Source organism: Falco peregrinus, chromosome 6 (genome assembly GCF_023634155.1).
Source record: "Falco peregrinus isolate bFalPer1 chromosome 6, bFalPer1.pri, whole genome shotgun sequence".
Lineage (NCBI taxonomy): Eukaryota > Metazoa > Chordata > Aves > Falconiformes > Falconidae > Falco > Falco peregrinus.
The window spans coordinates 37,256,384-37,328,472 of NC_073726.1; the positions used below are offsets into that span (position 1 = coordinate 37,256,384).

General features: G+C 38.8%; 1 protein-coding gene and 1 long non-coding RNA gene across 3 annotated transcripts; one reads left to right on the plus strand and one right to left on the minus strand.

Annotated features, from left to right (window-relative positions):
- Positions 1-10,732: 10,732 nt before the first annotated feature.
- Positions 10,733-40,209, minus strand: CAND1 (cullin associated and neddylation dissociated 1). The gene is made up of 15 exons (XM_055807480.1): positions 39,929-40,209; positions 35,778-35,921; positions 25,366-25,520; positions 23,368-23,491; positions 22,703-22,959; positions 22,489-22,594; positions 21,839-21,984; positions 20,477-20,769; positions 19,635-19,776; positions 17,510-19,003; positions 16,657-16,752; positions 14,772-14,941; positions 14,513-14,677; positions 14,179-14,286; positions 10,733-13,092 (listed from the first exon to the last, which is right to left on the minus strand). The coding sequence occupies exons 1-15, from the start codon at positions 39,994-39,996 to the stop codon at positions 12,868-12,870; spliced, it is 3,693 nt and encodes a 1,230-aa protein (XP_055663455.1). The 5' UTR covers positions 39,997-40,209; the 3' UTR covers positions 10,733-12,867.
- Positions 40,210-40,276: 67 nt separating this feature from the next.
- LOC114013474 (uncharacterized) lies at positions 40,277-48,005 on the plus strand. Of its 2 annotated transcripts, XR_003556477.2 has the most exons (3): positions 40,295-40,878; positions 41,291-41,499; positions 45,341-48,005. It is a non-coding gene; the product is annotated as an uncharacterized LOC114013474 (long non-coding RNA). The 2 variants fall into 2 exon arrangements; XR_008747706.1 differs by having other exon boundaries at positions 40,277-41,499.
- The last annotated feature ends 24,084 nt before the right edge of the window (positions 48,006-72,089 follow it).

Sequence of the window (72,089 nt, forward strand, 5' to 3'; positions counted from 1 at the left end):
GCAAACTTGTAGCTGAAACCAGGTTCTAGCAAAAATAGCAAGTTTTGATAGCAGCTTAAACAAACTGAGCATTAGCACATCTGGGTAGTAGGACAACTTCAAGACTACATCTGTAGTTTTAGTTTTGAAACTAATACAAGTACTATTTTTCCTTTAGGTACATATTTAACTCTAAAAATTGTAGCCAAACCTGCAGTTTCCTTCAGCAGTTCTTCAGCCCTAACATTTGGGCAGATTAGCACCGAGTTTTATTACATTTAGACCCCTAGCAAGCATACGGAGCCCAGTTTCCATAAGCATGAGAATAAAATCATTCTTAGGCCACATCATCTTCAGAAGCTCCTCCAGTGAGTAAATTTTGTTTCAGTTTCATTCTGAAGCTGTTTTCCAGAGACAGAAGTTGCTCCCTGCATTGTACCTGGCAGGAGGAACCACCCACTCTCAATATAGGTGAAATTTAGAAAAACAAGGTGGATCAGAGAAACATCCTATCAGATAAGAAAACTGTTGATCTGCCATGAAAGCCTGGATGTAGCTTTGCTGTGCAACATCATAAAGGAGCACCGGGACATAGCAACAGTTGTGGGCTCAGAGAGACTAACCCAGCGTACGAATGACGAACTGAGATCCCGCAGAGCGAAGGGATCCCTCTGCAGCAGAACAGCAGTGCAGAGTGGGTATGAATGGTGCTGAACTGAACAGGCCTATGAACGGGCATACAGGCTGCTCTGAGCATCATGGATGAAACCACTGAGGAGCTCAGGCTTGTTGATCTGAAGTGGGCATTGTAAAACAGCAAGGAGAGGGATGAGTTAGAAAATTAAAATGTACTTCAACTCACAACACTAGTCCTTCTGGGATGAGTCCTTCTCTCTCAAGATCTCCTTGACTGAGAAAAAATAAACTCTTTCAAACCATTGGGAGGCTAATGATGAAACTGTATGGGAAATGGCGAAGCCTGCTCAGGACCATGGCTGGGAGAAGGTGGTACAGTACAAGCCAGTCCATAGCTGTGTCTCATCTTCAGTTTCCCCAACACCCAAGTCCAATACTTGCCGCTCTACTTTTTTTTATGTTAACAAGACCCTAAGACAACACTCCTTTACAACTCCAATGTGACATACATCGTACTATCCTGGAACAGAACATGCTCCTCAGTAAGACAAAGGCATTCAGGAGACCGTTTGAAATTTTTTAGGTCTGGTGCTGGTATGAGCTGTTGGCACCAAGTACATAAGCAACAGCAGCATTTGGTCCCCAGAGCAGCATCACGCCACAGCCAGTGCTGAGGAAGTATTAACATGTGTGGGCTGCAGAAAAGTCTTATTCTGAGGGAACCCAAGAGCCAGGATAAAGGCTGAAATTAAAACCAAACAAATAAAAAACTCCCGCAAGACTGAAAATGCGAAACTGGTTACATGTGAGATAAAACAAGCTTCACCTATACATCATGCCATCTCTCTCTCACACAGCAGTGGCTGAAAAGAACAGCCGTCTGCCAGGATGTGTTTTGGTCTGTGCTCGTGCCCACACTGAAGGCTCTTTCCACCCCTCCTGCTGTGTGCAAGAGAAAGCAAGCCTCCAGCTCCAGCCACCACAGCTCAGCTACTGCAAGGTGGTTGGACAGATCATTCAAAGCACTAATCTCCTGATTTTAAGGGTTCAACACAACAGACAGAGATTTACAGGGATGGCCAGGTTCTTCTGTTTTGGGCTTTTTTCTTCTTTTCTACCCACATATCTATATAACACAATTTATATATATAAAAAAAAAATTTTTGCTTTGACTTTTCTTGAATCCTATCCCAAATAGCATCTGGTAACAGCAACAGTGCTTATTTCAATACTTGCAGCATGAGGTGCAAGCCTGTCCCCAGGCCTGCCAAAACCACCTCAATGAGCTTGTGAGCTCCTGAAGCTGCTGTTGCACATGTGTCCAGTGACAACTGCTGGGCAATTCCCTTCCCCACTTGTTCTTGTAATTATGGTGCACATTGTGTTTCGTTAGAATTGCACAGTTTGTTTATATTACTACAGTCTTTCTTCTTGCAGTCAATGTCTTTCCAGAATGGAAATCCCACTTCTGCAGCGTAACAGGGTATTAAGGCTGGAGCTGGGGGCTTGTTGGATTTTTTTGTTTGTTTTATGGTCAAATTCCAAAACAGTACCCAATAGGACTTTGCTGGTTAGCCCATTAAAAAACAAACCAACCTCTCTGTAGCCATGGTAACTTAGAACAGAAATATAAATTAACAATGCACACATGCACACACACCTTTTTTTTTTTTTTAACTCTAGACCAGAAAAGGAAACCAGTGTATTGTTACTCAAACACCTCAAGTTTAGCACTTTCAGGTAAGAAATTAATGCACTCATTGAGTGGAAGGTAAACACTGCTGACACACCAGTCTGCTCACCAGAACCTCACACCTAATTTTGTTAGGTCTCTAGTGTTAAGGACCACCGCTCCATTACAGCTGCCTGCTGAAAGCCTGGGAGAAGGGAAATCACGAGCAAGGCAGACAGAAAATATGCAATTATGCTACAAAATCTGCTTTTTCAGCCATGTAACTCAGCCGGTGGGGCCCCATAGTTTATTCCACTCTTTGCAGCAGTGCCAAGCCATCCAGACCATACCACCACCAAACACCCGGCTGTAGAAGCATTGCCATGGTGACCACCTACCTGCACAAGCTTTGCCAAACTCGACAGAATGGAAGTGAAGTTTATAAATGACTTGTAAAAGATTGAAAAGGAACTTTGAAGTCAGTCAGTCAAAACAGAAAGCTTCATTATCTTGTCAAGAAAAATAAGAGTACATGATCCATTTCAAGTCCAATCTTCAAATACCTACAATGTCTTATCTGCAAAGAAATCTTTCTGGTTTTCCCCCCAGTTTGAATGGCATTTGTTAATGAGGTTACAGCACCATCTCCTGGAAGAAAACAATTTGCTGGAATTGCTCCTGAAATTTAATTTTCATTTAACTGTGTTCATACAGCCAGTTAATACACTAGATTCTGCCATGACAGTGCAACACAAGTGAAGCAACTGGATGGGCAAAGAATTGTATTAACCTTTTTTCCCTTAGTAGACATCCTGTAAAGTGTTATAATGAACAAAAGGAAAGAATGTAGAGGTGAATTTTAGCTATACCCTAACCTTTTGAGAGGAGTAGTTGATGCTTTGTGTTTATGAGGCAACAGCAGATTTACCATTACAGAACCAGCACTGGGAGAGCACAGACCTGCTCAAATAGATCTGGCTACTTGCTGATCAAAATAGAAATTTAAGAGGTTTCTGGTTCAAGTCAGAGGGTATAAAACCAGAGGGTCCAAAAGGCTAATACTATGATGAAATCAAAGTATCACCAACCAATTATTACAGATTTATGTTCAATTTCTTTACAAAAATACTGAGCAATTAATAACAAAATTACTTGCAGATAAAAATGATCCTGTCAGAATTAAATTTAGGTTTTTACAATAAATATTACTATACTTTTTTTAACATTTAGTGTTGGAAAAACATCAAAGAATTGTCTTTTTATTTCAGATGGCTGAAATAACTTTCAGAAATGCAATACTGATTATTTGCATCCATGAGGAACTGTAGCTTAAAAAAATCGAAACATTGAAAGATTGAAAAAAATAAACTCACCTGTTCTCAAGATGCATGTGTATAGATAAGCACAGATATCTAGTAGAGATTTTAGTGTGTTAAATCAGAGAGCCACTTGAAAGAACAGCACACATTCACCAAGAATTACTAGCAAGCAGGTATCCTAACCCTGCATCTATATATGATGTTAATATTACTAGGTACTTTGTTATATTTATGGTGCACTCTGAAAACTGTTACATAGCATAAAGAATGTACTTATCTGTAGTTACTGCAGAAGTTATCATGAAGAAACAATGGTTGTTTTCAGTAGTATTAACATTATTTATTAGCCCACTGAGCAGGATTGTACCCAATGTGCTTGTTACCACATCCAACTCTACAATTATCAGAGCACAATGAAAAATACAACTACGGGATTAAAATACTTCAGTTATTTAAAACAATTTTTCTTTCACTAAAAGGTTTCAGCGCATGATATTTAAGGCTATTTCTGAAAAATGCAGAAAGGAAAAAATGAGAGTTATTTTTATGATTCAAATTATGATGATTATCAATTCAATGTAATAATAGTAGTCTTGGGGCATCACGTCTCCTTCTTGAAAAATCAGTGCATGCAATCCCTAGAATTTTATTCATAAACCCCTGCCAAATGGGTAAGTTGGGGCTACAGGAATATCTTGCACACAATGCAGCATCTTGCTTTTAAGCACAAAATCACCTTCAGTACTGTGATGTATTTACCAATATACGATCGTGTATTTACTGGTACAGCCAGGCAGAAACATTTGGATTTTTCTCTAGCAAAGGCCATTAATGAGCAATGAAGACAGACCTCACTGTGAATAGACTCTTCTTCAGCCACACAATCAACCTGCTGAAAGAACATATTTATGAAAGATACTTCCGATGCTGTTCTCAGATACTGTACATTCAACAAACGTCTTTCCACTACTTTGTCAAAGAAATAGCTGGTTGCAAAGTGGAGTGCATTAACTACGATATCTTTGTAGTCAAACATATTGTTCTGCATGCAGACCTCAGATGCTTCCTAGGGCTTCTCTGTTTCTGTAACATTAGCTTTCTCAGAAACAAATTCTGTTTTTGTTGCTATAGGCTCAACTCTGGATAAAACTACAGAAAAGTACGCAAGATTTAATCAATGGAAGCAAAACTAGGTTTGATAGTAAGATATCATCTGTTTACAATCCTGGAGGTGCATGTGTTGGAACATTTCTCTTGTAAACCAACAGTACAGCAGCACAGAAATAATGTGGTACCCACTTAAGGCTAACTCTGCAAGTATTTAAATCTTCTATTATATTCTTTACTGTTTCAAAGCACTATCCAGAGAAATTGCTCCTTGATGGGTTCAACTATTTGCTGTAGTCTACAACAGTGGCAGGTCACTTTTTAAGAGAGCAGCAGTCCCCTTCAAAGCTGATTTAAACAGGTTACTAAATAGGTCTCCACAAATAAATACATATTTTTAAAAAGCATAGGCATTCTTCATTGCAAATCACATTTATCCACTAGACCATGTTAAAACTCAAATAAAGGAAATTAACAGAGTAAACATTCTCCCACTTGCTTTTTACCACTTCCAAAGGCAGAAGGTAGGCGGAACGTCTGACTCAAATCCTGCAGAATGTTTCAGCTGATCCTGGGAACTGTGCATTGTGGTTGCTTTACTTCATTAGTTGACATGGAAGCATTTTAAAGTTTTCTTTAAAGGAAAATTTTAAAATTGGAAATAAAATTTTATTTATTGGAATGCTTAGAAGTAGTATTAACTCCTAGTTTCTGTTATTAAATGCTGCCAGAGGCATTATTTAAAATTGTATTATTTGAGGTGGATTCTCCCAAAGAAGATCAGTGAAGCAAGCCAATTTTTAAGATGAACTGTCCCTTGAAATATAATTGTGCACTTACTAAAATTACCATGAAAAATACAAGTCAAAAGTAAAGATTATCACAATCTTACAGCGAACTGGATAGCAAGTGAGCATAACTCCACTACCTCAAGCAAAACAAAGCTCCCTTACACCTACATACTTACCAGTTGCAATATGAATTCAGTGACAAGAGTAGACATGACCAGATTTTTTTCTGCACCATACTGTCTCCATCTTGTAACACTGTATTTTGCTCAGCATCCATACTACACACAACTATGGGCCTTCACTTATAGGTGTTAACAAGCGTGTTGCAAAACAGCTCCCAAGTTCTCTTCTTTCTGTAGTACAGAATATACCTTGCTCACGTGATACAGCCAAGCATATAGAACTGCATCTGTATTGCAATGGCAGCCTTCAGGTTGTTCTTAAAACAGGTCTGATTCTCTTCAGTAATTTCTGCAGGTTTCAAGGAGACATTTAGTCTCTCAACTGGAAGGTCTGATCCCACAGACATGCAGGATTTTGCCAGGTCTGTTTGGTTAGCCATACTAGACACTTCTTTTGTCCCTGGTACGCACCCCAGGACAGCGAACAAAAAAATACTTTAACCAAAGAAAATCCATTATATTCTGAAGTGTTCTTCTTGACCTCCTTCTACAGAACTGCCTAAACCTGTCATCGGACCTTCTTCTTTCCTATCCTTCCGCATGTTAAAAGATACACAGGGAAAAAATAAACCCAGTCAGTTGCCCAAGTGTTTCTGTGCCCTTCCCAACCATCCTTCAAACTCATCATCCCATAATCAAAAAGCACTTGGATAAGGTGTAGAGTATTTTGTTGATAGCTAAACTATGAAGTCTCAGAGCAATAAACGCCTAACAACATCAGTATCAGGAAAAAACAGAGCAACAAATATTAGTAATTTGCCAAACAGCAAGGTAATGTAGATTCACATTTGTATGCAATAGCCTGCTCCTCCCTCCTTTTAGCTTTGTTTCCTGAACCAGCCATGTTCAGTCACCTAACAGACCTAAAATAAATCATTCAACCAGAAATTTTTACAATTTCAGAAAATTCTTTGTCCTTTAACAGCCCTTGATGATACCCAACTGTTTCAACCTGAATACACCCATTCAAACCATTGTAAAAAATTATTTTCTCCATGGGCAAGTAACCTCTTTTCATTTTTCTTATAAAACTCTATATAGAATGACTGAATGCGCAAGGCTGAAAAGCCACTCAACTAAATTTCCACCTTAGACTTCTTTTTTCCCTCTGGGAAGATATAAAAGAATAAAAAAAAAATAGTCTTGCAAAAATCAAATAATTATGCCACTACAAAATTACAGAATTGTGGGTTTTGTCTTATTTTAAAAAGTTGGAAGTGAAGGAGAACTGAATAAGAATTTGTCAACTTCTTAGAAAATGACCTGCAACTAAGGTCACTGTGTCTACATATATACCCTCCTAAAATCAAAACATTGTACAATCTTCCCTGTCAAACAACTTTTTAATCTTTCATACCAGCCACCGGGAGATAAATTTTTTTTTTCATTTTATTACAGCTGAATTCAACCCACTTTATATGCCAAAATTGGTACCATGTGAGAAAGCAGTGGAGAGTTCAGTGTTTCACTTTGGCTGTCCCCTGCCAACGTACCAAAATCAACCACCTTGTCCATCTGCAGCTTCAGTTCCACACTCCTAATTTTGATGATGAGATGGCTTTTGTAAACAAGTCATGATTCAAACCAGAGATCTGGTGTTTCAGCCTACTGTGTCAGGAAAAACAAGAACTCTGTACAACTCAGTCACTTAAATTTAGTATCTTTCTTCTAATAAAGAGATATTTGATCATCTTTGCATTTGGGAAAAAAAATATGGTAAAGTTGTTTGACTTTGAAAAGGAATCAGGATGATGGGAAATCAAATGTTGTTGTTTTCTTAAACGCTGGTCAGTTTTTACCCTTCTGTTGAACATGGCTGACATTTCAAAGTTTGCCATCGGTGTGAAGATCAGTAGCTGTGGAGTGAAAGAATCAAAGTAGCTCCTCCCATACGTTCCATCAGTAGGCAGAACTTTAGCTGCTACAAAACACCTTACTGGCAAGCTGGTCTAGAGCTGCAGATCACTTGATACAGTGCAAGCACTAAAACTGAGGGGCAAGAGAAAAAATTACACGAAGCCACATTCCATTAGTTGTGCTGCGCATGGAACAAATTATTTTATTTTGTCCTTCAGTATGTTTCTAAATAAGGAAATGTGATTTTGCGTATTTTTTATTTAAAAAATACTCTAAATACCGGTTAATTTTAAGTATACTGGATTTTCACTGCATAGTGGTTGAACTATGAACTTCCTCAAAAATGGCATTCAGCTGCATTTAAGCATAGCACCTGAAAAATACCTCCGTAAAATGGATACTACGTGCAATTCATGGAAGAATAGTCTTCATGCACAATGGAAACGTTGTAGATATGAGAGATAAACCTAAGCCTTCTAGCACATAACATTAGTAAAGACTGGAGAAAGAAAGTCTTCTAGAGTACTTGAAATTACAACATCAAGAATCCCCAGAAAGGGTGGCATCCAAAGTAATAGTAATCAGATGATTAAGAATCCAGTACTTGTTCAGTTGAAGAGAAGAAAGACTGGGGGTTGAATGTGAACAATTTTTTTTTTAATCTATTAATAAAAGAACATTGAGAAAGAGTGAATTGCAAACTTTTTTCTACTACAGGAATATTTTTACTGCACTGAACCAAGTGCCACAGCCCATCTCCTAAACTCTGCAGCAGTTGTACTGAGCTGCCTCATAATTGTCAGGTGGGAGAAAGACACATAGGAAGAGAAATAACTTCTTCAGAATAAAATAAAAATTAATGAATATATAATAAAAAACTCAAATCCTTGACAATAGAAGTCTTTTCAGAACTACTACACGCTTATGTCAAAATAACTCTTGGTATTTTGGTCGGATTTTATTTATTTATTTATTTTTAAAAGAAGCAGCAGGGAATAGAAGATACCCCTTAAGTTCTGGGATCACAGGTCACAGCTTGCCATTTACTCCCCCACCGCCCTTCTGTATTCCCCATTCTTCAAAAACATGATAAAAGGCAGAACACAAAAGAACGGATATTTTAAAATTAAAATATTCTCACAAGTTTTGTTTTCTTTCTCTCAGTGCTACATTTCAGCTAACATCTGTCTTCCAGCCTATGTCTGCATGGTTCTCAGAAACACACTCTTCTCCGATTCACAGTTATGTTCTAGACCACAACATACAGACTAAAATCAACAGAAACCTTTTTATTTTTGGGGGGCGGGGATGGACGACCTTTCTGAAGGGATTTTCCGTATAATCTTTGATGAGGAGAAAACATTAAAGCCTCATGGGGTGGAAACGAATCTAAGGAAGTCTAACTCTCTACCAAGACAAAATTGCCTGATACTCACAAAAGTACCTCTTGCAGAAAACCTCCCCACTTCCCCACCACTGGTCATGGAAGATTAATTTACTTCATTATTCTCAAGAACTCAGTTTTTCTTCTCCTCCCCAAACCAAGATACAGTGAAGAATTATAAATGGATTCTGATGAAAAAGGTCAGTTTTAGTATAAGAGCTATAACTCTATACTGAAGAGCTCTTCTATAGCAGGGGGCAACACTCGCTGTCACGATGCCTGCCTGTTCATATTCACTAGTGCAGCGAGCAAATCTTTCCATCTCATAGCAAGGAGGAAACAAGGACAAAAAGAAAAACTGCCTAGTATTTTTCGTTTCTCCAAAATTAAGAACAGTAATAACAACAAAAATATTGTTTATCTGAAGTTTAGAGCAACAGGGAAATAAAACCTAGAGACTGCAGGCTTAACTGTTGGGTATTTGGCAAAAACAGGTATCATTACAGTCAGAACTATCAGGATTTACAAAGCCAAAAAACCACACACTCCCAAGGCCACGTTACTTCACTTCTAAAAGGCGAGGAAGGGGAAATACCAGTAAATACGAGAGCAGATGCTAAGTCACTACCACTAACCAAGTCCACCAGAGCAGGGTGAACTTGTTCCTAGCATTGTTGCTGAGTATACCTGTTAAGCCAAATACAATAGTAGCAGATAGGAACTTTTCATTCTTATTTCTTATTTGAGTTGATTAAATGTTCAAATAATCCTTCATTTGAGAGAAGCAATGCTGCTTACATGCATATGTACTGCTTTGCTCATCTCATAAAAATACAATCTAGAAGTAGTTCAGCTCTTTTTATTTTGTCAACGGCTGTATTCGATAGAGTATTTTGAAGGGAAATTATATCAAAAATAAATTTACATGATTGAAGTGAGGCGTTCTTAAGGTACTTGTAGTTTTCAATTTATAACTTTAGAAAAGACCTCCCTCGGAAGGACAGCAAGATTTTTCATGGAAAATCAGACCATTAAGTATTTTTGAGATACAAAAATATATAAAGGTAAGAATTCAGAATGCGAGGACTGGCCAACCATTTCTGTATTATGTGCAAGCTTATTAATTGGTCTCAATTGCCTGTGTGCAAAATGATGAAAAACACTAGAGGAAGTTCTAATCATACCAAGCATCTTCAAAAGCAGCCTTTCAGAATTCAGGTTTTGTTCTAGTAAGAGTAATTTCATATTTTAGTTTCAAATATTTAGCATTTAAAGAACAGCTACAGGTATTCCTGACACCATCCTTAACAGAATTATCTAAACCTAATTGCACTAAAAGCATAAATACACTAGATTTAGCCCAATGCTTGGATATAAAGTGGGGAAAACAAAAAAAAAAACCTTTCAACCAAATGATCCAATGAAAGTCAGTCGAATTAGAACACCTGATCTGGTCAGACTTCATGAAACTAATAAAAAATTTTGGTAATAAGGGTGCAGTTACAATTCTGTTATGATCCTTTTGCCCTGCATGGCCAAAGTAACCAACTGCTACTTGGAGAAAGCTATACTCTTAGATTTTCAGAAATTTACAGGGAAGACTTAATTCTTACGTTCCTACCTGCTTCATCAGTGGTCAAAGTGAAAATTATTCCCTTGCAAGAAAGCATTCACTATGTACTACATCTCAATCTTCTCTTCTATCCTTAAGTTTGCTCCACTGTAATGTACTGTAAAACAAAGCGAAGATTATTTGCATCCACCACATTAGGTGTTGTAGTAAATAAACACACAGATCTCTCAACTACAAATACAAGTATTCCGTTTACTTGCTGCTGTCACTCACTCCATTTACATATTTTAGCCTCACATTTCATGTTTACCATACCATTCTCACACCTAGCTTTAGGGCTATAAAACATTTTAATGCACTCTGAAAACTTAACACAAAAGTTCTAAAATTAGTTTGACAACTAATTAGCACAACAGTCTTAATTAGGAGGCCTGTATACTGCTGTAATTGAAGTAAATGAATTATACAGCAAGATAAAATGCACCTAATTCACAGTGCTTTTTCTACCATATGGTTTCTCTCTAGAGTCATCCAATTCTTTTTCATGACATTTAGATATGTTGGTACGTTTAATCTCATTTATTTTTACTTCTAGAAGACAATCGTTACATTAGTATGAAGACTTTGGAGACAGAGAAAGCTACAATTTCAAAAATTTCTACAGCATTAAAATTGTTACTACTGAATGAGTTCATAGATTTCTTCGTTCAGGTCCTTTTATTAAAGTAAAATGCACCAGTATCTCCCCTGCTTTTCCCAAGCTGCAAGCGTATAAGGTGAAGAATTTGCCCCCGAACCCCAATGCTCACAGGAAACTGAAGTCATAAAAACATGTTTGTTTAGTCATGTAGCAGCTTACGCCACACATCCATGTAACAGGTTTCCAAAATATCAAACTAGCTAAAAAATACCTGATAACTAGAGAAAAATCAAATTCAGATCTCACTAAAAGAAGACAAATAAGCAATTGCCTTAACCAAGTAACAACAAGTCTCAATTTGAGGCGGGGTGGTTCCCCATCTTCTGCTATTAAATTCCCAATTCCAGTTCACTGCAGGACTGCCAGCTATCACCTTCTGGTCCAGTTATAGATTACCTCAGCATATTCACGGCAGATTTCTTTTCTTGTATCTGTTCGTTTTCTATCTCTTTCCAGTCTTATGACCATTCCCTTGTTCCTGTCTTGACAAAATACTGTATGACACTTGCAGCACTGCAATCTACTGGTGATTCCACACGCCAGAAAACATTCCCACAGGCACAAAATGATGGTCTGGCAATACTTGTCTAGGTAACACCGTATATTAGTGCCTTAACAAAAGCTGTTGGACAAAGAATAAGAGGTAGAAGCCACTGAAGGAACTTCCTTTGACACTTTCATACAAAAGCAAAGTTGAATCCAGAGTTCAGGAGCCACTAAGCAACTACTGTTGTTCTCTGCTCATTTTACCTCCATCTTATCTCCTATTTCCCTCCGATCTTCTGGTTCGTCTGCCTCAGTGCCAGGGGATCCAGCCTTTGGGAATGAAAAATCATGAAAACTACAGGAATTGTCATATTTACCCTAAGAACATCTGCAGGGTCATACTACTGGCATTATAAAAGCCAGCTTAAGACAATCAGCCTTCACTCATCCCTTCCTATATGAATGGTCTGTATGTCAAAATACCTGAAAATTGCACTGATACAATAGAACTTATTTTAACTTGCATTACGAATAAACTGCACATGCTGTTTTACAGACAAGATATATTTGTAAACTTGCTCATGCAAAATTAGTGTGCACAACAGGGATATTTGTTTTCTAATCCCCATACCTTTAAAAATGACATTTATGACTGATTTTTTGGAACTGTGCCCAAACCCTCTCTTTAATATAATAAATCTTACACAGAATTCATCTGCCAGCCAAACCAATTTATGAAGCTGAAACAAAAAAGAATAAAAAGTTATACAAAAACATGGTGCACCTGGACGCTTGATTCCCACCTCCCCCCTTTTTGTTTACAAGTAAAGTGTAAATAAAAGAAAAAAAAATCATGATCACAAAATTTTGACATTTTAATCCTAGACATTACAGGGCAAATGGATGTTGGAACCTATTTCCATATACCATGCGTCAAGTTTTTAATTCCCAAATGTGGCCAAATCCACTAAAACAAGAGTGGTTAACAAACTCTGGATAATGGAAATACATTTCTGGAATAAATGCTAGAAAAGCAACAATGGGAAAAGCCAACTGTCTCCATAAAGGTAAATAAAGTGGAACAATGTGTAGATTAGATACTTTTTCTGTTTCTTACTCATAACCTGTCAATTCAGTGCATCATATGGTTCAATATAATGGTCCTCGTTTTGGACAAACATCTAACTAGTGTCCATTGATTCCAAGTTAGTGGATGATGAATCTTTTTGGATACTTTCAAAGATGGCTGCCAGCTCAGGGTTAGAGCTTATCTGTGACTGAAATTCACTCATTAATGGACTCTTCTCTGCTTCTGGAATGGTTAGAAGCGCTGCTACTGCCCTCATGGCAGATCGTTTCAGTTCATCTTGCTTTTCAAACTCTTGTTTCACAGAGTTTGCCTTTACCTAGGGAAAAAAATGAAAATAACTTTGAATCTTTTGCTTAACCCTCCTGCTTACACCCACCTTATATATATTAAAAAAAAAAATTATCTTACAAAGACCTATTTTCTTCCATACTACCACTTTGCACAGCTTTCAAAATGGCCTAAGCTCTTAAAAAACCCACAAACAAACAAACAAACCAAAAAAAGAAACCCTCCAAACCCCAAACATCTACTTTTTAGCAGGCTTTTTAACAGCAGTTTACAAATAGACTGAAACTTGAATACTGCAAGGTAAAGCAGAAAAAAGGTTGCAAGCTACCAAGTCCATTACCAAATCAAAACAATTATAGCAACCAACCTCTAGCTAGTGAGGTCAGTAAATGACATTAAACTGATACTATCACAGTACATGCAGCTTCCTTCTGGAACTTTTTTTAAAAAAGCTGACCTTCATGAGAATAACTGCTTAACCTTCTGTTATAATTCGCAAAGATGTTTCAGTGATACAAACAAATTATCAATAAAAGCAGTCAAATTTCTTGATGTAAAATATAACAGACTACAGTAATGGAAAAGCAAGGTAAATCAGGCATTAAATGACTGTCAGAACATGCAGGTGGATCAAGACAAAAGCAGGTATAGAAGGTATGTAATATAAGTGAAGGGAAAAAGAAAAAAAATACAACAACAAAAATAGGACTACTTTACACTGCCTCCATCCTTCATTACCCAAATGCACGTTTGAAACAATGTAATGAGCAGAAGTCTGAAAAACTCTCAGTACTCCAGTTTCACTATTTACAATAAATTGAGACTTAAAAGTTGCCAAAGTAGTAGCTAAATTTTTAAGGAATAAAAGAAATGGCACCAAAGAAACAAAGATTTTTAAAAGAAAGTAACAAGTCCACCCCTCCACTTCTAATTCAAAGAAATTTAATACGTGTATAAAGGCCCACATATGTATATTATTCTGCCTACTGCAGCTTATCAACTGTAACTCAGGAAATACTGCAGCAGTACAGAAGTATCCTTCATACTCAAGTTCATTTATATTTCCATAAGACAACACAAAATAATCAACTTAAGTAAGTTTGAATTTAAATACCTTAGTTGTACATGTAGCCCGTAAAGGTTCAACGAGCCTATCCAACCTTTGCAGCACTGCACTTGGACAAAGGGTAGACAGTCTCACCAACATTAAAAAGGTTAGCATCTAGGTTGAGAAAAAACAATTCAACAATTAATTATGCTCAGCACATGTATGGCGATATATTTCCTACAATGTTGTGTAACTTTTTTAACAGCAACACTTTAATGAAAATTGCAAATATAATTAAGTACTTAAGCATACAGAGTAGCATTTTTACCATTTCAGCCTATTTGCTATTTAAAATATTTTGACTAAGTCACTGCTTAAACACAGAAAAATGACAGCTAACCTTAATATCATAGTGATCCTTCAGTCCATCTTCAACATGGTTTAAGAATTCAAATATATCTAGTCTATCCAAACAGCTATCCAGAAGAGTATACATGCACTCGAAAGCTGCTTTCCTTATGTCCAATCCATCATCCACTGTATGCTTAAATGGTCCCATTTCCACCTGTCAGAGAATAACAAAATTAAGAAGCAACATATTTAGAAAAAACAAAGAATTACTTACATATATTTAGCACTGGTTTTCTTTGTTAACATACCTCTCTGATTAATTCCTTTCTGACTTTTGTTTCATTGTAAAGATGAGGAAGCACAGTATCTAACAGGTCCCTTATTAATGACGGTTTATTGTGTGCAGCTGAATTAAATGTCACTAAGGCTACTCTCCTGACATTAAGATCCGGGTCCTCCAATGTTTTCAGAAAATCACCTGCAATCATGTACAGAAATAAATCAATCTATGAGGATCTTTTTCATTTGCTACTTTAAATCTTTGCTTAGTTTTAACCTTTCAAAAGGATGTATTTAGTGCAGGAGCTATTTTCACGTAACAAGAGACTAGTACCTGTTATTTTAGCATGATTACACAAATAAATCTATTAATTGTAGTAACATTAAAAGTATTAATGTAATTGATACATAGTATTTCATATGATGAAACAGAAGAAGAAAAACCACCACCAAAATAAATGGCCATCACTTAATGACGTTTTAACTTTTTTCTAAAGGTACGGTGTGTAAACTAATGACAATTACATTTAACCTTTCCTTTTCTCCATTAAAAGTATTTCAGAAAATGCATTAGAAAACAAATTTCAATTTTGCAGTTCAAAAATTAGAGAACACCTCTTAAGGAAACTATAAACATTGATTTTTAACACCTAAATTGGCATATACTGAGAATCCCTAAATAAGCCTTAGAATTCCATAAAATAAGCCTATTCAGTAAATACCAATGTAGTAACACCTCTTCTACTACAGTTCTATAACAGAGTCTTTTTAAAATAAATGCCTGCAGGAATATAATGTATTTTCCCTCAATGTTTGTGAAGTTTTACTAGCAACTGCCACAAGGAGTGAAATTTTTAAAAGGAGAAAAACAACAAGGTGTAATATCAAAGTGACTTCTACACACACAAAAGAAACTGGGTAACAAAACCAAAGATGACTGAGATGTTTTAAGTACTAGATACCAATAGGTTTTTGACTGAATAATCAATAAATATTTCCAGAACACAAAGAGGCAAGGCAGCTTCAGTGGGAGGGACAGCAGGGGGGGAAAACCCACAAGCATAATCAATTTTTGAATATATTATTTTCTAAAAAATTAAGCTTAGTGATGAAAATAACACATAGGAACTGAATTTCACCTCCTCATAAATAAAAACCTTGCTCTCCACAGAACTGTATTTTTTTAAAGATTAATCTTTTTCCCCTATTTAGGTTTAACAGTATACACAATTTTTTACAGATCTTTAAACCTGTAAATAATCCACAATAAAACATTCACCATACCATATTAAACAAGTCTACAATACCTTATCATACAAATGAGAGAAGAGCAAAAACTCACAACATTGCAAAACTCTTTTATCATACCGATATTAGACTGAAAGCTTCAATTACATTATCCCTGTAAAAATATATACGTTTCCAAATGCTTCCAGACCACAAGCATTATAGAATTGTAAAGGACCTAAATTTACAATTCACCACCTGTAATACTCAGAATTCACATGTGCATACATATTTTAAGTGACTGAAAGTCAAATATTTCCAAGACCACCCTTCTGGGTAAAGTCAGTACCTTTCTACATCAAACTGATATAACTTGACAAAAACATGGGAAAGGAAATCAGCTTTTGAGTTTCATCTTCCTAAAAATCCTAGCTTCTTGTATTGTCCATCACCGCTTCAATACATGTAATTTTTAATCACACAACTTTTACCGCTCAGAATTCAAGCAAACAAGGACTAATAGAAATAACTGACTATTATGGAAACATTTTATAACTGATCCAACAATTATCATTAGCAGTTAATTACAGTACCCACAAAATACTTCTGAGAACACAAAGAACTAATTTTAAATGCAATTCTACTGCCTGAAAACATAGAAGCTGTTAGTAAAAGTAAAGAGCTTACCTATGCAGTTCTTCAAGAGTGGGTCTATGGGTTGTGGATGGTCAGAAATAGTGAACTTAACAGCAGTAACCACTGAACTTCGAGCATATGAGGACCCTAGTATGAAACAAAAGTGTGAATATGCAATGTTAAAACAGTACAACTAAAGAATTTAAATCATGCTCAATGCCGTTCTTTTTAAACTTCTAATACTCTTAAGGACACTAAACAAGACATATTATTTATTACTAGCAATGCAATACATAAATCTACAGAGAAAACATTTTAAATAAGGGAAAAAATACCATAACATTTTTATAAGCATTTAATGTTATTTGATACAGAAAATTAAAGTAATAAGCCTACTAAAACAGGGGTTTTTTATGATCACACATAGGCGCACAAATAACTCTTTAAAGCAGAAGCATATGAAGAAAACACGAATACGGTTTTTGATATGAAAATGATTTGTGAATTATGCACAAAGATTCTTCCTAATCCTTACTTCAGAATTCTTATCTGAAAATTAGGAATACTGTAATTTACAACAAAAGGTCAACCTGTTGCAGCTTGCTTGTTAATTCGTCCCATTATCACACATGCTCCTTCCTCTAAGTTTATAGCTCTTTATTAAATATAACATCATTAATTGAAATACCAGAGTTTGAAAGCATAACATAAAAGTAATTCATGTTATGTATGACTAACGACTTCTAATAAAAATGCAATCACCACATTGTGGGGGGAGGCAGGGGGAGCAAAATTTCAAGAGTATCACAAAATTCAAGCAAATTACTTGCAGAACTAGATCAATTTATCCACAGCTAGCATAAGGCCATTTGCTACAATACATGCCTGAGTCAGTACTACTCACCTGACGCCAAGTATCCCTTTAGTCGTGGAAGCAGAGTCTCTGGGTCTATTAGCGTAAGCTTGCCCAAGCATTCAGCAACAACATTCCTTGTACCCTCTTCTGCACACTCGCAGTGTTTTAGGAGTAAGGCCCAGATGTTCTCAACATATGGTTTGAGACCAATCACTGATGCAGAGCTAATTATTTCTTTCAAGGAATGAAGGAGGAGGTATTGCCTCTTAGGCTGACTGGTTATTTCTTGTAAGACAAACGGCAGATACTCAGGAAGATTGCCAACACTAATACTGCCTAATGCGTAAGATGCTGCTGATTTGACTTCTTCACTAGGAGAAGAGAATGCATCTAATATTACAGACTTCAGCTCAATTTGTCCACTTAAGTCAATGTGATGCCCAACTTCCCCAAGAGAAAGCAAAGCCAAAAGCCGAATGGAATCTGTGGACCTTGAGTTCTTGACATCTTGAATGAACTGACCTACAACAGCCGGCCCTTCCTTAGGGCAGGCTCGAGTAAGGGCAGCAACACATTTGGCAATGGAATAGTAAGACTGCTTGTGAGTAAGTGCTGTGCTCTGTGAGTACACTGGACCCGTTAACATGCGCAGTAAATCCATATAGCCTAAATTATTTGTACCAGTCACAACCAAAGCTTGGAAAAATTCTAGCATGGCACTAAGTGCTCCACCCTGAAGTAGAGGCGATCTCACCAGCCCAATAAGTTCATTGAGAATGGACCCACTAATCTTTGACAAAGAGGAAGGATATACTTTCGCCAGCGTTGTCAAAAAACTAATGGCCATTTGTGATACGTGCATATCACTTTCACTAATCAGAGGTGGAAGCTCATCCAGCACAGCATCAATCATGGCAGCTGTCAAGCTGTCACTGTAATTCTTAATTAAAATATCTAGAGCAGAAAGAGTGCCCAGTTTCAAAGCTCGTTGGTTCTTTCTCAAAAAAGAAGCAAGAATAGGAACTCCTTCCCCAAGGATTGGTCTCAAATCTATCTTCAAAGGAGAACCAGCAATCAATGTCATGGCCTTCACTGTAGTCAACCGAGTGATCTCATTTTTCAGTCTCTCTAGGAAGATCTGAAGTGTACTAGGTAGGTCTGTGCCTAGGCTGTCACCAAGGCTACAGATGATTTGACCCATGCAAGATATTGCCCTTTCTTTCACCTCCTGATCAATGTCAGCAGCCTTTAATCTCTTGATTGTACAAGTAAACAAATCTTTGATGTAAGGAGTAGCATCAAAGGAAGAAGGCTGGTCTAAAGGACGAATGACCTTCACAAGTTGTTGGGTGACTAAAAGAGCCTCTGACGTTATCTTGTAAAATGGGTCTCCAACACAAGCTACAACTGGAGGTACCAATGCTTGAACATGAGGATGAAAGACTTGGGGAGAATGATTGCAGAGGATCACATACAAACAGGATAAAGCATCTATCTTCAGATTAGAAGAACTTGATTTATCATTCAGTGAAAAAATTATTCCTGCAAGAAGAAAAAGAAAAATTTATTCTTAGGTTAGGTATTTATATTCTATTAGCACATTTGAAAATCTCTGAATTCAGCCAGTTATACTGAACTTATGTTTTCCTGCTCCCAGCATCTCCTGAATGCTTCCAAGCCCCTTTTACCATTTTATTCAATTATTTTTCAAGCTTCCTCTACACAGAGGATGCGGACCATTTGATGGTTTGTGATGGATTTTCTTAATCACAAACAGATTCTGAACATCTAACTTATCCAAACTACTTTTCCTTGTTAATGCAAAACTCAACATTTTAGGTCCCAAAAGCTAAAATATGGACAATATTTCGCTCTGTTTAGATGAGAAAGAAGGCAGTTTGATCTTGCAATTAAGAAGCAAATTAACTTTTTTATATATATAGAAGAAAAAATTACCTGAATCTTAGAGCCAACTCTTGTTTTCAAGATTAATGGAAATACATCACTAAAATATTTATATGGATCTATGCAGTAGCTGATTATTTTGCCAATTTCTTTAAACAGAAGCAACACTTGAATATGCTTTTTGCAAAAGCTTTGAAGTTTTAAACTTTTTGAAACTTCCCATCTAATTTATTATTACCTTTAAAATTTACTAGTATGTTTCTCATACCTGGTACAAGTACAGGAACATGTTGTGTTAGGGCTCCAGGTAATACATTTACTAGCTCAGTCAGCATGTTAAAGCAACACTGACGAGTCTTCACACTTTTCTCCTTCATCTGTTTGTGCAAGGCTTTAACTATGTTAGGGACCTGTAATCATCACACATCTGTTAATTGATGCAATAGGCTGACATTTCCTTGATCTCTGATCACTGGGGGGATATAAAGATAGATATGTATCCTACCCCTCTATTTCTGATTTCTCTACGGAACAAGGGAAGTTATAGAAACAGTGGGAAATGAAGATTCAAAAGAATCACTATTAAAAAAATAGTAATTTAACTTTGAAAGGTGAGATGACACAAAACAAAACTAAATTTGCAATGATAAAACTGTAGAGAGCAACAACCGAGAAGTCATCCATACAATTCACTTAGGAAAAAGCTGTCCAGCACTATCTTTTTTATTCTGCTAATAAAATACATTGTAGTAAATCAAGTTTTATCTTGACCATTAAAGCTTACAGCAGCATTACAGAATGCAGAAAAAAACTAATCTGATTTAGTAATTTGCCTGAACTTCATAGGACATGCAACTTCTACAGGTGATGGTAAACAACTGAAATCAAGATAAGCATATTTACATGAGTTGGTAATTTCAGTTTCCAAGACTGTTGCACTCAAAACTGCAGGCCAGTTTACCTGGCTTGCTCTCTGTATTAGTACTACAGCAATAAACCGTAATTTGTGTATGAAGGAAGTATGGTATGGCATATTTAAAAAACTATCCTAGTGAATAAGGCATAACTTCAATGTGTCTTTTGAAGATAACAAAATACTTGAAAAATAACCTGACTCTGAAGCATTGTCAGAGGCGTCTCTCCTTGTTCCATTGCATCAGGATCACAAAGCCAACTTTGCACAGGTCGAGTTTGTTTTAAAAGAGAAAGATATGCATGAAAAACATCTGCTTTAACATTCTCTTCACGTTCTTTGAATCTGGCTATTAAAGCAGGAGATACAGTTTTGTAGAATTCTGGAAGCATTTCATGTCGTGTGCTAACCACAGCATCTAGACACTTTGCAGCTGCACGCCTCACTTTCCAGCTCATGTCATCATCATCACTATATTCATCATCGCTCCCTTGAAAAAATAAATTATGCATATGTTAAAGTCTAGACAATCAAAGCATCAAACATTATTTTAAACAATTAATAAAACACATTTGGGCTCTGCGTCAGGCACATCAAAGAAATTGGTTCAGAAGTATGTTAAAAACTATACTTAAAAAGCCTTCTAAACTGCCTAAATCATAAGGCTAATTATTTCCTCTGCCAAATTTTCATGCTAGTCTTACACATGTATTAATTTAAACTGCAAATAGGACAAGGCAGTTCCCAACGTATTTACAGCCTGACTATTGATTTAAAGCATATTCTTCTTTATTTGTGACATAAGTGACAATGCAACAACAATTACTAGCTGATGAAGATGCAACAAATTACTGTTTGTCTCTTTCTAGGAGTAAATGAAATCATACTCTGTCCCCTAAAATTACAACAAAAAAATATACGTTAAGCAATACAAATTGACTTTTTAAGTGCTAAACCAACAACTATGCAGCTCATTCATTCTTAAATTAATGAGAATGTTACGCTCTGGGTTCAGATGACTTGTGTGTCCAAGTTTTCATAAAGCTTACATATGGCAAGGTATTGCCACCATATTAACAATAAATATCTTATGCCTTTCAGTCTAAAACATTTTTTATCCTACAGAAAAATACTGAGTATTTTGCAATTTTTAATCTATTCTGATTTTATGCATTAGGTAACAACATATTGTAGTGGAAAGTAGTGAGAAGCCTTTCCCATGCTGAATATGTATTTTCAAATCATTAACTGATGTTCTTCTCACTTCAGTTATATCATCCTACATGCTTCTGCCTTTTTCCACCTTTCAAGTATTTTAAAATATTTGCCTTGTACTTTGTATCCACCCTTGGAATTATTTATCTCCAGCAACAACATCCTATACTTTTATTCCAAGAAGTGAGTTCATAAGGTATGTTTATAAACACTACAAAAATTGAATACAGAATATACAAGTCATTCAAACACTGCTTCTTAGTAGCAATACCACCCATATCAATTTTCTCAGATGAATGCAGGTTCACAAGCTCTTCCTCTCTCCCAAACCAAAAAGAATATACCTTGATCATCATCATCACCACCATCAGCATCCATAGCATTTTCATCTTCATCTTCATCATCATAATTGTAATTAGGATCATAGGTAAGATATTTAAGACAAATGTTTATAATAGTTGATACATGAGGATAAACTTCTTTAGGACATCTGTGTAATACAAAAATACAATCAATGTCAAATTACTTTGAAGAATTAAAATTTTTCTGAAAGACTTCATGCCATACACTGTACTTTGGAGACATTAGCCAAACCAAGTACCATCCATGCATCCATCTGAATTACAGAAATTCAGAAAGGAAGGTCAGAAAGGGCAATGCTATTCTGTAACTAGATCTGCTAGACTGGAAGCTTGCAAAGGACCAAGATATGCCTTTGGTTATCACTTTTTTTGTCACCACTACTGGACAATAGTATTAGAATACTGCCCCTCTCCTATCTGCATAAAGAGTAATGGCACAGTAGAAAGTTTCTGAGGTACAGAAATAACACTGCTTAATATTTAAGTTACAAGATAAGAGTTACAGGAACAGTTTCAACTCAAAGCTTGCAAAAATATTTTGTACCAAGGAGACTGTTTCTTGACAGTTTACAACCAAACAGCACACTATTAGATCTTAGAAAGCCTGAAACGGGTACCTGAAAATAACTTACCTCCTAACAAAGGATTCAAAGGCTTGAATGCAGTACTCTCGCAGTTCATCATCATCTACATTACAAAACTTTACAACCAAAGGAATTATTTTCTCAAGATATTCACCTGGTAAGAGAAAAAAAATTAGCAAAGTAATTACTCTCATCTAAAAACTTTCAAAATTACAGATAATTTATTTATATATATATATATATTTATAGGTGTTTTTCTTACCTATTCTATGACCTGCTTGCCTACTGATAGCAGCAATACACTGTATATAGGTCCTAGTTGTTGACATGGAATCATTTTTAGACAGTTCTGTCAACAGATGTTCAATGAGGTCAACAAAAACCATATTGCCACAACTCATAACCAGGTGACCGAGAGCAATGATGGTTCTTTTCCTCACAGCAAGTCTGGGGCTAGTCAGCTGGGGGAGCAGACAGGTCAGAATTGAAGGATGGAAGTTAACAAGCAGTCCTCCTTGCCTTAAAACAGACAAAACACAAACTCAAAACAATTGAATCTAGATAACTTTGCTCATATACTGTACAACAATTCCTTTAAAAATTCCCAAAACATCACCAAGATTCAAATTAATTTATTTTTTTTAAGTGTTCAAAAAGCTTAAATTTATGAGTTTAAAATATACCCTCAAGGCAATAAACATTAAAATAAAACCACAGTTCTCAGAAGAATAAATAATGATCTATCAACTAACTTATCTTCACTTTTAACTTAACTTTTTTCTAAATTAATTTTCACCTATAAGTAATACCTTATCATATTATTTCACATAACTTAAAATAATTTAAATTTAACATTTGAAAATTAAATTTCAAGGTGTAAAGAGTATTTATGAGTATTCACCAGTGTTTTGAAAGAGGGATGTTTACCTGCTCAGCATATCAGCCATAATATCCAGTGCCTCCAGTTGAACAGACACATCTTCCTGCTTGGCTATAGCACTAGTGAGACGCCCTGTGATCTTTTTGCAAACATTAGCTGCTAGTGCCGAACCTGAAAGTACAACAAAACCTCAGCATTTTCATAATTTTTAAAAAATACATTTTTAAACATCAGAGATCATATTTGTGACTGGGGAAAGCAACCTGATCCTAACATAAAGCAGCTCTTCCCACTCTACAAAACAAGCTCGAACAGCCAGTTTGTTTGTTAATGTAATATATGCTCTGCATTAGAGCTGAAAGACTATCTATGTACAAACATACCGAGGAGGGCTTCTTAACTGTCCTATAAGGTATCTACAACAGAAAAGACACTGCTTTTGGCAGGGCAAGCAATGGAAAGTGAAGGCCAAGACAAGCCTAAGGCAATAAATCAAAGGCCTATAGGTTAAAAAAAAAAAAAAAAAAAGGAATAAACTAAACGGTAAGGGGAAGCACTGAAGTAGACAGGGCTGCCTCTAAAGAACAGCTGTATAACAAGAAAACAAGATAAAATTATTTTGCACAATAAGCTATTTAAGTAATTTAAGTATTAAGTATTTTAAGTATTTAAGTAATAAGTACCTGAAATACTGCCGAAACATTTGAGAAAGGGGAAAAAAAATGTATACCCAGAGTATTTTAAAATTCAAGTAAAAATGTTTTTACTACAACTCCACAGTTCCCCCTTCTCCAAATGTCTAATGTTGTTCAGAGTAATAATGAGAAGATAAGAAACTCGCGTCATGGTAACAGCTACCCAAAGGCTAGCACTCATCTTCAGTTGCATGAAGGTTTTTAACCACACTTTGGGAATTTTGATGTTAAAATTAATACCATTCCAACCTATAATAATTGTAATTTATATTAAATGTAATATATATATAGGGGTTTTTTTACGTTTTATTCTTAACTATATGACTAAAACTAAACATAACAATTGGACAATCAAATGTGTAACCACAGAGGCTAAGAAAAAAGACAACAATTACGTGTCTAAAAAATTAGTTGAGAGCAAGAAATAACACCCAGGTTCCTTTTGTATTGGAAATACTAGTTCTATTGAAGGATTTTGCTACATTTTTGTTTGAGCTTTACCTCCACCCCAAAATCTCCTTTTGTTTTGTGTAGGCAAACAAAAGAGTAGAAGTTTAAACTGATCTGCTTAAAATTAGTTACTTATTTTAGCATCTCACTATTGTTAGCACTAAAAGCAAGACTTAGATGTGGACTTTCAATAAACGGTGCTAAAATCAGAGTTGGTTTTTTGATTTAAGAAACCTCAGTCTCTAAAAACTGCATTTCCAAAGCCTTTTTAACCACTTCTCAATTCTCATTCACATCCTACTACAATATCTGAAAAGCACTTGCATAAAAAGGTAATGCTATTAACTGATGAGCTGTTCATCATTATTCTCTCTTTTGGAGGAAAGACTGCCTTCATTTAAAACTGCAGGTAACCATTTCAGTAATTTAACAGGCAATTGTTAGAAACACAAGGTACTTTCCAAAACACCAGAAACTGAGACAAGAAATCAGATCATTAAAGAAAAATACCCAAGTTATAATCAATTTTAGAGTATACTATCAATCAAAAAGCCAGATGAGATTCAGCTATTATTACAGGCTAGAAATATTCCACCAGGCAATTAGGAAAATCGGAGCTTTTACACTGAATTTGTTATACCAAAGTTCATATACCGTAAGTTTGTTTTGCATATTAATGTAATCCTACAGTAAAAAAAGGTTTTAAACTAGTAAAATCTGGAAATACAGTCAGAGAAGAAGAAACTAAAATGACATTTGTGCCATACGTTTTTCCTCTAACAGAAATAAGTTCCAATGTTAAATGAACTGAAGCCTTTTAACTAAATGACCCAGCTTCTGCATTTTTTAATTAGTAATGAAATGATAAAACTAGATAGTCCAGAATACAAAATGCCTTACCACTGGAAGCTGGGGGGAGTTCTCCAATCACAGTTTTAAGGCCAATACTTGAAATGTCACGTAACTGTTCTTTATCTGAAAGCATGTTTGTACAGAGGGTATCTACGATGGTCTCCACTTGATACTCCTTCACTTTACTCACCAAAGGGCCAAGGCTGTATAAACAGAAGAAAAGTATTAGATCTGCAAACTTAAATAAAATGCCTAATTTTATTTCACTACTTCACATTCAAGTCACAAACTTAAGGGTGGTTTTGGTAGCAATATAAAGAATTTTAGAATCTGAAAGCCTTCAGCAGGTTGGGTAGATAACCCATCTCCATAAACCTAGTAACAAAATACCGGTTTAGTGCACAGTTTTTACCTAACGGTGGAAACAGTGGAACTGTTCTGCTTCAGAGTCCCTCTTACTTCTCACTTAACGCCAAGATTTATCACAAAAGTTACTTAGCCAGAGCCATCAGTTTATGTGCTTGACCTGGTGAGTGCCTGCTTAGTTCAGACAAGTAAGCAACCGTTTTAATTACTGCATCTTTATTCTACACAATGCTTGTGTTCAATCTGATATACACTCAGACTCATTCTATACCCTTCCTTAATAGAATGCAAACAGTAAAATAAAAAAAAACACAATGACATGGCATGCCCTCCTTCACACCAACTCCAAGCAACACTATAGACACAGCACACAGTAACACTGCATCTTTTTCCTCTGTTTTTAGTCATTCCAACTGTTTTGAGGATCATAACAATCTTGTATTCCTTTACCAAATGCTCCCGTTTGTTCAAAATACTAAAACTGCATATGTCCTACTGAAGTCTAGATCATTGCTAAGAAACATAGCATCCTTCATTAATGAAGTTCAACAAAGTGTAGGGTCCTGCACCTGGGGAGGAACAGCCCCAGGCACCAGCACAGGCTGGGGGCTGACCTGCTGGGAGGCAGCTCTGCGGAGAAGGCCCTGGGAGTGCTGGTGGACAGCAAGTTGCCCATGAGCCAGCAATGCGCCTGTGGGGCCAAGAAGGCCAGTAGGATCCTGGGGTGCATTAGGAGGAACGTGGCCAGAAGGCCAAGGGAGGTGATCCTGCCCCTCTACTCCGCCCTGGTGAGCCTGCGTCTGGAGTGCTGTGTCCAGTTCTGTGCTCCCCACTTCAAGAGAGACAGGAAACTGCTGGAGAGGGTTCCAGTGGAGTCTGCAATGATGATGGGGGGACTGGAGCATCTCCCTTACGAAGAAAGGCTGAGAGAGCTGGGTCTGTCTAGGCTCAAGAAGAGAAGACTTGAGAGGGGATCTTACCAATGTCTACAAACATCTTAAGGGTGAGTGGCAAGAGGCTGGGGCCAGGCTGTTTTCAGTGGTGCCCAGCAACATGACAAGGGGCAATGGGCACAAACTGGAAGTTCCATCTGAATATGAGAAAAAGACTTCTTTGAGGGTGACGAAGCACTGGAACAGGCTGCCCAGAGAGCCTGTAGAGTCTCCTTCTCTGGAAACATTCAAAACCCACCTGGACATGACTCTGTGCAACCTGCTGTAGGTGAACCTGCAGGAGTTGGACTAGATCATCTCCAGCCAACCCTGACCATTCTGTGATTCTGTGATTTTAAGTGAGCCCTTTGTTCAAAACAATCTGGTTAAGATTTTGAGGAGTGGAAAGACATGCACAAAAGTTGTTAATTTTTATGAAGCATTTTTCAAAAGCTTGAGTTTTGTTGCTGTTTTTGTGAAAGTCAGGGCCCAACTTGCTGTACAGAAGTCAAAGCAAGCCCACACACAATGGTTCCATCAGATTTGCGCTGTGAGAACAGAAAGCGTTAGAATGGTTTCAAGTGCTGAGCTAGGAGGCCCTGTCTCCTACTGCAACTGACAGAGACAAGCATTACGGATCCAAAAATCACAGGTGTTTCTGTGGGTTACAAGGGAGGGTTCAAATTTTGCATCTGCCCTTCAACACTGTACACAATTTACACAGACAACTTCTCTATACATCAGAACTATAAAACTGAAATATGTGGAAAACAATGTATGAACAAATGCAGAAAAAGGAACACCTTAAAGCCAATCACAGACTGACTATATGAGGTCTACATTAGAATGTAACATCTCCACATAAACTTTATTTTTTTCCCAGACTGAACTTTAATACTGTATACATCTGCTTTTCATTAAAGTGGATTCTAGCAATGCTGAGTCTAAAACTATGTCTATAGGGTTAGTAAACACTGATTTTGGAGAATTTAAGTCAAACCGAAACCCTAGAGGGAAAATGAATGAACTAACTTGTTATTAAAACAAGACTAAGAACAAGAAAGCAAAGTTTAAATTTTCAAGTATGTGCCACTATTCACTACATCAGACTTTTGAAACTGCAATGATTTAGGAGCATATGGTCATGACCTTATTGAAACATAAGTAGTATGCAGAAATTTTACAAGCAGATGACGGAATTATTTGTAAAATAGATTACATAATTAACAATAAAGCCACTTTCAATTAGACATATTTTTCTGGTTGTAACTCCTTGTCAAGTACAAAGCGAGTATGCTGTCCAAAGATAGATTGTTTGTCCATGCTTAGAAAAAAAAAGGGGTAATATTTGGAAAGTTGTAATATATTAATTTGCATTTCGATTTTCATTGATTTGAAACAAATAGCAATTATCAAACTTTTTGAAATAGTTCAGCCACAAGTTAGTTTGATACACAAGGGTAAGATCTTTTTCCCTCTCCCCAAAAGTAGCTTTCTAAAGCATTTTGCAAAACTAAAACAAGCTCACAACACTAAGAAAAAGGTGGGGAGAGAACTTCCCACTTCATACATTTGATTGTACAATGTAATAATGAAGTTGCCAGATCATGGTACAGAGCTAAATCCTAATTAACAAATATCAGTATGCAGTTCTAGTAAACTTAATAAATTCAATACATCATATTGAAATTGTGACAGATTCCTGAAAAGAATCTATCTGGAGGCAAAGTACTTCCTTTCAGACCTTAGTGATTACCATGGGGAAAACAAAATGGTTTTGTCTTACTTAGTAAGATTTTGAAAATTATTCTGAATTAAGAGCAAGTTTCACACTTAAAAAGGCACAGGCATTAAGTCACCTGTACAAAGCTGGGGGGGGCAGAAATCATCCACAGGCAAGCAGAAATTCTGTCCAAGCTAGCAAGATACTAAGCTCTCAGTGAAGACTCTTGTTCTGAAAGCAGATAGTCCAAAATCTAAATTAAGTTATGCCACTCATGCAAAAACTTACTTTACACTTAATGTTTAAATCATTTAATTCCCACACTACTGTATTACAGAAACTCTCAAGTGTCTTAAGATGGAAAAATCACTCGAGTGTTTACAGTGTAAAGGAGAGTTCCTTTCTTAATTTCTATGTATTGAGAGACAAGCACGCAATGCACAAGATGACAAGCAAAATATTTTGTTGTGGTTTTCTTTTCTGGAAGTGGCTCTGGAGATTAAGTCTAACTCTCCAAGAACGCAGCTGGACCCTGGGTTCACTACTAGCTAATAAAACTGTCAGCCAGGCAACTAAGAGGGAACACACAGGTCACAGATCACTATTCAAAAGGAAAGGCTGGAAGCTATGGCATCCAGCATAAAGCCACTGCAGTTAGTTTAGAAGCTTAGTGCTGTATTTGCCAAGAATGACGGTAAGACAATCCCATGTTTACTACCACCTTGCTGGTAATGCTGGGGAAAAAAAAAAAAAAAAGAGAAATTCCTGCGCTGCTTTAGCAGTGGAGGTCTGAGGATGTGTAGCTTAATTCCAAAGTACTGTTAACAAGGAAATGTTATCTCGCATTAATTTTACTCGTTGATCTAAACATGCTTTGTATTATCTCACCATGTTTTAATGTGACTTGGCAACTTGGATCATACTGAATTAACTTCTGAATGTGTAGTCAAACTCGACAATGAATTTGTTCATTTTGAACAAGTCACTTTAGCAATCCTCCCTTCTGTTCAGAGCAATTGTCCTTTTGAGTGTGCATGGGGGAAAAAAAAGAGGAATAGCCTGCTCAAACACAGTTTAGAAGCACCTAGAGGGTAAATCCAAACACACATGTTCCAATTTCCTCTGAAACTCAGTCTTCTCTTCAGTCTCAGACCATCAAGCTTTTCCTTCCTCCTGCTACAAAGGCTCCCAAATACACTTGGAATTCCCCACACCTTTCACTTCCTGCCTTAGAAGTCCTGTCAGTCATTCCAAACCCATCCCTCTCCACCACATAGCTCACACCACAGGACAACTGTAGACCCTCAAAAATCACTGTTCCAGCCAATTTGGTCACCCATTTTTTTCCACTCCTGAAAAAAAAAAAATATGGTGTTCCAACAGCTCAAACTAAATCATTACACACAGCTGTTGGAGGGAGCTAGACTTAAGGACTAGGCTCAGATTCAGAAAACTGCAAGCCAGTAATTCCAGCTGGACTCAAAGGGCTGAGATCTATGACCTTTCACTCTTGGACAGCTAGCAGACATGGCTCTATACAGTAGCACAAAATCAAAATGTATTTTCCACCCTAAAGCCTGCTGTATGTACCCCACTGCTGCTACCCTTCACTCCCACGTCCAAGAACTCACAAAGGCAAGAGCTAATTATCATTTAAAATGCCCAACAGAAGCAAAGGCAGCAAGCAAGAAGTGCAGACAGGAGGTGGCCATGGACAAAGGAGATATATCTATTATATAAAGCAAGCCCTTGCATTCAAGCACTAACTATGACTTAGAACACCACAGTTATCAGAGTAAGGTTCAAAGTTTTGGCATTAATGGTCTGTCACCATGTTAGGCAAACAGGAGCTTCTCTTTCAGTGGCCATGCTCATAATGCCTTACCCCATGAGCTCAGAACAGTTGTAACATTTTCTCCAGTTGCTCAAAAAGCTCACAGCTTTCTCCACAACTTGATTTCATTCTTCAGCCAAGCTTTACCTTCACTGTGTTTCATTGACCCATCACTATTTTCTCTTCAAATACACACCATTGTTGGTCAGCAGCTACTCACAGCATTGTTGCACTCATCTACCCTTGGTGCATAGTAAATTGTTTTGCAAGCAACGCAAATACAAATCACCTAGAACAGAAACAATCACAATTCCAAGGTATGATGACTGTCCACAGTAGTCCAGAGAAATTCCCTGTGCATTTCAAGTCAATGAACCATGGTATACAAAGATGCATGTGCAAAATCTGTTGAAACCATTTCACATTCGTAACGCTGCATGCTCCAACAGAAGTACTGTAAACAGAAGCACTAGAAGCAGGAACAAACACATGTTCAATTATGAAAGCGTATTTATATAAAACTGAGTAGCAGTAGTCTTTCAAAAATATGGCAAGCCTTCAGAGTAGCAATCTGAAAGTTTGCTTTTGATCAGTAGTGAGAGTTTGCTTTCTGGCTGATGAGATTCCAGGTGGCAATGTCATCCCTCCTTTCACTACTAGAAAAGTCACATCTTCTGGGTTTTGCAGTTTTCAGTGACTTGTGCAGCTCTTTCAAAATACATCTTTCACATTCTAGAGATGTCCGGCTGACACCATTGCTTTTACACATTGACAGACCAGAAGCAGACCTTCACCAAAAAACAGTTGTTCCATAAATGAAAACATCTGAAATGATGGTAAGGATTTTTTTTTAAAACCTGAATTATTGTACAATTACTAAATTCTGCTGATTTAAATATGTTTTATTTTTCAAATGTAACCTAAGACTAAATAAAAAAATCACAGCAAAGGCTGGCCAATTAGATCCATCTCAATTAAGTACAGGAAACACTTTATTGCTGGTATTTTAAAGATGACCAAACTGCTGAAATGACAGTCATTCACATGAACACTTGAAATTACAGTTTCTAGAAAGTGTTAAACCAGATTTTACCTGAATTATCATCTTCAGTCCTGTTTATTCAGCCTATTAGTTCAATAAAGCTGACATATCAATTATGAAGTAAATTTTAACAAAAGAGACTGCCTCGAGCTTTTCTGGCCTTTAAAATCAGTAGATAACCCTTACAGACCTTATTTTTCATCTCAGATTACAAACTAAGCTTACCACAAGTTGAAAATAAACTATAACCTCTCATAAAATCAGTTTTGAATACAAAGGTTCTGCATGTAAGCATGTATTTTATATTTTTTAAGACAGTTTCAGTTATTAAGTGCTCTTTGATCTTTTCCCTTTCACTAGCCAGTAATTTGTGTCCAATTTCTCTTAAAGTCGAAAGAAAGTCATTCAGCTGCCTATGGAAAGGAACAGGAACTATAGCACCCTGTGTCTCCTTTAAGTTACACACATTTGAAAAAAAAGAGGCATTCCTAGTGTAGTCCCCTTATGAGGAAGGGGGACATTAACTCACAATAATTATAGTGTCCAACTGGCATGTTTTAAGGCTATCAAATAAGCACATTTACTTACAAGGAAGAGTTAAAATTCACAAATGGGGAAAAAAAATAATTGATTCAAATCACCAGTTTAGTGGGATGTGAAGCACTGTGTTACCACAGCATCCAAAAGGCTTAAAAGCTGCTGAACCGGACTAGCCACACAACAACCAATACCTGCATCATCCTGTTCATACTAGTGACTCACATGCACAGCATCAAGCAGGGCTCCCTGTATTGAACAACTGCCCAGAGAAGTCACACTGATAAACGCAGATAAGCTACATTATCACTTGGGAGGAATTGCTGAAAGTACTTACCTTAATCCCATTTTTCATATACACATATATATATATATGCATGTTTGTTTGGGGTTTTACAGGTTTCAGGAAACATTTCACAATGTGAAACAATGAAAATTTCTAAGTATAGGTTTAAATAGCAGATTATATCAATATGAGAAGCAGTTCATCCTTAAACTGCAACATGGAACATACAAAACAATGTGTACTTTGGGTGAACAGAACATTACCAACATTATCCGTGATGAAGAACAAATACTCCATCAAATGCAATACCTATGCTTACACAAACTATGCTGCTTGTCTAATCCAGGTGCACATAATCTTGGATAGAGCTACAGGCAGTACAACTACTACTGCCGTAAGGTGCACAGGATACCATGCTGGACTACACTAACAGCCTTAACCTAGGAATGTGCTGTAAGAACGCCCAACAGCATTTTCTACATTGGCTGACCTGTAAAACAGCCTATGACTATCAAATGAAGCAAAAAACAACTCCTCCAGAAAAAATATAGACAACAAGAATACATTTAAAATTTTACGTGCTCTTAAGAAAAACAAGCTGGACAACCTGCCGTTACTGACCCAGTTTGCATCTACTGCCTGCAATAACAGAAGCCTGACAAATAAACTCCTTTCCCTTCTGTAGGGTCAAAGCTTACACCAGGTTGACTTTTACTCCAAAGTAAAAGTACTTAGAGTACTAAGGCAGTTTGTTAATTTTAATTTTTATTCAGAAATAACTGCACAATCATCATGCAAGGTAGCTACCCAAACATCCCTGAACTCTAAACCTGACTTCTGCTAACCAAAGAAGGTGTTTTATCCTGTCCAAAACCAGTATAATACAACTGTAAGGATCCAAGAACAAAATCACTCGTGTGCTTTGAAGAGTTAATAAGAAACAAGTTGATCAGCATTTTAACCAACAGAGCCCTTCCTATCCAAACGTGAAAGCGAGCAGTGAATAAGCCAAAACCAGGAACACTGCTTACTTGTTGCTACACTTGCCTAACAATAAATGCTGCTTTAAGGTTGCTCCCAGTTGTTTTTTATCTGCTTGGTTCGGTGACCTAAGAATCAAAACTTGGAAGAGTGATCCTCCCGCAAGAGATTCTTACCCACTCAAGGAATGATCAAGGCCTTTGCCATTCACAGTGCTTCCATTGATCTACCTGTGGAGGATGCTCCCCTAACAAACTGCAAACCTTTCCTCCCTTCCTCAAGAAAAAATCTGTCTCAAATACAGATTCAAAGGTACCTAGGGTTGCCTTAAATCCTTTCTCTACGAGAGGGGGAATCTATACTTAAATGGGTCATCAAGTACCAGTCTGATGAAAGTTCCTGCTGATAGTCTCTGAAGTTCACCAGAGCATCTAAATTAAGAGCGATCTAAACACAGTTCATGCTTTCCTCAGCTGAAAGTGCCAGCAAATCCATAACAGAAATACACAAGTCAAGACCACCACCACAAAATATTTAAAAAACAAGAAGTCAAGAAAAATATGCTGCCTGAATTTAACTTCCCAAAGAAATGGGCTTACATCCAATGTTGTAGTAGATGGAAAACTTCACATCAGCTTCAACTGTCTTAGAAAAACTACACCTTGATAGTGTTCAACCTCTCCCATCCTTCACCCTTGCTACTGTTTCTGCCAATGCTCATCTGACTGCAAGAGAGCTCTAAGACAGAAGAAAACCAAGTCCCCAAACCAGTCTACAACAAAATCAGATAAGCAACAGTGCAAGAAAAGGGACAGGGAAGGCAAGAACAGCAGCGTCTGCTCAGACTAGCTTAAAATTGTCACGGAACAATATGGTGAGTATAAGCTGCCTGAAGAAGTAAAGACTCTTTTAGGGTGGGGTTTTTTGACCTCAAAGATATATCTGCAAATGGTTAGGATGCCAAAAAAAACACTTGATACGCTCAAGAATGTTCACATTCTAGATGAACATTCACAATTTTCAAAGCTTTTCCATCATGTTTCTTGTCCCATTACAATAAGTGTAACACTTATTTAACATTATTTGGATTTCTTGGAATAGACGCCAAACTTTAAATAGATCCTATCATTTTCATTCAATCAAATAATTTTATAACTATGTCAAATTAAACTTTAAAAATGTAAGAATGGTTGATAAGAACAGGATACATGCACATGTGCACATACACAGCCAGCCACCTAATTTCTCATTCTCTTCCCTTTGCAATCTTTTTTAATGCTTTAATAAACATTACTTTAGGTCCAAAATTCTAACATTGCTGTTAAAGTCCTGATGTATAAGTTTTGTTTGTGTGCATGAATCTAAACTCCACCATGACTTTAGGATGTAGAGTACTGCATGTATGGTACAACATAACTTTTCCATAAAAAGCTATTTCACACAAAGACAATTCTAAGCCTGAGCAAAGTTTCATAATGATCTACTCTCCTGAGTACGAGCAATCTGTTTCAAAGCCATAGAACTTAAGCTGTACCACAAGGAACTCTGACATTTCAGAATTTTAAATTAAAGAGAAACACGGCATTTTGTATTGTTTAAAATAAGATGGGGGGCAGGAGGAGACTTTTTAACAACACTGGAACGCTGGTGATCGTAGTGAAAAAGTAGTCATAATTATATTACTATACTGCCAATATTACACTTTGGCTTGAAACTTGCTATTCCTACACTAGTTTCTCTGTGCAAGGTTTTGGTTACCATCACTTAAAATATTTCAGAAGCTGAAGCAAGCACTGCTTCTAAGTACATAAACAGATGTACACACAGGCTTTAATTTCTGCTTTGCTAGTCTGATAGGGCAAAATGTAAAGACTTAACAAGCTGAAACAGACTAACTCAGCTAGCCACAATGCGAAACTCCTCTTCAAAGCTGTCCCAAGCTGCTGTGTAGCAATTTTACTTCAGTCCATGCTTCATGGAATATAAGGAGCACAGACTGAGTATTTAAAAAAAAAGACTGAGCTCACGAACAAGAAACATTTTCAGGGACACTAAAAGCTTCTTAACAGAGGCCTACCTTAAAAAGCACATAAAGTCAGAACAACCAAGAACAAAAAGTCATAATAAACGTAGCACCTCTCCAAAGAGTGCTCTGGAAAGGCCACACCACATGTGAAGTGAGGCAAGGAAGAGGGGGTACTGAAGCAACAAAAATCTCTGAGATGCAAGTAACTGTACCTTGACCCCATAAAAAAAGCAAGTAAAACCATTAACATATTATTCTGAATGTTAGTGAAGAGATAAGTTCCGTATTTGATAACCAAGACTGTGTATTTACTGGTTTACGTTTTTATCTCTGCTTGAAAACTACTACAAAACTATAATTCTTCCCCTGCACATCATCTACCTTCTCAGAGTCAAATATCAATGTGGCAAGTATCAATAAATTGTAGTATTTTTAAATCTATTTAACATTCAACAACTGTCACCAAAGAACTAGCATGTCACTCATACACTTTCAGCAAGGACTGCATGTGCTATTTGCAAGCTGAAAATGCCAAATGTTAATCCCCAGTGTCAACAAATTATAGTTCTGTAAGAAACTGCAACTAAGCGGGTAACCTACAAGTATGAGGGCTCCTTTGTAGCAGCAGTTTCACAATTATTTTGGGCAGCAGTGGTCCTTTAAGTTTTTCAAAAGTGCTTTATGTTGTTCAGTCATTAAACAATTCTTTACACCACAGAACAACAATACTTACCATTTGACAGCTAAGTTTTGCACCTCACCATTTTTATCTTCCAATAATTTCAGAATCATCTTCACCACCTTTCTTTCACTGTCATCATCCAGCTTGATAGAATCTTTCTGTAGTTCTGTCATCAAGTCATTAGTAGCCATAAACCTGACAAAAGATAGTCAGACAATTATTGCTAAAAGGATACAGGTTATTCACAGTGTTCACGATTCAAGATTCTCAATTTCCACCATCTATTATCAAATAAATCACATTTAACATTGGATTAGTTACCTGTTTTGTGATGCAAGTAGCATTTATTTCAGTTATAGAATAAAAAGGAGAAAACTTGTATTTAAACATGACAATAACTTTTAGTTTGGTCATCATCCTTCCCTGATGAGAACAAGTACATATTTTACTCCCATTGTTTACATTATATGCCAAATGATCTTCACAAAGAAAAACTGACACTTTCATGGATTTTAGGTAGTATTTACATTAGCTATGTTGATGTTGTAAAAAACAGGTGCTTTTTTTTTTTAAGTTTGTTAAAAAAAAATCTCTGAGTTTATTTTAAAACAACTTTTAAACAACAAGAAAAATACACATTTTTCAAACATTCTCCCATAAAATTTGCAAAAGCCAAACATTAATGAAGGGAGAAATGAAAGTGAAGCTAAGTTTTATGTGTTACTCCTTTACTTGCCCTATAGAGACTAGTTTGTTTTTAGTCCAGATAACAGCCAATCACATTTATGCAGCTTCAATCCAGGGTGCCACATTAAAAGCCAAGATTAATTCTTGAGAGATCAAGGAAATAAAATCATCTTTCGTATCAATTACTATACTACTCAGTAACAGTCGTATCCACCAATACAAGAACATACTGAGAAATTACTTTCCAAAAATACTGCTTTTATGCCTTTTGTTTTTCCTTCTGAAATCTGTTTTCCAATCTGTTCTTTTGCAAGTGCTCTCTCTTGTCAGAGGAAGTAATACAGATGTATTACTCAATTGCAAATCCAAAGGGCTTTGGTACCAATCTCAACCCCTATTCAAAGCCCCAGACAAAAATGGTTTGTAATTAAACAGTTAAGGTTGACATCTAGACTTCAGGCACATCAGCCTCAAGCAGACATCACTTGAGCTCAAGTCATACTCAGAAGGGTATCTGTACAGCCTGACATGGAACATATTTTTTTATTGATGTGAAAGAAAAGACTCTGCATGATCTTAATAAGCATCACAAATGCCAGATGCCTGCCCTCACATAATGGACCTCAACTTGTCCTCCCTTTTAATACAGTAATTCCAGTCTAATAGTCTCAAGGTATTTCAAAGATAAGACCTCATTCATTTTTCATACATTCCAACAGTCCCACTGAAGCAAGTCTGTAATCTGACAGGAACCAGATGTGTGCACAAACAGATGATGAATGTGAATGGCATCACCTTTTAAGCACAGCAGGGAAAAAGCTACTTAGTAAGTAAGGTTAATGGACAAAGAGGATGCGAGTAAGGATATACACAAAGTCACACAGTACTGTAACATTCAAAAACTCTCCCCATGTTACTGCTGTATTTATCTTCTTTTCTTGAACCTTAACAGCCTCCTCTCACTTCCTTGTTCAGTAGCTCTCATTTCCTAGCCTTACGAGTTCACATGCACACATCACCTACTTGTGACAAGTTCCTAAACTAAGCAGAGCTTGCACATCCTCAGTGCATCAGTGGCTTCTGCACTACAACCGAGTAGTCCTCCTGGCAGGCTCCTCCATCAAAAAAAAACCCCACCAACGCAAACCCCACAATGGTGTGGGGACACCTGGCAACTTTAGTTTTAAGTAGCTGGTATTTAGAAACATAGGTTTGAGTAGTTTAGATGGGACCTTTAGTCACAACTGCTTCCTCCTCAAGCGCATCAGACTTTACCTGGTGCAAAGCAGCAGCATGTCAGGCAGCTCCCCATACCTTGTACTCCAAAAGTAGTCATTTGCCTCCTCCAAGTGAGTATGCTACTTCTCCCACAGGCACACAGCAAACTGCCACTTTACATTACTGCCCATTTTAGAACTTAAGATCAAATTTCTGGACAATAAATACCACAAACATTTGCACTGGACAAGTTAGCTTACCCAAACCCCCAAAAATTAAATTCTACAGTAGAGTAGTTACTTGAACTGTGGTTTAAACTCAGCTCCCTGATACACCAACAAGTTATCTGCACTGTCCCTCTTCAAATACAGATGATCTAGTAATGAATGCACTTAAAATTACTAGTACTAAATATTATTTTATCCATTATGCATGATACATGACACACAAAGCTTCATGAAATGTGTTATTGCATAACAGCCAGTTTGTAAAGGTCTATCATCGCTCATTTTTATGGTTTGCAATGTCAGATTTTAAATGTATGCTAAGAAATAAAAATTAATATTTGAGAATTCCAAAGTTGTTCAAAGCTCCTAGAACAGGTAATTTCTAAAGTGTGCTCTCCTAAAGCGACTACAAAACAAGTTTTAACTACATACAGCTGTAAGAAAGAAGTGCTTGCTACAACTGCATTTGACAGGTGTGACCCACCCCTTTTATGCAGAAAATGTAAAACTCATTAAAATCAGTATTTGGTCGCAAATCCATCAGATTTTTTTGTAAGTCATCCTCCCTATAAGCACAAAATGGAAAGCTCACTTAATCACAGAAACAAATTAGCATGATAAAAGTAAAAAAAAAATCTTAACTAACATTCAGAGGAAAAAACGTTTGAATTTATTTTTAGTACAATTTAGATCAATCAGGAAGTTGCGGACTGTCTCTTTACACTAATCAGTATTTTTTTGTACTTCCAAAATTTCTAGACAAAACTTTCTAGGTAATACCATGCTGCTAAAATCTGAAAGAAATTGACATAAACCCTACAGATTTAGCACATGTCCAGTGCTAAAACAGTCTGTCAAAAGCAAACAAGACTATTCAAAATCCAACTCTATGGTTAGGTATCTAATCATCACCCCTATTTCTGTTTAGATTTTAATATCAAACAAGAGACTTGTTTGGATGTCAACATGTTCTTTAACTATAAACTATGCACTGCCATGCTGCAGCAAAGCAACAAAACCCAGATGTATTTTAGCATTTTTCCTGCCTGTATTCACATACCCTCTTTGACAAAAAAAAGGCTTCAAATGTGAGTATCTGGTTGCACACAATACAAAGAAATTTAATTATTTTTAACCTAATGCTTTGCTAGAAGTACTGTGTCAAGGTATTATCTCTGCTGATTTTTAATAGCTTACTTCTACCATTTCATTTTCTGATACTCACAAGTTTGCATTTTATCTGTTATTAATTTATTACGAAGCAAGCAAATGATCCAATAAAAAGTAGTGCTCGTGACAGATGCTAAGCTCAAAGTTTCGTACACCAGTCCTGTCCCCGTAACACTTAACCGGACTTCTCTCTCTGGATGCACAGACTTTTCGAGGCAGTACCGAATTATGTGACAAACACAAAACCCCTGTCTCCAGGAGGCAGCATCCAGGAGGCTGTGAGCTCAGGATGTTCAAGCCCGCGGGGCCCTCGCCGCCCCCATCTGCAGGATCACAAGATCCGTGTTTGTTTCAGGTTGGGAAGGGACCCGGGGAGGTCATCTCACACAACCTCCGCTGCTCAAAGCGCGGTCAGACACAGCAGGTTGCGCAGGGCTTCGTCCCTTCGGCTTTCGAGCATCTGGGAGAACAGAAATCCAAAGGCCGACCTCCCCCCTCGCCTGTCCTCTGGCGGGCCGGCAAGCCTGCCGTCCGCCCAGCCCCTGCCGGCTGCCCGGGATTGCTGCCCACGCCGCGTGAAGGCCGCGGCTTCTCGGGCACCGCCGCGCCTCGTCCTTCACGGGCAGCGAGAAGGGGCGCTCCCCTCCCGGGAACTTTCTTCCCGGGCTCGCAGCAGATGGGCGCCCACCCCGCAGGGGCGGCCCGCGGAGGGAGCCCTCGCCCACCCCGAGAGCCGCCGGGCCCCGCAGGCCTCCCCACCGCCGGGCACCTGCCGCCGCCCTCAGCACGGCGGCGCCAGGCCGGGGAACGGCGCGAAGGCGGACGTGGGGGCAGGGCCGCACGGGGCCGGCGGGCGCGGCGCGGCGGCGGCGGGCGCGGGGGGGCGGCGGCGGCTCCCACCTGAAGTCCTTGTCGCTGGATGTCATCTTCTCCAGCAGGTTGGAGATGTGGTACGAGGCGCTCGCCATGTTGACGGACGCGGCCGGGGGGGGAGGGAGAGGAGGAGAGAAGGAGGAGGCGGCGTCTTCCCGGCCTCGCCGGCTCCACTTCGCCTGCTGCTGGGGAGGGCGCTCGGCGGGGCGAACCGGAGCCGGGGGGAGGGGGCGGCGGGGGTCGAGGGCGGCGCGGCGTGGGGGAGGGCGGGCGGGCGCTCCGCCGCCTCCTGCGGCTGCGACTGACACGGCGGGAGGGGCGAGGAGGCGGGCGGCCGCTCGCGCTCGGCGCCGTGTCAAAGGTCGAGGGGGCCCCCTCGCGCTGTTAGCGGCCCTGATTGGCCCGCTGAGCTGGCGGGAGGTGCCCGCGGCCGTGTGACGCCAGCGCGTACGTGGCGCAGAGCGTGCGCGGGAAGTTTAGGCCGCCGTTGCAGAGCGGCAGGAGGGGAGGGGGCGACGGCCCGAGAGGATGGCAGGGCTGGCGGGGACTACGCTTCCCAGCGTGCATTGCGGCCGCGCCGCACGCGGGGCTATGGGCGGTGCCCGCCGGGACCTGTAGTTTAGGGGCTCGGCGGGGCCTCGCCGCGCGTTGCCCGCCGGGACGTGGAGCCTCGTTGCGGCGCCGGGCTGGGGCGTGGGGCAGTGGCGCGCGGCGCGCCTGCCCTCGGGAAGGAGGCGGCTGGAACGCGGCTGTAAATAAACTTCTCCACCAGCCTGGGTGCTCTCCGCATCACAAGGGTTCCCCAGCACTCTTGAGTGCCTGCATGGGGCACCGGGTGGGGGCTCTGTACTGTGGCCAGTGTAAACCCACGACATAGAGGCTGCAGCCGCAGTTCCAGGCCTTCCTGGGTGTGTGCAACAGCGCCCGTCGTAGCTGTGCACGCTGTGAAAAATGGCTGATGGAAGCCGAAAGTGATGGTGTGAAAATTAGTTTTCTTGGTAAATAAAGGCAGGCTTGCATCGGTTGTGGTTTGCCGAAAGCAGCTTGGAAGTGTGAGTGCTTTCAGAGGTCTTGGAAGCCAACGGATGCCTTTTGGAGAGTATTTTTTTTTGTGTACCTCATGATAGTTCATGTCAATTTCATTACTTTTCTGGGCCTAACCCAGGGTCTGTGTATGTGAGTAGATGATACACAGCAGTAGGAGAACTGAGGAATTATTTCCATGTGTTACATGTTCCTTAAGTTTCATGTTAAAATACAAGAATGTTAAATATTCTTAATCCTTCTCAGTTACATGTGTGTACAGCAAAACTCCTGAGGAAATACTTTTTGATCCCTTTATGTATGTTAAAAAAAAAAATATTTAAAGTAGGTTTTTACTACACACAGCTTGCAGGCAGCCTTGCACAGCAGCTGATGGAAAGCGTGTGCTCAGTTGGCAGAGAGAAATTGTGTGTCACCACCATGGCCTGTCACCCAGCCACAGCGTACAACCAGCTATTGTGGAAGATACTCATGCTGTTAATTGTCTGGCAGCTGTGTTGCAAGAGGGAGCTTCATATGTGCTGGTCGCATTCCCCAGAGCAGCTTGGTGTAAGGTGAGCGCTGCACAGCAAAATGATGGACAGGGTAAGAACAAGGTGGGCAGCATGGTGTTGGATTGGTGGCATTATGATGGGGCATGATGTAGGGATGGAGTAAGGAAGATGGGAGTAGTTGGGAGGGGAGGGAGCGTCCTGAGGAGAAATGAGGGAATGTCAGTATGGGTAGAAGAATTGCGGTAAGGGGAAGCACTCACAAGGAGAGTTGACCCAATGCTGCTTGATTTTCAAATAGGCCATTCACTGCTTTGATTTGGGAGTACTTAATTTAGAGGTTACCTATAGAGAGGGGAATTCATTTCTTCATTTTGATTGAACACTTGTTTTGGACGTTCAAGGAAGCCAGCTGGAACAATACAGATGAAGATAGACTCAGTCTTGGTTGTGACAGCTGAAAATGGTTTATGACATCTGAATTGTGATGATACTATACCACATACAGGAAAATTGTGTAGCTCCCCTTTGAAGTACCGAGATATAAAAAGTTAAGTACAAATGTTTGACATTTGGCACATTGATTCATATTTTTCCATGTGAATGTTAGCGCTATTCTGAATTATTTTGGTGACCATGACTTTTGAGCATCTTACAGTTCCCACGAACAATTTGTTTCTGAGATGTCAGTGTCACATTATCAGCTCTCACATACTGTGGGAAAAGACCGTTCTAACCTGGTCTTCATTTACATTTATGACTTTGGTACTACGTGGGGGTTGGGTGGTTATGGGGTGGTGAGAGAACTTCTGTTCCAAAAATATTCTGCCCACATGGTTACCATGATGCATTCTACTGGGTAAGCATGTTAGACCAACCACGCAATAGAAGATTCTCTATGGTAGGCAAGGTTGATTGCTGTTGTGGAGTAAAGCATTTCCAGTGGCCCCTGTAAGCAGATCCACTCACTTCAGTGAGCGCCACATTTTAACTTTAAATCCTTACTGTTTCCGGTTAGACCCTAAACCAAGCTGTTTCCTGCTTTGGGAATCCTACATACCTTTGCTTATAGTGAGAGAGTATATGAGAGAAAAAACCACACCAGAACAATTAACAGTTCTGCTTTCATGTGCTATACAGACTTGAACACTTTTAAAATTATTTTAAAATCATTTAACATCATACTTCCCATGCTGGTTTCTATACCTCAGCCAGCTTAACCTGCTACTGCTTAAACCTGATTTCCTATTACTAGCAGAAACACAGGCCATCATGGAGGAAGCCAAAGTATTTTTATTGCTCAAGTGCATTTATTACAACTGAGATTTAGCTATAGTAGATGCAATGTTCCAGAGGAAGTTAGACACAGAGAGAGGCTAATTGAGAAGAGATTTTTTTCCAGCTGATAGCAAACAACTTCACAGATGGAGTGGTACTCCTGATCTGTTCCCTGTAGACACACATATTGGATGCTCTTGGTTCGTTCACAAAGATAGCTGAAAGCTTAATTAAATGCTGGAACCTGAAAGGATTTATCTTGCTTTACACTTGCAAATATATTCCCCAAATGCTAAAGATGAGAGAAGAGCAGAGTTAGTTTAGAGATGCATTCACAGTACTAGAATTTGAACCCTCACTAATCTGCCCTTTCACTTCATATGGGAGTTGTGAGCCCACTGATCAGCAGAGGACATCAGCAATGTGCTGCTGCATCTTCATCTGTCGGCGTGGAGAGAGCTATACCACACAGCTTTATTCAGCTTAAAGGGAATCCTTTAGGATGACAAGTTTAAAGCTGGTTATCATTTTTTTACAGCTGGTTTTGGGGAAATAAAAGGAAAATTGTTTCTCTAAGTCAAAAGCTGGGCACCACTGCAAGCAGATATTTGAGCCAGAGAACACTACAGTTGTGGGTTTATCAGTTAGATATGTGACTGACTTTGTACCTCAGAACTTCGAATTTTTAAAAAGATACCTGGAAAGAAAGTTTTTACAACTTTATTGGCTGATGATATTAAACCACAGATGGTGTCAAAGAAGTGATGTAGGTTTAAATATGAAAGAAACAAAAAGGAAAGACATGGCAATCTTTAACTTAAAGCAAACATATTGAAAAAGCAACATAGCCTACACTAGAACAGTCATGGGTAAATGTATAAAATTTTATGTTCCAAGATTAGTTAACTGTAGAACTAAACACTTGGCTTTGGAATCTTAATCATAACAATGCTGTCTTTAGGGTGGGGTTTTTTCCCACCTTTTTCTCTCGTTTCCTTATTTTAAAAGTTAGATGACATTCCATAGCAAGTAATAGCAATTTCCAAAGCAGGGCACATTTTGAACTAAAGAAATCATCGGCTGCCTTTCACCTCATAAACCAAAGTTTTAGTTAAATTTTTCTTTCTTCCAAAAGCTGAAAATTTGTTCACATGCAAGTTAAGTAAGAGTCCCAAAATCTTTCCAAAAGCAGTTGTTGCTACTCTGCTAATTCTCACTTAAGACTTTCATTTCTGGACAATAGAAGATACTGTTGGTCTCATTTAGGATAAATTTCTGCACACTTACCAAGAAGAATAAATATCTACGACTGTGAACTGCCTGGCTTTTCCTTCCTAACCCAGATAATCCACTTCTGTAAAGCAAAGCAAAGCTTTGGGCGTTTGGGTGTCTGATTCCATCAGTTTTAGAAAGAGAAAGATCAGGAAAAGTGCTGAAAATAATACATGCATCTGGTTAAGTAATGGACTGAAGCAACTATCAAACAGGCTGAAATTGCCTCTCTAAAAGAACACCACTCCAATAGCATCCTCATCATAAGATTACGTTTCAGGGAACATAATATCTTGAAGAAAAAAATGTAAGTCTAATAAGAAAAAAAAAAAACCCCAAACACAAAAATGCTGAAAGTTACCTCTTCTCTGGCTGCTAAACACCACACAGCTTTTCGCAGCGTCTAATGGTCAAAACTTTTCAAATACATACCACAACCACCCAAAGATAAAAAATAAAATGAATCTTTCAAATGAAATCTGATTTGAAATATGAGCTGGAAATTTAGATTCAAAGATTTTTATCATTGTATTATTTTCATTCCAAATAAACTTGGTTTACAGAACAAAAGATTTTTTTCCTCCTTAATACCTCTTCTGAAAATCAGTCCAGGTTGTTTTTCTTTTCGCTTGACAATTTACATTTTCATTCCTTATCACAACTCTAAATTTTTAATTCCTTCTGAGCCAATTATGTTTCCCTTTATGTAAGCACACCCAGCTTTCTTCATATGATGATCTCAGCAGTGCTTGTACTAGAGATGTTTGTCTCCAGTAAACTTAAAAGTGCTTGTTTATTTGAAACTTCTGATACTGAACAATAGTCTGTGTTTCAGAAGTTGTAAAAATACAGATTATTTTAAGTGTTTGGACTATTTAGGCTTATTAGAGATAGAGGTAGCTCTGGATTTTGTTTGTTCTGGATTCCACATTTCAGGAAAGCCTTGACCATACCGATATTTTAGATATTTCCATGTTAGTACATTGGGTAATTACAACATGAGTCAGTGTTTGTCAAAGCATCCATAAGGGCTAATCTGTTTAAATTCATAACATTTTAAGGCACTGCTGTTTCTGTGTTGATTCTTGCTTAAGGGTGCTTCATTTCAGGTCATTAGAATGTGCTATTTCCTTCCCTCATTCATAAGACTGTCAATAACAGCAAAGATAAATAAACACAAATACAATTATTCTTCCGTGAATCAAGGTGAACAGAGAGGGCTAAAACTAAATTGGAATCAATGAGTCTATGAAATAGAGAGTAACTTTGCAGAGTCTGATTTCTTGGAGCAAAACTGGCTCATCCATGTGATCATCCATGATAAAGTGACTTGGTGACTCTCTTCCTGGAGCAGATGATGACTGTTGCCAGCCTACCATTACTTGAACAACGAACGTAGTCCACTGCCTGTCAAGATGTGTCTCTGTTGGCTGCTACAAACTGACTCCTATTTTGATCTTTTTCATACTCTGTGGACGTTTGACTGAAGGGCTGTCTTACTCTCTAACTTGCATGCTGGAGCTGAACGGCCCTTAATATACGATGTATTCTTTTCTTTTGAATTTCCTATTTAAGAAATAAATTAATAGTAATGACTCAATACATGCTGTCACCCGCATTCTCACAGCAGAGGAATCTAAAAACATCCCCTGACTGCCATGTGCTCTGCAGGAGAGACTTCTCCAGACATCCTTATGTGCAGTTCTTAGACCTGACATGTAATGCCTGTACCATTCAGGTCCTCCTGAGCAGGAACACACACTTGCCAGTCTTTATTAGGAGCTCTTCTGGGACTGAGCAGCTCTGCGTTCGATCAGCTCAAAAGTTCTATGATTGTTATTTTTTTTCTAGCGAACTGAAGTATATTTAACACATAAGAAGCGGTTACTATCCACAAAATCTTGTCAAGAGGAATACTAAGTTCAAGTACTGATTAGAGCCTGTCTGTGTAGTTTCCCCTTGTTATTTTTGTGAAGAGAACAAGGGCATAGCATGGTAACAGACTGGAAAACTGTAAGATTGCTTTTGCTGTGAGCACCAACAGAACTGCCACTTCTCCCTTCAAAATCTTTGAGTACTTTGAATTTAAACCTTCTAAAAGATGGAAGTCAAGGTCCAACCCCTAGAACATAAGAATCTGCTAATGTGTGAGAAAGCTACATACCTCCTTGTCCTCATTAGAGTTTTACCCAAACTTGGTTAACTCACCCTGGATCATTTGTGCCACAACCATTTCCACTTTACCCCACAGGCAGGGCTGCTGAAGGGGCTGGGGTCTCCAGGGTCTTTCTGTTTTCTGGCTGTCCTGCACACATGTGGTGGTACCACAGAAGAGACAATGACCAGTCCCTTCAGCTCTGCACCGAAGGGCTTTGTTAATGTCAACAACCATTTGAACAGGAACAAGAATTAATTTTAATTGCCAATATTCTTACTGTAAACTATTGAACCTTGGGGCCTAGTGTCTTTCAACGCCATTTTGCTCTTTGATATAATTCATTAACTACCTGTTTGAGTGCTAAAATTAGTTAACACAGAGTCCTAAGTGTGAGCGTTGTTTAAATACATATTACTAGGCTATTCATATCATTCTAGGATTAGTAGCCATGTATGGTAATAGCAGAGTGTAGTCTAAGTTTAGATGTATGAGACAGCATATGTCTGAACTTGTCAGAGCCACTATTAGCATTTTTAAATCCCCTGGGTATGTACAATTTCTCTTCTCTTCATAATGAATATGTATAAAATTGAGTAGGACTGCCAAGTATTGGTGGCTCATTTCTGGATTTATGTATATGAATGGCAAATACAAAACAAAGTATCAAAAGAAGCAAGAATACCAGCCAAGAATCTCATATATCTCATGTGCATTATTCAGGCAGGAAGAGGCTCTTAAAAGAAAACATCTGCAATTAGTTATAATACTTTTGAAATCATTACATGTCAGTAAAAAAACCACAACATATATTGAAAAGAATATGTTTAAATTTCAAAACAATCTTAAGAAATGCCACTGTTGTTTCGTTATCTCTCGGGGGGTTAATGATGCCAGTAACTCTCACTGAGAGAACTGGCATTTTTTAATAACTTCTATCACAAAAGTCAACCCACGCTGCTACAGTCTGATATGAAGGAATATCATTTCCAAAACAAAAATAGTTCTCCAAAACTTCTGAATTTTTTCATGCATTGAAATGTTGAGTTGTATTACTTACATTAGAAATGACATCTGCCTGTCACAGTCAAGGTGACCTATATGATTTATAATTTTTTTATCACTTTTGTGGTACTGCTAGTTTAAGGGTATAATTTTGTCTCTGTATTCAGCTATAATGGTACCAGATCAGGGCTTTGTTCTGTTATCTTCTTGTAGAGGCCAAAATTAGTAATTTTTATAAGATTTTTGCATTACTAGCCTCTGCTTCAGAGAGCCTAGAACAAATACATTGTAGAAGCAATGTTGTTGGGAAGGATGAGTTACAGAGAAAGAATTGTGTGCTCACGTATCGCAAGGTAAAGATGATTTTGTCTCTCAACGAGTTGTAAGAATGTCTTCCAAGTCCATTCCTACTGTGTTTCTGGAGGCAGTGCTTTCTTTAGCAATAGAATGAAGTAAGCTTGTTTCTTTGTTTTCTTGTACCTGATGTTGTCATTTAAACCAGCACGTGCTCCGTGAAAAAGCTGATCTGATGACATTTTGCAGTCACTTTGTCCAGCTGTGAATAGTGGCAGTGTCTGCAGCTGCATGGGCATGGGTGGAAGGAAGATGCAGTTTTGCAGCCTTATCCTCCATCAGGAGGTCATCAGTGTGCTTGCTGCCCAGACAGAACCACTGTGAGAGCGGGAACTCAACTCTCCCTCAAAACCTGTGTTGCCAAGCGGCAGAGAAACAGATGAAGCAGCACCTACTGTAATCAGCCACCACTGTGCGTGCCCAGTTTGTTGTCCCTTTGAGATACACGATGTTATCCCTTCCACATTTGCCATTGTGAATAAACCACAGAGGCTCATTGCTCTCAGATCCCTTCCTTGTGTTGCTTCTGTTCGTTGATCTCTCGTCCACTCTGCTTTTCTGTGTGATGTTAACAAGGTCATTCTGGAAACCCAACACAGGCCAAGAACAGCATGAGATTTGTATTATGTTAAATTTACACAGCATCGGCAGCTGAGGCTGAATTTTCATTATCCCTTAGCAGTGTATAGTCTGAGGCATCTAGCTGAGAAGCAGTGATACTATCCTGAATAGTTTGTACATGCTTCAAGGTCAGCTTGTAAATATAGCTATTTTATTGCAAGGGAAATAAACCGTTTTAGTCAACATTCAGGACCAGGACATTACTGGAAGGGCAAGAATACCTGTGGGACGTTTGTTGGGGTTTTTTTATTCAGAACACTTTGTCCACAAACTGATGCAAAGAGTTTTTGTTTCAAGAAGCCAACTCCAAAATCACATTTCCTTGAGGTGACTTGTCCAGTAGTGCAGTAGTGCAGTACCTGCAGGGCAGTTAAAGGAGGTTGGTAGTGGCCCATGATATTTCAGACTTCTGGGAGAACAGTGAATTGTGGAACATGGTTGGGTTGTGTGAGCCGTCTTGGTTGATTCAAGGCTGGCTTAAATACAGCAAAGCACTTACACACATTGCTTAAATTTAAACCAATCAGAGTATTCTTATGGCTTCATGTTCAGCATGTGCTTCTGTACTTCACTGGAGAGAGATGTTACTGTGTATTGCAGGTATATAAAGCAGGAGGAAAATCTGTATTGCTGTTTGTTGCATAAGGTCGGAGGCTCAGATGTTTCTTTAATTAGTGTATTTATTTCACATGCTTCAGAGATCAGGGAAAAAAATTTTTCAGTTTCTCCAGTGAGGGTCCAGTTCATCAAAGTTCTTAGCTCAAGTTAGCACTATACAACTTAAATGCCATTTCCAGCATTGGACAGGACAAAACGCTAACTGACACATCTGCAAAAACAAATGAAGCCTGGGATGGTGAATACATTTCCAGAACTGTGGGAACTGATCGAATGTGACATTAAATCCATTTGGCTCTTTTTTATTAGCAGCCACTTGGATGTCCAGGCAGGTAATTCAGAGCAAGTGTGTTCCTTTGAGTGATTCAAAAAAACTGGAATGAAAATCCATTTTCAAATCAATTGATAAACACTGACCAAAGGGGCAAATATTATGCTAAGCCATGTTCTAATCTGGGGGTGGGGGACAGAAAAAAAATACCTATATATATATCTTTCAAGGTAAAGCACTGGGATGTGTATGATCCACTGTTGTTAAGATGGAAGGAAAAAGAGCTGCATGTCACAATTACTCCTTCATTTCCTACCAAGTAAAACATCTCCTGTAAAATTGCTCTGTTTGTAGCTTCTGTCTTGAGATAACTTTTGCACCTGCTGCTCCAAGATTAAATTACTTCTGTTGAAAAGAAACTGCCACTTTGGGTCACACATGTTATTAAATGACATTTTTGTTTATTTGTGCAGCTAGGGCTACCAAATTAGGTATTCTTTCTCTTAATTTTGAGCTTTACTATGATTTTCATTGTAAAACAATTTCTCTACAATAATATCTGTATTATTAATACTTTAGTCATATAAGTAATTCTGTATTCATCCAAAAACCACTTAGTTACCCCAAGAAGTTATGCATTCTCACTGTTAAATACTTCATTCTTTCACTGTCATCTCTGGTAAGTATTTTACTCCCTGCCACCCTCACCCTTCTAATGGCATTGTTGTTAAAGTAATCTTAATGTCAGTCACCAGTTCAGCATCCTTCTCGATGTGTGCAGAATATAGCATAAGAGCAATAAGAAACTAAGAACAGTAGCTACTTCTGAAAAATCAGGTTTACACGTGGATGAGTTCCCCAACATATGTCTTTTAGAATATTTGCAGAAAGCTTATAATGTGGGTACTTTTAATGTAAAATAATTTTCCTCTAAAAAAGTTATTTGAGATATAGTTCTTTAACTTTGTATGGGTCTTATTCTAGAATAATTATTTTACGGACATAAGCTCAATAATATTCAACATTTGTGAACTACAGAATTATCTACAGTCACAGTATTTTAATATGAAAAAGCTGACTAATCAGAGCTCTTGACAAAAAGGCAAAGGAGTAATGGCTGAATATACGCTACAGCGTTTAACAAACTGAAATGAATCACTCAATCCCTCAGAGTTGCCTCCTTAGTGATACTTTCTGTTTTGACAAGATCATTTACTTAAGCTGTCTCTCTTACAACACATACAGTTAGTGGCATCTGGAGTCAAGTAAGCCCCAGCTTTTCATCCTTTTTCCATCAGGGAGTAAAATTTCTAAACAGAATCAGGTGATGATTCAAAATGGAAGCTAGTAATTTGATTTTATATGTTGTTAGACCTCACAGTCTTAGTACACATTTGGTTACTTCCACATGAAATGCACCGAACTTGCTATCTGTCTCATGCGTATTTGTTTTGTGTACCAATAGTTCTCATGAAAATCTAATGCAAGAGGTTTAAAATGTATTTGCCATAACTCATATGTCTCATCTGAAGAGCCATCATAATTTATGCTCAATATAAATGCCTAAAGAATAAGACTGTTCTTCTAGGAATGGGAGCAGAATAAGGCTTCAGCAAAAAAATATTTTGTGGTTGTGTCATCAAATGGTATAAGATTTTCCAGGGTATTTCCAGTGATTAGAGAATGCTAAACAAAGTGCAAAAAGAATGAATGTTGTCCTGAGTGCTGAATGATACCAAGAACTAATGCAGCAATCAGCCCTTATTGTTCCAAAGAGTCATTTTTTACAGTAGGAGAAAAATGTAGCAATCATAACCTATAATACAAAGATAGAAGATGCAGTAAGAGTGATACTGCATTCAAGTTCATATCTAATTTTTCACTAAATATCAACAAGTTCAACAACATCTGAAATCAGATTTTTATAGGCAGGTATTGTATCAGCTGTCAGTACTTTTTCATTACTTGCCATCAATGAATATTTTCAAGGAGCAGATGTAGTCTTTAACTTAGCTATGCTCAACTGATGCATCAAGACACACTTAGAAAGGGAATGCTGGAAGATTATTTAATAAGCAGTGATTTAAACATGGGGAAGAGTTAAAAGAAATAATAAAACCAGTGTGCACTGAATTAAAAACAGGAAATAGTTTCTTTTTGCTAGTAGAGCTACATAAAAATAAAGCCTCAAAGCAATGGATGTGTTTCATGTCCAATTGATGGTGACAGAATTAAGGTTCCCAATATGTAAGGTTGAGTCAAACTGTGTGCCAGTTGTGTTTTTTCTCTTGCCCATAAAAAAAATCTTGTGATTCCAATAATGAAAACAATTTCACTCAAATGCTGCAGCTTAATTCTTATCCCTTCAAACCAAACCCCAGGAGCTGATGGCACAGAAGATACGGGAATTATATATCACATCAGTGCAGAACGATCTAATTTGCTCTGATGCACAAGTCCTGAAGAAATATGCTGCTAAGGCGATCCAATCAGCCAAGGTTTATTCTTTTCCTGTTCTAGTTTAGAAAGCAAAAAAATTATCTGAAAACTAAAGCTATGCCTTCCAGAGAGTTACCTTATCACAAAATCAGTCACAAATGGAATGCAGAAATCTTTGAGGGAAAATAGACATCGAATCCATCGTGGTAGCATTATCTTCATTTTAGAACTTCAGTAATGATATTTCAGAGGAATTCACAATGAACCCACAAAAAGGGAAACATCTGTAAGTTTCACTTTGATTTCATACATGAGTTACAACAACAGCTCCCAGACTGAGACCGTCCCCTCTAATGGTAGTAAGCAAACCTATGCCTAAAGAACTATGTCAAAAAAATCTTGCTAACATAAGTAGAGTGTACCAGAATGTCTTCAGAGTTCATTTGGCCAAATGCAAAAGTACTAAAGTGTGATGTCTCTTTCTGCTACTAGTAATGCAACCAAGTATGACGATCCAGAAGGCTCAGTGTGCTCACGATTGGGCATGGCCTCTTTTGCATCTAGGGTAGCAATTTAAATCCAAAATAAGTGAATACAACAGTGATTGGATTCTGTTGCCACATCTGCTCTCGGTGAATTGGTCTCTGAGTTCCTGGTAAACAGCTATTATATCACATGCAAAATGTCTCACAATAATTGTCACCCTCCTAATCCACAGAGAAATAAATAATACAGACTGGAGCAGGCAGGAGGAAAAAAATTCTCACTGGTTCTGTAGGTTTTTCCCCTTTGGGCAACAGATTTACCTTGAGGAATTGGGCCAGGAGTAGCAAAAGAAAGCCCATAACCCTTCCCACCTACAGCTTTTAGTACTAGCCTTATGCTTAACCAAACTTGGTAAATCATGTTTCAATTATTCTTCATGGACATTAGAAAGGCATTTTCAGGTCTACATAGAACCACTAAATGACAGGTAAAAAAACAGCAACTGAGGAAATTAAAGCAAGAAATAATTATTTTTTCCACTGAAGAAAATATATTTCATGTTTGCATTTTACTCATTCTCTCTCAGTAATAATTTAGTCTTGTGCAACAGGTCATTAACCTGCTTAACAACCCTAAATCTAGATGGTTTCCCTTTAGAGAAATATAGTGAAAATACCAAATCTTCCTTCCACTTCATTTTCTTTGATAGCTTGGGGGAATACATGAACAGGATTTTTCTCTCACAGTGGCAAACAGTAGTTTAGCTATTAACTACACAAGATCTAGATTTGGGATCCTTACTGTGTCTGTGTACAGTCTTATTATCTGCCGAGTCTGGCTGTATTCTGATCAATATTGTGTAATGACTATGACCACAGGTGGGACGTTTCAAGGATATTTCAACTTCCATTGCCATTTGACAGTAGGGAGAAAGTGTCACTGAGAAGTTACTTGACCATCTTGATCTTTTTTTCCTAATCAGAAACCCAAGGAAAATCCTTGATTGGATAATTCAGTTTCTTCATCCCTGTCTCCCATGCAGCATAAATCATGTGGTTGTTTAGGAGGCAGATCATGTAAAGAAAGTGAAAGCTAGAGCTATTCCTAAAAGCCAAGTGACGGTTCAAAACTCCTCCTAGGTTTCTGTTCTCTCTCATTTCAATTGGTGCTTCATTAGAAGTTACTATTCTTAAGATATGTTAAGATTTTCTACGTTTCCCTTGATGTGTTCAGTCCTGTTCTCACCTGTGTCAATGTTCTTTTCAAATTCATTACCTGGAGGCAGAGGCCAAAACATTACTAGCTGTACAACTGTTTCTGCTTAAGTATTATAAAAACCCATCTCTCTGCCAGAGATGTTCACTGACAGATATGTCAGCCAATATGGTGTTCCAGGATTAATTAAAGAGTTTGTCTGCCAGACATTCTTTAAGTCTGCTTTTCCCCATTTTATTTTTACTTTTTGGCATGTAATAGTATTTCCATACTTATTAAATCCTCACTGATAATTACATGCAAAAGAGCAATTAGCAACAGACAATTTAGTGGCAAAGTTGTTATCATTGGAACTGTTTACCATTCAGAGCCGCCTGAAAGTGACGGCAACCTGTTTCCAGCCCGTTGTACTTCTCGGCTGTGAAAGTGACGGGGCCCTATAAATCAATGCAAAACAGCACCAAATGAAGCTTCATTTCAGTGATATTGTTCCAGTGGAGCTTCCAGCTGAGGTGGTCTCTGTTTCTCCAGCCTGTCTTTCTGTTAAACATGAAATCATACCTGTACGTTAGACAGTTACCTAAATGGCATGCATATTAAGTGTTTCCCCAAATCAAAACCTAATTTCACCGCTTATTGCTGTGTGTTGAGTGACCTGTCCACATGCTGCCTCCTGTTCTTACTAGAAAATAGCCCAAGTGCCATGAGTTAGCATAAATTATATTTGTTACTCAGAGAAACCCAGTGGTGACTGGGATCTCTGGAGGTTTTAGAAACTTTAATTATCTGTCTGCAGGAACATAGTTTATATTTTCCAAAAATAATATTGCTATTTCAAGCACAGTCACTAGGCCAGCAGATGCAGAACCCTCATCAATCAGTTCATATCTGAAAGAAGGAAAAGATTTGATGATTAATATAAAGAACTCATCCTGAATGAGAAATTCAGGGCAAGTATTTGAATACCTCTCTGATCATGGACTCAGCAGGAACCACAATGTCTCACATTTTTGACAGCCTTTTGGGCTTGAAATGTTTCAAGTCCGTTTATGTATGGGCAAGAATATGCATAGGCACTACCAGTTTTATGCAAATAATTGTTAACGTCCACTGCCTCTTCTGATACGCATCACAGGAAAGATTTGAAAATGGTGCTGGACAACCAAAAAGAAGGAGAATGCCTGGAAAAGAGAAGACAACCCCCAGGCTTTGAGGCTTGATTTGTTTCTGGTATTTGGATACTTAGTCTGTTGCTTTTTTGCCTTGTTTACATTGCAGTTATGCAAGATCACTTCTCCCGTGTAAACCTTGCTATCAATTGTCACTTTTTACTGTCAGCCACCCCACTAAAAAACTGCTTAGAAAACAGTACATTTATGAACGAAATCTAGTAATCTCAAGGAAATTTGGTACCAGTTTGTACAGTAACACTAGGAAAGAAAAGACTGAGGTAAGGACCCAAGTTCATAGATCCCTTTAAGATGGCCAGGTAGCAGAATGTACTCATGACAGTTTTAATGCCCTTGCTCCTCTAAAAAGCCACTGTGGTGAGCTGGCCCTGGCTGGGCGCCAGGTGCCCAGGAAAGCTGCTCTGTCACTCCCCTCCTCAGCTGGACAGGGGAGAGAAAGTATAATGAAAAGCTCATGAGTTGGGATAAGGAAAGGGAGAGATCACTCACCAGTTACCATCACGGGAAAAACAGATCCAACTTGGGGAAATTTATTTAATTTATCACCAGCCAAAATCAGAGTAGGGTAATGAAAAATTAAAAAAGCAAGCACTTAAAAACACCTCCCCCCACCCCTCCCTTCTCCCCAGGCTCAACTTCAGTCCCCATCTCTCTCCCCGCTCCCCTCCCCGCAGCGGTGCAGAGGACGGGCAGTGGGGGCTGCGGTCGGTCCATCCCACGCTGTCTCTGCTGCTCCTTCCTCCGCAGGGGGAGGCTCCTCACACTCTGCCCCTGCCCCAGCCTGGGCTCCCTCCCACGGGGCGCAGCCCTTCAGGCACAGGCTGCTCCAGCCTGGGTCCCCCGCGGGGTCACCAGCCCGGCCAGCAAACCTGCCCCAGCCGGGGCTCCTCTGCCCACGGGGCCACAGGTCCTGCCAGGAGCCGGCTCCAGCCTGGGCTTCCCACGGGTCACAGCCCCCTCTGGGCATCCACCTGCTCCGGCGTGGGGTCCTCCAGGGGCTGCACATGGGGATCTCCTCCATCGTGGAGCTCCATGTGCTCAGGGGCACAGCCTGCCCCACCATGGGCTTCACCATGGGCTGCAGGGGAACCTCTGCTCCAGCGCCTGGAGCCTCTCCTTCCCCTCCTTCTGCACTGACTTGGGTGCCTGCAGAGCTGTTGCTTTCACATATTCTCACTCCTGTCTTTGGCTGCAGTTGCCCTTGCAAAGGTTTTTTTCCCCCCCTTCTCAAATACATGATCCCAGAGGCGCTACCACTGTCCCTGATGAGCTCAGCTTTGGCCAGTGGCGGGTCCATCTGGCAGCCGGCTGGCATGGGCTGTATTGGACATGGGGGAAGCTTCTGGCAGCTTCTCACAGAAGGCACCTCTGTAGCCCCCCACTACCAAAACCTTGCCACACAAACCCAATATAGCCATGTAGATCTTGACTGTCTATGCCAACCTGAAGACTGGCAGTGGCATTGTGCCCGTTCAGGTACTGCTTTAAGGCTCATGCAAGTCTGCTATCTACTGATTAATATTTCCTTTCTGTGTGCCTGCTATGTCTTTCCAACTAAGTATTGACCTAATCAAAACTCATTTAGCTTATGACACATGATGCAACTACAGCCTGGCAGGTATGGTTTGGAATATTTCAGAACACAGCAGAAGAAAATATGTCCACTTTTTATTTTAAACATCCAACCCTCAGCATGCATTTGATTCATTATGAACAAGTGCATTGATGTTTTTAATAGGAAAGCAGAGAGGATCAGTTTTGAGGCTGTGGTAGTTTTTAGATTTGTTTGCATGTGTAAGTACTTCTTCGATCTAACTGACGTAACAGGAAACTCTTGTTTGCTTTACAGTTTAAGTGTAATGAAAAACATCCTCCAGCATCTATCATGAATATACACAACTGTGGCTCCATAATGAGCTTTCAAGCCAAAGCAGGGAGCCTGGGAAAGCTTTTGTATGGCTATAATTGTAGCATCAAAGCCTGTAGATCATTGCCTATATTGTTCTTACCAGCAGTTTTACAGCATCAGAAGACCTTGTAGCCTCAACACCTATGATCTATTGCAGAATGATAACTGTGGGCACTTGATTTAATTCCTCCAAAATCAATGTTCACTTTTAATTTGCTAATCCTAAGTCAAAACAGATAAATCCAGCAAACCATTCAGACGAGTTTGTTCTGAAGAGAAAGGGTGTGTTTGTTTAATAAAAAAAATAAAGAGACAGCCATGCAATGGGACAGTTAAAACATTTACACCTACACAGAAGCTGAAAGCTTAGTCAGCCAGGCATTACTGCTTATTTATATTACAATAGAGCTCTACCGGTTGGAGGGTCCTTTCTGGAGGATATCCCTACCTCCAAAAAAACAATTCAAACTGTGTTTACAAAAAAAGGCACAAAACTTCTTAAAATAACAAAAGATCATTCAGGCATTGAGATGTTATGACTTCTCTGTCCCAGTCTGCTAAAAAACCTTAGTCTTTAGGATAGATTGCAGGAGTGCATCTGGTATCTGGGCTACCAATCCTTTTCCCCCTTAGTGGGGAGATGTCTGTCTTTCCACAGAGCTCATTCTTCACTGCCCGGCTGCCTGTGCATTAATAACAAGGAACAGAAACAATTCAGTGATTGGTACCAGCTTATGCTAAACAATTTCCCCTCCTGTTTCCAATAAACATGGCTGTTCAAATAGATTATAGTGTCTCAGAGCATTCACTTACCCCCCTCCCCGCCCACCCCGCCCCCAGCTTGCCTTAGATGTCCTTTAGCTGCTGCTTTGTGATGGTAATGAAACTAAACAGTATTTCAAAGTGAGCTTTGATTAGCATGATAACCGTGTAGTGGCTTGATGGCCAGCATGGAATGATTATCTAGCCTTCCAGCACCAACAGCTTCGAAGAAAAGTTATACAGCCTGTTAAAATGCACGTATGTATGTATATATGCACATGTATGTGTATGTGTTTGCATTCACATAATACATACAGGTATAACTCAGATATCAATAAAACCTGACAAGGTCCATTCATTGATATTCCCTGTTAGAACTGTGTTTTCTTAATGCACAGGCTAATTGCACCAATTTGCCACAATTTGCCTGGGTAGTGCGTTTGCATTTAAATAGTGGATAGGAGGTGGGATTGCAGCAAAGCTCAGTAATTACTCATCACGTAGAGCATCATCATATGCTGCTAGTCAAGCCACTGGGCATGGCTGGAGATGGGACATCTGGAAATGGCGTACAGCAGGAAGACTGCAGAAAACTCACTGTGTCGAGACCTGCATAACAGTGTCAGCGTGCACACCAAGGGCTGAAACTAAAATGCTGTGGCACCACTAATAGAGTAGTCTTTCAAATCAGATCATTTAGGGCAAGACTTTCAGCTCCAGCAAAAAGTCACATCTACATCAATATCAACAAAGATGCCTGAGTTTGTGCTGAGAGCATGCCCCTTTCTTACTTGTAATATTTATTCATTCCTTCTGAAAAATAAATGCAAGACAAAAGTTTATTTCTGGACTGTTGCTGACATGGGTCATAGTTTGAAGAAGTTATAACCACACAATGTGATGGGATGAGCAGTAACCCATTGGCTATTTCACAGTAGTTAGACTTTATGATACATGACTGACGCCTCTGGTTTTGTTTCTTTTTGAATTTCAACTTTCATTTTCCCCTTTTTAATTATTTGGAGCATGAACATGAAAAATTGCCTTAATTGAAACAATGTTTCCTCTGGTTTTCTTTTTTACAATGTTTGTACGTACTTTGGCATCCCTTCGGGATGCTGCTTGTTAAGCAAATGTATGATAAGTGACATCTTGGTAGCCTATGTATCTGCAATCCAAGCAGAAAGTAAGAGATGGGTAGGTACGTTACAGAGGCAACACCAGATCAATTCAGCAGCAGCATGAAGCTGATCACTGTGATAAAAAGCAGTGTGTCGTGTCGTGTCTGTAAATGTACTCAGAACTGGGGGCTGTGGTTACTGTAGAATATCAAAAGGCCTTACAAAGAGGTTTATCTCCTTTATCTCTAGAAATATAAATACCATGAATCCAGTACACACTTTGCAAATACTGTTTATTTCTTTTGTGGCTGTTTTTACAAAATTCAGTAACTGGACATTAAAATAACAGATAAAATTCCAGAAGTCCAGGTACATTGGGGAAAACAGTCTTAATTTCACAAATGAAACAGTGTGAGTTTCTAACTCAGGAGTTAGATCTAGGAGCTATAACATATGTGGGTTTAGGCAACTATTAGATAAATGCTCAAAACAAGGCAACAGAAAACAAGGAGTTATTTGGAATAGCAAAGGAAGCAGAGAGTATTCTGATGTTGCTGTGTAAATTTTGGATGCAGAGGGCCCTAGGCTAACAGCTGGATGGGTATAGGGAGACTGAGTGGTCGGGGAGCAGCTCCACAGGAGCTAAAACGAGTCAGCTGTATGCCACACATAGCAAGGAAGGCCAAGGGCATGCTGAGCTGCATCAGTAGGAGCACCATGGCCAAGAGATTATCCTGCTTCACTCAGCACTTATTAGAGCACAGCTGGAATACTGACATCCAGTTTTGGGCCCTACAGTACAAGAAACAAACTGAAGAATTGGAGTGAGTTTGGCAGAGGGCCACGGTGGGGGTCAGAGCTGGGGCACTTGCCCTTAAAGGAGATACTGAGGGACCAGGGCATCCTCAGCCTGGGAGAGGATGGCTCTGGGCAAACCTATCAGCAGTACCTACTAACCAGTACTAACTAACTAGTACCTACCAACAAGTACCAATGCCTACTAGTTAGGTTACTGAGAAGCTGGAGCCAGGCTCTTCCTGGCAGTGCACGGCAGGAGAACAAAAGACAATAGCCATGGAGTGATACAGAGACGAAGTGGTGGATCTGACTGGGTATAAAATGAAAATACTTCCTGGATGAGACTAAAGAAATGTTGGAGCAAGAAGATTGTGCAGTCTCTGCCCACAAAGGTTTTCAATACCCAACTGCATAAAGCCCTGAGCAACCTGGTCTGACCTCATAGCTGCCCCTGCTTTGAGCAGGAGGTTGGACTATAGAACTCCTGAGGTCCCTTTCAGCTTGAATTATCCAGTGATCCTGTGCTTCACACAACACAGAGCTAAGCTGTACAACTGTGCTGCAGGATGCTGCAGACACTGTAGGTCAATGTAAGTTTCAGAAGCTGGACAGGATCACCAAAGGGAAATACATTGATGTTTTGGGTCTGAGCCCCAAACATTTGGAGGATGGGAAATGTTAAGAGGAAATGTTACTTTCGGTTTGTTATAATCTCATGCTCTTCCTTGGGCAGCAGCTTATGGCTACTGCTAGTGATGGGTTACTGGACTAGATGGACTGGCTGTCCATCTCCTAAACCATTGCAGCTCTTTTTGTGTTCTTATTTCTATAAAATACGCCATCAGCGTGAGCTACTCTTTCAAACCTAAAATTTTGCAGAGCTTTTAATTACAGGGAATCGCAGTTTTTAGAACGTCATCTCTACCCTTGGAAGGAATAGTAAAATAATGAGGCTTTTCAGAGGGCTGGGATTTTTTTCAGTCAATTTTCATAATGACAGTATTTGGGGGGAAATTGAAGATTGTAGCTTGTTACCAGAAAGTACCAGAAATTATGTAAAGAGATCTATTTTTATTTATTTTTTTTTACTTTTTCAAAAGTTCAACAAGTTCATTGCAATCTGCCTTTCAAGGTCATCCATCTGAATCAATGATCTTAGCTCCATCAGTTCTGATTTTTTGAATAAAATTGTAATTACCAGCCTTTTAAGCACCAGCTGTTCTATTGAAACATGATACTGGTGGTGTACTCAGTCCTGGTGGAAAAATATCTGTGAGCTGCTCTTCACTGAAGCCTCCAAACTGATTGCAAGAAGCATTTATGGTCCCAGGATTAAAGGGGCCACAACCAGATCCTTTACGGATACAGTTGCCTCTCTCCTTTTGTGAATTACCCTGTTCAAACATGCATTTGAACCTCCACTGTACTTACTCCTTATCAAATAAGGAGAAAAAGGAAAGTACAATATAATACAGTGTAATGTGCAAAGGAATAATCTGTTAGCTCATCCATATGATGAGCCACATGGTATCTATGTACAGAAACAGAAATACTTTGGGGAAATGTTTCTCTCGTTATTTAGCAGCACCCATTATTTAGGAGTGTGTCCCATCTTTTAGCAACAGGAGACCAAATTCAACATTTAAGGTGATGTAGCATACTATGCTAGAGAAGAGATCAGTGATGAAAAGAGAAGCTGAAGCGTGTTTCTAGCAGGATTTGCAGGAGAATTGAAAGGCTGATTGGCACAGGAAGTTGCACGGGAAAATAAAAGCAAGAGGTAGAATTTGTCTTGGCAGGAAAGTGATGTTCCACTATTAGAAATGCCTGCAGGCCAAAAAGAAAAAAAAATCCTGTGCTGAGATTTAACATGGATTTTCCAACTGCTTTAAAGCTCAGACCCTACACTAAATATCTTCCTAAAGCACGTACCGTTTGAGCTACACAGAAGTTTTCTGTCATGTTCAGAGAAGCCAAGGACAAGTGCTTATTTATCCTCTCAAGCTGGGATCATGGCAGTGTCTGGTGCAGATGGGCAAGATGAGAAGAGCAGTACGGCACTGCCAGCTGCTGCAGCACTGCCTCCCCTCCCTTCCCCTGAAAGATTTTTTCTTTACATGTTATATGATAATGTATTTTCCTTTTTTCTTCTGTTTTTATAAGAAATGAGGACAGTGGAACTAGGAACACATCTGAACAGCAGCTCCTGCCAGGTCAGCTCACTACCAGAGGGCACTGGGGCTTGAGGATGCAGGGGAGGGAATTTGCCCTGTTCAGCCACAAGATCTGAAGCACTGCAGTAGTGCTGGCTGATTAGGCATTGCTGTATTTTTCCCTGTTAATTACACGGCCGTTTCTCCCTCCAAAGCCAGGAAAATGACCACACTGTCAGAAGTCTTTACATACAATGACACTCATCCCTCTGCAGTGTGCTATCAGGAATCGCAGTGTCTGGCAAGTCCCTGCTCTGTAAATCTTTCCCTTACACAACAGACCTCAAGCAGTATTCCTCTATTCAGCACTGCTGTCAGTCAGACCATTAACTCATAAGGTCCCGGTTCAAGAGTGCCTTTATGCAGATAATGTCATACCTCTTTTTCTAATGATTGCACTTGGCATGCAATCATTATCCCTCAACCTGGCCTGAAGAAGTATTTCTTCCTGAGTCAGAGATAAGTGTATTGCCTTTCCTGGAGTGAAAAGGCAATACACAAGGAACAGTGAAGGAATGCAGTACTATATTATTTTCTTCTTTATTATATAGAAATTAATACAGGAAAAGATAAAAGCAACGTGTGTATATTTCAGTTGGAAGTACTGGTACAATTGCATGGAGCTAACAAGGTTATTTCTTTTGTGCCACCCCTGTCTATCTCTTACTGCAGGTATTTGCCATGGGGATTTTATTTTACTGCTTTTGTATACATCACCTTTTTGCCACAGTAGTTCTTGATCTCATGCAGGATTGCTAGGCATTCCTATAGGACTGGTAACAGTTACAGAGGACTCCTGTTGCTTATCATTAAGGTATTTCTGAAAAGCAATGAGGGGAAATTCAGAATGACCACATGAATTAATAATTAAAAAAAAGGCATAAAGGCTAGCGAGTTCAAATTATTTCATTTACGGTAATATAAAAAGCAGAGACTACATCTTTCTTTTCAGACATGCTAACTTTGTCACGTTGATGTTTGCCCTTGCTTTAAATAGTATCTTCAGGTGTTGTATCATGATAACTGAGGCTGAATGGAGAGTCTTTTTTCTTTTGAGATATGTAACTAGTGCCTTATCTCCAGAAGGAGCCACTGCAAATAGTCTGAGCATTTCCAGTTCCTGCTTCTGTGCTGTGCCTGGCTTCTGCTACCCAACACAAGGTCATTTCATCTTAATATTTCATTGAATTGGTGTGTTAGTTATGTATCAAGGATGGTGTCTTATTGAAATGCAACAGGGAGATACAGATGGCATTTGAAGGCTGTTTACTCTGCATGGAAAAAGAAGTCTGATATTTGTTCTTCTGAAAGTTGAAGGCTCCAGCTCTGGAGTAGGCGAAATGCACAATATGCATTTGGTGTTATGTGAATTTTAGAGCTGGTGATAGACATGCAATCCCAGTCAGTTGGCAGGGATTCACAGAGCAGGCAGAGGCTGCTGCAACCAAATAAGCTTTCATATGCTGCCTTGTATCAAAACTCAAAATTTGGAAGTGGGCAGAAAATACTTCATCATACCATGGCAAATTCTTGGCTTCATAGCCAAAAATGCTACTGAGGTTTGTGACTAGCATCAAACATGCGGTACTAGTGGTTTTTGCATGGGCGCTGGGCTGAGAGCACCCAGCTCATTCCATACAGGTCAGTGGGTGGTCTTTAGGGGCTAGCAGTCCTTGGCTGCTAGCAACTAGTGGCTGGCATTGGAAGCAGAGTTCAAGGTAAAAGATCTCCATATACTGCTACCTGTGCTCTAGGCTATCCATATTTAGTCAGAACACAAAGGTACAGAAAAAAAATAAAGACCCTAGACTGACGATGGATATTTCATTAACTCCAGCTAACAATGTGGTATTTTTTCCTTAATAAGTTTATGATTTGTTTGCAGGAGTCCCCTTCTTGTTTTTTCTCTGTGAGATCAGAATCTTAAAGAAACAAGAAAGAGCACCTTTAATGACTAAAGGTGATTACAAGAACACTATTTTTTTTCCTCCTTGAACAGATTTCAGATATTTTTTACCTTCTGTTCCTGTGGGTCATTTGATATGTGAATGTGTTTATCTGTCAAGGTAGCTCTCCCAGATATCCTGAAGAACTCTTTTCCTCAAGGGTCTTAGTTTATATATTACTTACAGATGCAATACACAAAACCTATTCTCAAATGCAATCTCTTTAAGTTTGCAGAATGGCTGATCAAGCTGTTGGCTCAATTTGCTATCTGATCATTTAGTTGATAAGGTGAATCTTGACTCAGTCAGGTTTTCCATGGTGGATCGATCAAGTAATGGAAGTTGAATACTGTATTTTCTCACCCTAAGATAACTAGGGAGAAGATCAGCATCACTAGACATCTATTTTGGTAGATGGTTTAAGCTCTGAAGCTTGATTTTTATCAGCTATTAATATCCATGAAAAAGAACTGCATATCAGAATGACAGCATTTATACCCACTCTGCTCTTATGTAAATAGCTACGTGAAGTGCATAGGAGCTATGGGTTGACCCTGCTGTGTTTTGTACCAGTGACACTGGTAAATGATTTTGCTTGAGACTGCCTACAAAAGACTAACAAGTGAAACACTCTGAACTAATAATAGAAATATGCAGTAGAACTGATTGATCCTGATAATCACTTTTTTACTTTTTCCCTTTAAAATGCATTTGATTTCATCTGGACTAATTAATTCATTATTAGTAAGAAGACAATAGGAAAATTACTTTTGGAGGAACATAAAGGCAAAGCCCCCCAAAAAAAAAAAAAGGCAAAAGGGAGCTAAATGTAAAATATATCCTTGGATAAAATTATAGCTGGTTTCTTAACAGTAAGGACGTGAGACAATTTCAGAGTTCTTTTCAACTCATCAGAACTGAATGGTAATCAAACAAAAAGTGTTTTCCATCTTAATATACTATTCTTCTCCCTTAATATAGAATGCACCATCAATTACTGAAAATTATATTGAAACTCTGCATTAAATTCATTAAATGTACTACATGACATGACTTCTAGAGAGTGTTTTTTATTACGCTTGCCTAGTTTACACATTATTCTTTCCCTCATCAAAAAGTTTGTGAATGACCAAGAATTCCAGACAGCACCCATCCTTTGCTTAACTTTTCACATTTTATTATAAAACATCACAAATCCCATAGAACATTGTGGATCCCAGTCCCTTTTGAAAACAAAAATGTTGTCCTTTTTAAAAAAATAGAAAATACAACTTTCTGAAGTATTTTAATTAATAGTAATAATTAAAAAATGAGTGAGATTTTTGTTTTTGTAAAGATAAAGAGGATTTTTAGTTGTAAAAGACATAATTATTTTTAAATGTCTTCACTGAAAATGAAAGAACCTAAACAAATACAACATTCAGTCCATTGGCTATGTGCACCCAATAAAGTTTAATTAGATGTAGTCACCTTCTGTCATTTCCACTTCTCCTGCCTTCTGAAAGTGGGGCATTATGAAAACCAAATTGCCTTCTCATATAGGAATCAATTTCAGGAAATCGAAGTTGTGTTTATAGAGTCTGAATTTCTCAATAAATTAAGGTTCTTGAACTACTGACCACTTAAAAAAACCTCTGAGCTTCTTCCTTAGTAGATATTGTACCCTCGTTCTCTGTGACTTCTAATCTGAATGACTGTTACATTCTATAAAATTTATCAAAGATGGAATTGTTGTCTGTAGCTTTTCTGCATTGCATCTCAAAGTTACCAAAATTAATGCTCCTGCCAATCTCATGCATATTTGTTTTTGCTTACCTAGATGGCCAGTTTTCTTGTATGCATTTTTATTACGAAATTCCTATTAGTTTAAAGGAAACCATAAAATGGCAGTATTTAGTTAAAGATGTACTACTGCTTGAATGCAAAAGTTACTATTCTGCCTTTAAGTTGAATCAAAAAATTCCCTTTCTTACATCCAGTCTTGTGTGATTACATTGCAACAAAACCTCACCCAAATCTACACAGGACAGGTAGTTTATATTATTAACTTTACTACTGTAAAGGGGGGGAAAAATCCACTCTTATCTTTTTTAGACCTTTGTGGAATTCTCTGTACCAAATGGAAAGGAACTCTTATCTGCTCAGACACTGATGTGAGAAAAAGCAATACCTCCTGTGAATATATTATCTGGATAAAATACTTGCTTTCCAATAATGTCAGAAAAGGATGATAGTGGCCATGAAACCCACATGCCTGTAAAGCTCTGCATTTTGCTGATATCTTTATTTACACACCAAGCAGAAAGATGAATCTTCTGGTTTCTAAAAAAAATGATGCTGTAAAGTGGTTGAGAACTGGGTTTGGCACATTTTTTCCCCCGTTACTCCCTTAAATTAGTTCCAAAGTCTTATGCTTGCTTGTTAGCCTTATAAATACAGACTGCTTCCTTTTCTGCTCTGGCTGCTTTCCACAATACTGGCTTCAAAGGATGGGGAAGAGGAAGAAGCATGCTGACAATGCCTGTACTTTCTATGAATCTCTTTCACTTATTGTAGCCTTTAGTTCATACAAATTTCAGCTCTAAGGCATTTGCTTGTACAGCCATCACATCACCGACGGTTTCTCCAGCTGCCCCAAATCCTTTCCAGCTCCGACTCTATTTTAAGGTCCTGGCTGTACCACATCTTCTGGGTGAAGAGACAAAAACAAAAATAAGTGTTTATTCACCAATGCCTTCTGGATTTAGCAGCTAGCCCCTGCAGTTATTTGCTGGAGAAATGGTTGCCACATTAGTTTAGTTCAGAAACGCCAGTCACCTTTTCTGTACTTCATAAATAAGTGATCCAGGATTGTGCACTTAAATCCTTGGTGTGCAGAAACCACCGGGGATATTATTCACTTCAGAATTAAGAAACGTTAAGTGTATGTGTCTATACATAGTTGTCGACATGTGGGTTTGAATTGCTTGTTATAGGCAGTGGATCTAGTCAGCGCAGGAGCCTGTAGGGCATTTCAGCTGGCCCGCGCAGGGAGGCTCAAGTGCGTTGCTCACACTGAAGTACCTAGTGCTATTTGAGGTGTAACTGAGGCACCCACACCATGAAGGCAGGCACAAGGCAGGACCTACAGGAGACCCATGTCCTCCCAGAGCAGCAGTGGAAGGCCAGGAGGGATATTCTAGCATGTCTTAGCACGAGCCACTTGTGTGTAGCAGCTTCCTAGCCCCCTGCTCTGAAAGGGGTTGAATTTCCCTCTCACAGGTCTCTTGACTCCATTGACTATCAAGTCAACTTAGGCACATGGCTCACTTGTGGACACTTAGATGTAGGCATCTACCTTTAGGTTTCATAATCTGGATCTGAATTTCTCCATAAGACTCATCCCTGGGCCCCCACTTTTACCACTTTGTACCACACTGGGATTACACCACCAGGTTCTGGAGACCTTCTGACACAAATGTCATAATAAGATACTGCATTCAACAGGAAGGCTAGAAATATGTAGTCAAGGTGTCTGTGAAATGTGCAGATTTAGAGTACCGTGAATGCATGCACTGGAATGCAACTAGGCCTTAAGGCAGCTGAGTAGACATAGGAGATAAGCAGATGTACACAGACAGGGAATTGGCTAATGCAGATTAGAGCCATCCATAAGGCAAGTTGGTCCTAAATATTTAGTGGGGCTGATTAGCCACTTTGTACTGTTGGGTGGTTTTTTTTTCCATATCACCCCTCAGGCCCTGCACCAAGTATAGATTGCAGGATCCAAAGACTGGACCACTGTTCTTTAGTGAAAGTTAGATAGCAGGTGTAATGCTACTTATCTTATCTGATGGTTAGGAAAACCATAAATACAGAAATAAACTCTGTCACCCAATATATATCCTAAATTGAAAAGCATTGGAAAGTACATGTTGAATATCTTGAATAACAATTGTCAATATATTTGCATTTCTCTTGCATACAACTCACTGTCAGAGAAACTGGTGAGAAATAGCAGCAAGGCTCATCTTGTGACAAGATGAAGTGTCCATATTGACAACATCACTCCTAGACATCCAATCTGGCTTTTGTGGAATTAACCTGATGAGGAAATACAAAAGTCTATTGTTCAGAAATACACAGAAGCCTTTCAGGTCTGGAAAGGTGTAGCTGTGTTGGCATGGCACTGCCCTGAGATAACATGCTCTGCAAACACATCTGAACTACCCTGAGCCTTGAACTGCTGCCTCTGCATGGTGCCAGGCTACAGCTTGGGGACCTGCTGGCTCAGGTTGGCTGTAACTCAGGTGCTTCATTACACACCAGAAATTTGGCTTTCATGTCTAAGCATAAACAGGCAGAGGAATTTCAACTGTGAGCCACCCGTCTTCCTCAGCTCATCTGAGTCAGACCTTATTTAATAATACATATATTCAAGACAGACTTCATTGCTCTAGTGCCAAACTGTACAAACTTTAACATATTCTCTGGTTGTTTAAGTCACTCTTAGACACAGATGTTTGCCACCACTCTAATGTCTGGATACACAAAAGAGTTATGATCAAATCACATTCATTCCTGACTAGACAATGTATTTCATTAGTGTTTTAAATAAAATTTCTTTGCTACGTCCAGATTTCTTCTTCTGCTGTTAACTTATGTAGCACTATTTCCAGCATGGCTTTATCTCTCAGCAAAGACATGTGGTTTTAAAAATTCCTTACATTGTGTAGCAGACTTAACTGATGTGGTCCATTTATTTCCCCTCCAGCACATTATTTCCAGTGTGTAAAATGAATTATTTTATGAACTCTTCTTTAGTGTAACAATGCATTATGCTCAACAGAAGACCCAAGACTTGTAGTCTGTGTTCCCACAAAATGTTCTTCCATGATGTCTGAATGTCTGTAATTACACTTACTTCACTAACTGGTCATTTGTATTGTTCTAATAGTACTACAATTATGTATTAACATAAAAACTTTATTGAACTGGTTCCCAAAAGACATTACAATCTGAGGGTGAAACTCATTCCCATGCAGCTCGTTTGCCAGCAAAGAGAACACAGATTTTACGTGTCGTTTATTGATGCAAGGTCTAGCTGTTTAGTGTCTGCTTAGGAGATTTTCGTCTTGATTGCATAAACTCTGGGTAAAACCTTGCTGCTGTCTCAGAGGACTCTCAGCATTTTTAAATAGTACTACTTAAGCCTGTTAAGTGTGTGAAGCTCATGGCATTTATGTGAGAATCACTTTGCCCAGCCCTAAAGTCAGAACCACTTCTGATGTAAAATACAGCTGTTATTTAATATCTCAAAAATTCTAGAGAAAGTTTAAGATAAGGTGTGAAAAATACCATATTCCTGTGAAACTACAGTGGAGTAGTAGACCAGAAGCGTAAATATCCTCTCTGAAATTAAGACTCTATTATGCTAATTGGTAGTAAATACATACAAGTTCGTTCCTTCTAAACATTTGCTATGATCTGTTTCCCTAAGTGAGTCAGAAGAGAGACTTACACCTGTGGAATCATTGACTGTGTTTCCAGTAGTATATGGGATTTCCCCTTTAAGTACCAGTGCAGCCCAGTGCTTAGGTTGTGATAGCTGATTAGATCACAGCATGAGGTTTACATAATAATTGCTATCAACTTAATTGTTTTACCTTATATTAAACACACTACTGCATTTCCACTATTCTCTCTCCCACTATTCAGTTCTTATCTTTCCAATTAGATGACAAAATCATCCAAAAGCTAACCAGCACTGAAAAGAAAGCCATGAAACCCTGCTCTTGCTTCTTCTTTCAGGTTTCTGTTTTTGAAGGAGATGGAGTGTTGGTTAACATATGGCTACCATTTAGGTTAATGCTTTTGTTTTGATAATGTTGCTAAAGTGGCTTAGAAGAACTTTTTCCGGTGATTCCAGTTATTGCAGTTATTGCATAGGTTTATTTCTAAATAACTGTATATATTTTAAATTAAACCCATTATTGCACCTATTCAGTTAGAATACATGTGTTTTGCAGAAGTCACTAAGAGTTTGGAAAGAGTGGACCTTGCCTGAGCCATGCCTAGCTATCTATCTATCTGTTTTGTCTGCCTATTCATCTGCTATTTAGTCCTTGTTTTGCCTTTGGGAGGTCTTTTACTGGCTTCTCTCTTCTGAACTAAAAAAACTCAAGGGAGAAAAAGTCAGAACAGCTTTCTGCCTTTGGAGACTTGGTAAATTGGAAACTATTAACAGTGCAAGACACATTAGGCCTAAATTATATGTTGAGACCCTGATTTGGGGTGGTGAGACACTGGAACAGGTTGCCCAGAGAAGTGTTCAAGGCCAGGCTGGATGGGGCTTTGAGCAACCTGATTGAGTTGAAGATGCCCCTGTGCATGACATGCGGGTTGGACCAAATGGTCTTTGAAAGTCTCTTCCAGCTGTAATAATTCTGTGATTCTATGGTTCGTGCAGCAGCACAGCACTGAACTTTACACTGACATTACTTGCTGAAAAAACTACTGTATTTCCTTGAGTTTCATATGCATGGTTGCAAATTCACAGCAGAAATTGAAAATGCTAGAAACTGAAAGCAATCTCCCACCCCTGCTATTTACTTGCAACGTAGTGTAGCACTGGGATATCCTGATTATTGCACTTATTTCTTCTTGAAGAGAAGAGTCACCAGCAGAGCCTGGGTGATGGCATGAGTCCCTAAACTGCAAGAGCAGTGATCTACAATGATGAGCCATGCGTGGGAACAGACTTTCTCTTTTCTACAGATGCAAAGTTGTGAGGAAGGGTGCAGCTTTGCCCAGGGTGAGACCATCTCTTTTTTTCCAGTTGCATTTATCCTACAGGCTTGGAGCTGAATGGGAAGAGAAGGCAAATTAAGTCTAAATTATTTATTGAGACTCTGATTTGTGGTGGTGAGACACTGGAACAGGGTACCCAGAGAAGTTGTGGATACCCCACCACTGGAAGTGGTACCCATCACATGGCCAGGTAGGAGTATAGACAGTGGAGAGTCATTTCACTCCAGTTCAAGACTTTGCCAGTTTTACATCACAAGAAAAACTGCTGCTGTTAGCCCAAGTTCGTTGAAGCTCTGGGCACATGTGCAATCCCTACTGACTGACTTCATACCTGGGTAGACAGTGGAGACCATACAGACATTTTGGTCTGATTATCGTTTAAAGACAGGAGATTATGGCAAAGTGGTCATTCTGAGTATTTGGGATCTATCTTCAGTCTTCTGTATCACTTGCCACTGAGCATCCAGTTTGCAGGAGTGCAGACCTGAATGCTGAGAGTCTGTCCTGTTCCTCTCCGTGATTACATATGAAAATGTCAGGCGTTCTTCTGAATACCTTTACCAGCAAAATTACTCAGGCTAAAAGTCACTTAATCTTTTAAAATGTATGCATACATATATATATGAGATCAGGAGGAAGACTTGAGAGCCAAACTGTCTGCATTCACTCATTAATTTCTTCTGTGCCTCCTTATGAAATCTGTTTTGCTAACCTTGATCTACTCTTTTAAATCCATGCAGACTCTCATGAGTCACTTTGTACTTGTCAACGTGTTCTAGCTTGTTGCTGACCAGTGATACCAAAACTTCCTCTATATCAATGTCAGATAAAAAAAAAAAGCCTTGTTTTTTTTCCCTTGGATATCTGCATTTTTGAGAAGGATTTTATTGGACTATTTTGGGTTCTCATTTTTACTCCTCTTTTAGACCATTATTTTGAACAATCTTGCCTTTTTAATGCACATTCCAACGGAGTAGTATAAATATTTTATCTTAAATGTATTCCAGCAGAAGCAAAGTGAACATTAACTGTCTATAAGGGTTAACCCATTAGTGAAAAGGATGCCTGATAAATTGAAAGTGTGACTCTTAGCCAAGAGAGATTGGTATATTCTGAGCATTCATTTTCTGCCTTAGGAGTGGCAAATCATGTTGCCTGTATCAGATGTAATACAGCTTCTGAAAGAAGCAGCCTCCGAGGCAAATTCATACTTTGCTATTCAGAGAACTGTCCACTGACTGTGTACGTGAATTAAGGGCATGCCTTACTTACAAAGTTATCATCATATCTGGAATTGTAAATTGTAACTGGGAAACAAAAAGAAACCATAAACAACTTTAAAACAAACCAGATTCCATTTTCAAACTATTATGTGATATGTATATTGACGTAAAAAATTTAGGAGGTATTTATTAAGCGCTCTTTGTCATATTGTAAACATTTTTAGCCATGTTTTCTTCTGAGTACTAAAATCAGTCATGAAGACAGTAGTCAGATGCCCTGATGGAGTTGTTAATCCAAAAGCATTCCCATAGTCTCATTATGAATAAGTAAAGAACTGCCAATCAAGCTGTCTGGAAGTGAACCTGTTACGAAACAATATACATTTTAAGAATAATTAAATAGCAGTTAACCTTCCTGTTTTAAAAGAAAATAAAGATTCCACACTTTTTTCTTTACAAACTCATTTTGCTTTAGAATCTCTATTGTGTAATTCCCTATCTGAAAACTTTACTCTAATTCAGCAGCATTATATTTAATTTACATTGTGTTTAATTTACATCAGTGTAAACACCTGCACAAGAGCAAGGAACAGAGGTCGTGCTTTGACAAAGCAGGCCATACTGAGCCCAGTCAAACTCTTCCCAAAGGAAAAAAAATACAGAGCCCCAGTGCTAATATTGCTTTGATGTACAGGGATTTATGACAGATCACATTGCTTGTGTACTACAGCCACAGAAGGCTACAGGGCAGCTTTTTGGGGGCCTTCATTTTTTTCTGGCAGGTTATACAGAAAGCAAAACAACCCCCCTGGGTATGGTGAACACCTGTGCACTTGCTGCCTGCTTCACCCAGTCATGTTGAATAAAACCTTCACTGAGTCCTGCGCTATGTGAAGACCCAACACCAGTGCCTCCAGTCCACCAATGCTGGTCTTAGCATCAGAGCCAAGTGTATGGAGAAGGGAAGGTTTGGTGTAATAGGATGGTG

Excerpts from the sequence above, each read along its gene's own strand:
- CAND1 (XM_055807480.1), bottom strand. The coding sequence starts at position 39,996 with ATGGCGAGCGCCTCGTACCACATCTCCAACCTGCTGGAGAAGATGACA. Across the intron at positions 21,985-22,488 it reads TTTGAATCCTTTGTTAGGAG|ATGTCCTAAAGAAGTTTATC; the intron begins GTAAGTTATTTT and ends TGTATTACACAG. Across the intron at positions 13,093-14,178 it reads GGGCTACATGTACAACTAAG|GTAAAGGCAAACTCTGTGAA; the intron begins GTATTTAAATTC and ends TTTTTTCCCTAG.